Raw genomic sequence first — 72,089 nt, forward strand, 5'->3', positions numbered from 1 at the left:
TACGCATGATCGTATTGGTGCACGGGCATTCTGTTGTTCTTAAATGATGGTGTATAAGCGTGTAAACATGATTTCGTATTTTAGTTTCCGTTTGCCGCTGGAGAACTTACATCGTGATTTTAAAAAAATAAAAGCCTAAAAAAATGAGGTATTATTAATACAAAAGAAACAGTCGCATTCTGCTTGTTCACCTAACTGATTATTCTTTCTCACGCCCGGTCTCTCTGCACCGCGGCATGCACGGCAGAGTTCTTACCAGCGCGTATTTACCGCAATCATGAAGCGCGTAGAATGACGATGGTACGTTGCTATGACTGCCGTGTACATGAGCGCGGCAGCTGGAATGGAACGTGCACGCGACGACAGCTATGCACGCGAGCGCCTCTGAACTGTCGTCTGCTGTCCCGGCCTCAGAAATGTATATATATACAAGGGTATGCTCATATGAACATGGAACCTGACGATGTGCGTTACAAAAAAGGGGGGACAGGGGGGACAGATACTATTACCCTCTAAAACGTCCGCAAAAGGTAAACACATTTTTTATTTTTAAAATGTAACTCACTGACGATAGAAAGTAAAATACAGAATGAAAACAAAGAAAAAAATGTGAAAATGTAACCCTTGACCTGCCAGGCTTGTTCACGTTCCGTTCGACCAAAACAGACTGAGTGAAAAGAAATGCACATTTGAAATAATCTTCCGGGTTCTATCGAAAGGCTTTCACTAAAACTGAAAAAAAATTAAATGTTCTTCTTTGGAATATTATATTGGAAGGTTTTTACTACGAAGAGAAATAAAAATATGTCCTTTCTTCTGCGCATGACGAAACCACAGAACGGCACTTGCTATATTAGCGTATTTTGCGACGTTCGAACATCCAAAGTCGCTACCGGATAACGGCAATTTGTAACGCACATAGTCAGGATTAGCGATGCATTTATTCTCGGTCATATTTCGAATATCTACTACATGTCTGTCATTTTCATAACTTGATGTGTGCTACGATGCCATTTCAAATTTCATACGTCGTTTTCGCGACGGAATACGACTCACTTCATCGGTAAATAATATCGTCCAGAAATGATTTGCATACCCTTGTGTATATATATCATTATGTGAAACGACACAGTGCAGGTCGCGCGCGTACCTATAGTACGCGTATATATGCGTGGCGTCGTTCCGCCGCGACGTTTAGCATCGAACACGATTGGAACTAAATTGGGATAATTGGATTGGCAGAATTTCTCAAGAATTTTAGAAATTTCTCTAATTTTACACCATATTTGCTTGAAATCTTTAAAATTTTATACACAATTTACGATGCTGTTGAAATCTTATGAGTAAGAATCAGTGCATGATAGTATCTAATGCAATATTCTTCACAACATATGATTAATACTCACATTTGGATCAAAATATGAGAGTTTGTCTGTAGTTTCTTCATTACTGAAATACTAGTAATAATGTCAGTTTGTCATTTTTCCTCGACCAAAATGAAGCTTTTCGATTGATTTACAGTTAAGTCAGTCAGGGTCTTTTAAAATGTGCCCTGACTCAATTTTATGTTTATAAAGCCTTAAATTCATGAAAAAGTCAGGGGCATTTCAAAAGTGCCCTGACTCAAAATTCGTCAATTAGAGAAATTTTAAACATTTTGTCTCGTTTCTTCAGTACTTTTACACAAAAATGAACTTATTTTCATAAAAATGAATCCAATAAAAGAGGTATGCAATAATCGTTGTGTTTTCGTTGTTTTGTCCGATGAGAACAATATTTCAAATTTTACACTATTCTATCATTTTGTAAACGTTCAGCTGTAAAAATTTCGATTTCGTTACCTTTTCCTAATAATTACTCTCATCCAATTTTCCCAAATTAGTTCCAATCGTGTTATCGAAAGAATATGGTCGATGTGGTCGCTTGTGACGTTCCTGTAGACTCGTCCGACCTTGATCTGGTTTTGTAGCTAAGTAGGCATTTCAATCTGAACGGCATTCTGTTATAAATTTCTTGCACAGTTATCATCAAAGTTCGTATTTACATATAACATAGACTCTCGAGAAAAACTGCATATAAGCAGCTTAGTTTATTCAGACTATCAATTCAGAACAACAGAGTGACCGTATTGGTGTGACTGTTGCGCTTTTTCTACATTTTAGCTGTAACTACGTGACTTCTTAATCGTCGTGTTTTTATACGCATAGCCTTTGTTTTTCTTCTGGGGCCTGAGCAACACATGAATATTAGGTTTTCTTGTGGGTATTTATTTACTCTGAATTAATGGTCAGATTCACTTAACATCGAAATGTCATCAAACTTGCACAAGTGTCGTATAAGAAAAAACTCAGTTAAAAATGTGTTAATCAGTCCCAAAACGATCGGAATGCTAGGTGAAACACTGAAAATGTGTGACGTCAATAGTATCTTTCGTGCTTATTTCGATTCACGTGGGTTGTCGTCAATTCTGAATGAATAATACGCCATCCAGAAATGTTGACCTCCCCACGATGAATGTGTTTTAGTCAGACTTCAGTGACTACGGTTGAATAGTACATCAGATTTGTGTTATGCTCTTTTAAAAGTTCGACAAAGTCTGCTGTCGATGTTTTATTTCATTATTTGAATAAAACGAAATCCTCTTATGGATAGTACAAATTCAGAGACAGAAATATTCTTGTAGATTCTTTGATTTATTATTATCTCTAGCTTTTCGTACTTAAGAAATCAAGGGAACACAAATTTAAATTTTTACCCAATTCTTAGTTTCCATTAACCATTAATTATTATACATTACCTCATTGGTGTCACTTTTGCGCTATTTCTACAGTTCAGTTGTTGCAACTTCTTTTTTTTTAATCGTCGTGTTACGTATAACCTTTGTTTTTGTCCTGGGTCCTGAGCAACACATGAACAGTTGGCTTTCTTGTGAGTATTTGTTTACTCTGAACTAATAGTGGTCAGATTCACTGAACATCGAAATATTATCTTTCTTACACCAGTGTCGTATAAGATAAAATCCAATACAAAATGTCCCAATACGATCGGAATGCTAAGTGACATATAATAATTGTGTTAGGGTTGCAATTGTATAATCCATACTGATTTCCATTCATCCGTCGATTCTGAATAAAAAAATACGCCATTCAGAACTGTTGTCCTCTAAAAAGGAAAGGAACAGAATTAGAGTAGACCTCCCAACGATAAAATTTGTGTTTTAGTCAGACTTCCGTAACAACGGCTCGATAGTAAACCACTTTGATGTTATGTTCTTTTAAAAATTTGATAGTGTGAATTCAGAGACAGACACAATCTTGTAGATTCAATTATTGTTATTGTCATATAAAACAAAATTTACGTATCATTTGCTTATTTTACAGTTCGCTAATTGTCGCAAAAATTTACTCTTTAACTAAAACGGTACGTTTTTTTTTCCTGATTCCCGTGCAGGTCACAATCAAACAACCAGACTTAGATACATCGTTTTATGGCTAACACACTCCTTTCCGATCTAAAAGTAAGGCTTGGTTTTTCTGACATGAATTTATTAAAGTTTCACATTACACTTACTCAGCTATATGCCGACAAATCTACCACAGTTGATATCGAGATGATTTTCCTTTTCACCGTCCATACATATATTACGTTTACTTTATCATGTCTCTTGATTTCCCAATCATACCACTACTGCTGACACCATTTTTTCCCGGTTTTTCCCCTGGAATATATATTTTAAGTTTATTACATATGTTGTATCACCAATGTATGATTATAACTGGAATGTCGAACTTTAGAATGTTACGCGTTTACCCTCCTGTATATCAAAGCACTATGTCACAAATCTAATATTCTTACATGAATTCTATCGCCATATTTGACTGTGGAAAGCATCGAAGTCCGTCAGATCCCGATATCTGATATATAATATTCCATCAAGATCATACTTTCACACATCAAAAACCATTCTTTTCTCCCCTTTGTGTTTTAAAAGTCACGAAACGTCCTGTAGATATGTCGGCAAATTACTCTACGGCCAATCAAAAATTCAACGCACTAATGCGTTCAAAGATGGAAACGTCACAGGCCGGGGGTATTGGCAGGTATACTCGCATATGAAGTAGTATGTCATTTAAGGAAATGAAAACACTTTTAAACAATTCATTCGATCTGTTTTAGGTTTTATTTGAACTTCTTATTTGACATGACAGCACAACAACCCAACGCATATCACCATGAGGTAGATGATATTAGCACTTTAACAAAATGTTATTAATTATTGGTAACAGTACCGATGCGTTCTAACACCATTTCAACCCAAAAAATATGTCATGAAATAAGTTGCTGGAAAAATGTTTAATGTTTTAATAATTCTCTTATATTAATTTTATATTTTCTTTTTCGATTTCCCGACTTGATAAAATACTTTGATTACATGACTTCCGTTCAAATTAGAGTTTTCATAAGGACGTGAGTATTTTTCGTTTCTCTGTCCTCGATGTTTTACAGATCATCTGTGATGTTTTGTGGTTTTTGTTCCAGGAAAATTTAATTTTCGGATTCTCACAGGCGTAGCTCACACAAGGCAACGTGAATCTTGTACTTCAATAGGTCAAGCGTAGTCCCGTCACCATGTATGGAGTAATTGGACTCTTGCATGGCCACCAACGCACAGTTTAGTGAAATCCCTTCGAACGTCTCCGATCCAAGATGTCTCGCTAAGGATAGGAGCGATGCATCCTGTGATAAATTGATAAGTATTGTAAATTGCACTTTCTTGAGACCCAAACAAGACAAATGCAACTTAAAGTTTTATGTAGTCGTAGTTTTCATAATCATTCCATAGTATTACATGATAACCATGGCGTTTTTCTTTGATCAGTCACATTATACTTGTGCATAGCACGGATTTTTGAATGGGGTTTCCGAAGGCGGCTCAAGACGATCTTCTCATTTCCTCTCAGGCCTCCATAGTAGAAAATAAACTCTTCAGCTTTACTTATCTCGTTGACAGGAGTTAATGCCAGCTCGAGTATTTATATTTTTTTATGTATTAGCAAGCTGATTTACAGTTTGAGTCAGTGACAAATATATCACGCAAGAGTTTTTATTTTTGTTTTGAAGAAAAACTTAATGCTTGTGGCTACGATTTTCATTGGCTCATAACATTTGACAGTCCGGATGTCGACTGAAGCGAACAATAATCTGCGAAAAAAAAAACAAAACAAAACAACAAACAAACCAAGCACTACTTCCCTTTCCTTGGAGTACGTGATTTACAGGTCTAAAACCATCACAGTTTATCAGTAATTGAAAAACGCACAAGATATAAATGTGATACATGACCCTCTATCTGTCCATGTATACTTGCTCGTGTCTGTACTTTAGCTGACGGAAGGTTGTCAGACAAATTTGCAAGCCAATAAAGGTTTTCACAAATAACATTATCTACTTCAAACGCGCCAAAAATTCAATGCATGCTCGATAAGTCATTATCAGATCACATGGGAAAGAAATCAGTTCCCTTGGGTGGGAGGGAGGTTTTTTTGTGCAACGGTTTACATTTTGGATTTCATTAATTTTGACTGTGATATTTCAAATACAGAGTTCAACTCCGAACCGTCTATCTGCCTTCTTTAATTTTACAAGCAATTTAATTAATTTTGACCGTGGTAATTCAAATAAATATTTCGACTCCAAACAGTCTGACTGCTTTACATATTACAGACAAGTCCATTTCTCCTCTCCAACTTGTGTATACACCACTGTAATTGCTCCGAAAACATTGCCAACTTGCCAATCCACTGTCTGTATCAGCGGTTTAGTTGATTAAGTCAACACCACAACCGTCACACACGCGTCGTTTGAATTTCCCCCTGTGATCAGATGCATTGCTCCAAACAGTGCCCAGTGAAATGAGCATGTGCATAATGAACGCAGCCCGCACAGAAACCTGCTGGCTACACTAAAGGCTACGAGTCATTGTATCGGCACCCTTGAAATATCTGTCACTACAGTTAATGGATTTGTTCGTGCCCGATGTGCACGGTCTGCTATGGTAACGCCCCTTCATTGGATTTTAAATTAGCTGCCCGTACAAAAAGATGAGTGGAGGACGTAAAAATGATATCGTCATCAAAATGTATTGAAATTGAGAAACAAGAGCAGAGGAGTATTGAAAGGAAACAATACGGAAATTGCGTCAACATTTATAAAGGAAAGCACCTTTTAATCTAACCGAAGCATTCGTCTATGCAATCATGTTAGCAAATCGCAAATATCAAACTAATCAAATATTGTTCTCGAAAAGTTGGAAACGTCAATGTGACAACAAACTAAAAAATGAATAAAAATTAATAAATCAAAAAACATCGTCTTGATATATTTGTCAAAGTGACTATCCCAAACGTAAAGGTCATTGACTGTCCCTCGATACAAGACATTAATCAGTATACGGCTGCAAATTTGATAAGATGTAACAGTGCTATCTGATGGCGGATAGTCTTATGGACCTTCGGCTAAACGACTACACATCATACACGTGGGCAATTATTATGAAATCCCCACATCATTTCTTTTTTTTAATTCCTTCCCATTCAATAACCAAGACACACATTTGCATTGGGCAATACATCGATTTATTTACCATATTTAATGTGAATAAGTTTTGACTTGGTTAATTTTTAAAATATATATATCCCTAAAATATACTTCGACATTCATAATCAAAATGAATTTGATGCTGACTAAGGATGTATCACGTATATCAAATGTCGACGAAATTTTAAGATATTTGAAAAATTATAAAATGAAGGGGGCACCATACACTCTACATGTCACCATATGGTAGCTATGCATAATATAATTGTGTATCTGTCCATAAGTCTACATAATGAAACCAAACCAAAACAACTCTGAAAAAAGCAAAATTTTTCCCCTCGAAGAAAAATACATAACAAATAGTGAAATGCTTTAGTTTGCACTCAATTACCGGCAAAAAGCAACACAGGGTTAGATATTGAAACGAGTTGAGGAAAACTCTCAAAATTTTGATTTTTCTTCTAGAATGTCAACAGATAAGAAACAAAAAAAATACTAAAGCTGACATACATTTATCTACCAAAATAGCAACAAAGGGCTAAATTACATCATTGTAACTTGAAACATCCGTACATCAAAACGTGGTACAATTTAAACAATCACGTTTCGCATAATATTGTATTGTAACTGATCGTCAGAAATATTATGAGTCAAAACTGGTTGACATTATCTGTCGTGCAAACTTCATGTTTATCTCGTCTTGTCCTTATATCTAGCAAAGTGTATTCTGACTCATTTATCATAAGTAAGATACGTAGTTGTAAACGTTCCGACTGCAACTAATCGATTTAAGAATAACAGTAAGCTGAACAAATGCATTTAAAGAAGTTGTCCACACAAGCACCTAATTCTCGAAGTTATATAGTCGAATTTAATTGATACAGTGGGCTTAGCAAGGTCTGGTTTAGCTCTTATCTGTCTATGAAGACGTACATATTTAAGTCAGAAGCATAAAGTGCTAATAAAGCTACATGTCGCATTCTTCATAATTGACCTGACCATACATCCTTTCAAGTGAGAGTCACTATCACCGGATAATTACTCAGACTACAAAGCATAAGTCCTCGTAAACAGACAAAAGGATTCTAAACCTGGTCATTAATAGTGCCTTTGGGTTCCAGTAACTTTAAGCAAAGCCGATTCAGGTGGAATAAATAGAGAAAAATCGCCTTCACATTTCCGATAGTGTTCTGTACGTCAGATTTTACCAGTAGAAATTACAGTAGATCCTTCACTTCAATTATGTCTATGTTCTTTCAATTGATTGGGGAACTCACGCAGTTTATAAAATTTTACTAAAATCGGCTTTCTTTCTTGCTGTTTAATTCGTCGCTACATATATTAATTTCATAAATGATTGCTCAGTATTCGTGTTCCAAATTCTTTTGAAGAGGATACTACATAAGGGTCCACTAATCATCCATCGTTTCAGACATTATTGTGCTAAATTGCGGAAAGTAGCATTGTCGTACAAATGGTTGAAATATGTATTCCACTGTCCGTTTACTGCTTAACGATTTTAAATCATGTATTGCCGTCACTGTATATGTCAGGCTTTGTTCGACTTTTCTCTGTTACAGCCTTGGAAGATGTTGATATCCCGAGTTTATTGAACATCTTCTGTATCTCTTCTCTTGCAATATCTACACAGCAATCCTTATGGCGAAGGATTTTCATCAGGTTTGTGAAAGTACTTTCATAGATATAATCACCCTCAGATGATATGCCATCATCCTGTTTACGCAATGCCCATCGCTTTGACCATTCTGATAAGATATGCTGTGTTATAGATTTTCTGGAGTCCTTTTCTTCCCAGGATGCGACTTCAGCCCGTTCAAAACCCATCAGGTCAGCCATTATTCTGTAATCACCTTCAAAATCCCTCCTTCGATCCATAATGATAGAAAATTGTTTAGCTGCATCTTGCAGCATCCACTTGACATCACTTTGATACCCAATGCTTCGAAGAACTTCAGAATCATACCCAAGGCAAAGTAATTCACCAGCTTCTTCTTGCTGCGTTTTTCTTTCGTCTAGCACTCGCATACACTTCTTTTCTGCTTCTATGATCTCCCCTATGGTGTAGAAGCTGACGTTTTCAGGATCACTGTGATTTTTTAGAGAATCGGCACTCAGTATATGAACGTCGATATTGGTACCTGGGCAGCAGATATTTATGACATCATACACGTCATCTGTAACCAATTCAAGCATTTTGTAGCATTCGCCGATGTCGTCTTCCTTCTTTGCCCGTACACAGAGATGGATTGCTCTCCATCCTTTTGTCATGTAGATCAGACCCTCTACATTGCGGCAGACCTTCATGCCATTTTTCCAAATACCTTTTGTAGGGCTATCCATTTCTCTAAAATGCCTCTCCAGTCGGGTTTGAAGTCGTGGAAACAGTCCAGGGGAGAAACTATCTGTCTCATCTCTGCATTGGAATCTTCTACCGTAGTAGATGTTCTTTGTACGATCCACTTTCCACTGATCCTCGGGCATATCATTTTCTAACATGCCAGGTATGACGTACCGTATAACTTTGCCTTCAGTTGTCTCCATAGTTACCTCATATAGCAATTCAAATTCTTTCAGAAGATCTATTAAAGAGCTGATATCGGCAAGGTCCTTGAAAACTTCTTCAACGTCACTTCTTGAGTACATTATCTTCTTGGTGAGTCGTTTTGCGTACTGAAAAAATATTTCTGGAGCAAGCATCGGACCAATGACTCTGGTGCACAACCATTGAGGGTCCAATACGATCATATCACCACCTCGTGTTAAAGTGCTCTCGATGTACAGTATCTAATGAATAAAATCATACAAATACATATTTTATATAATACCTATGTTTTCAAGCATGAGCGCTCTCCTTTTCATTTTCTGTAAAGCAGCGGTCGACAATGGAGAAAACTGGGTATAATAGGATCGGAAGTAATTTGGGATAATTGGACCTTTACATTACTCATAAAACAAGTGTGTAACGTAAAAAGAAGAAGATGAGGTTACATTTGTAGATTAAAGCGACATTACTTCACCATCCAATTATCCCAAATTAGTTCCAATCATGTTGTATTAAAATTACAATCTGGTATCTCCCTGACACTAGATTACATCTAAAGGGCCATTATTTGTAACTTTTGACCAATATTTACCTCGTAAGTACAACGTTTATATGATAACTATTTTAAATATTATGACTTTTCAAGAAGTGTTAAAAACATATTTTCTGGCTTGTCAATATCATGGCTGTCTATCCTCATATTTCTTTATATTTGTTATACAAAGATCTGACCTGCATGACAGTAAAGACGTTTTAAATACTCCAAAAACAGAATGTATGATGTCATTTCATATCAAGAACATTATTTCAACGTTGCAATAGTTACAATTTACCTCCCCTTGATACTGTAGGAATCTCGTTGCTTTCTTCAGTAGCTCGTCATCGATAAGCGGCACGATCTCTTTAACTTTCTGTACATATGAATCCCATTTGATGACTGGATATTTTCTAACAATCCATCGTCCTTTTATATTAATGATATTTCCACATAGTTTAGGTACAAATTCTTCTCTCTACAATTTCAGTGAACATGTCAAATATAGAATGATAAACCAATATTAGTTACAAGAGTGTCTTGAGAAAGTAATCAACAGCAACATTTTTTCGGAATAAGCCACACAAGTTTATTCAACTAGACAGTTATCAGAAGCCAATTTCAGTCAATGTGTCGTTTAAACAATGCTGGGAGGTAATGATAGCAGCTTGTCTATTGAAGTCTTTGTTTTTTTGGTTTGTTTGTTTGCTCGTTTGTTTGTTTGTTTGTTCGTTTGTTTGTTAGTCATCCATGAGCCAAAAATATGATTTCTACTTGCAATTTTAATGTTTACGATGGCATTGCTATCGATACATACCTTAGCATGTTTAATACATGCCCGTAGAGTGTCCATATCTCTATGTTGTGAGTCATGGCAATTCAGTATGAACATCTCGTCGAGGATACTCAGATATTTTCCAAACATTTTCTTAGCTTCTAGATGTATTTCTCTGTACATAGCGTCAGCTAAAAATCAAATTTTAAGTCAAAAAATATCGATAAAACATGTAATTGTTTGTTAAGTTATCAGCGCGATATTTGAACGTTTAAAGAACTGATTGCATAGTTTTACTCCTACCAGTAACAATGATTACATTAGAAGATTCCCTGTAACAATTGTTAACTTGACGAATTTGGCTTGAAAGATAATTATGTTTTTATACAAGTGCATTATGTTTTGCAGACGTTTATTTTACTAACCTTGCTTGTGGGTTCCCATTTTCAACTGATCTGCCCTACTCGCTACCAGTATGACAGTTGGCTGAGGATGACCTTCTGACATACTTTTCGTAATAATGGCCTTGATGAAAGCGAGCCAAGAGATGACCTTTTAATAAATGTTTTGTAGAAGATAAAATTAATTCAAGCAAAGGACATTTACTTTTCTATCTCTTAAGGATTTTAGTTGTTTGTAGACAATGAGTGGCGTTACTAGAACTGTCAAACTAGAAGAAAATGAGAAGTTCCTTATTGTAGACATGTCTGCGGCAGAAAAATATGTTCATTAATGTTAAAAGTTAGCAATACCTCAGGAGAAAATGTTTTACTTTTATGCTAGTGCGATAGAATAGAGAAGTGTGTGCAATATGTGTTCCGTTTTCACGACAGGAACGTTCGATCGAAACAGTTATACCCTACTTCCCTACTTTGCTATCATGATCAGGGGTTGAATCTCACATCTCAACATTTGCAAATATATTATCTATTTGTTTTTACAACTTAGACACTGCAGGAACGTTTTGCAGACTCATTATGCTTCATAAAAATGTTTCGCTAGCACCACCATTTCTGTTCTTATCCCCGCTATGTAGTGGACAAAGCCAAACAGCGCGTCGAACCACTAAGATAGGAGGATGCGTTAATGCCAATCACCCGTTTTAAATGCGATTGCATTTCTCTTGTGTTAAACATACCATCCTTTTAATCATAGAATCTGCATCTTTGACGAGTTTTTCCATCTTATCCACTCCCCTAACACAGCATATTTTTTCGGCACCTCCCATCACGGCATTTCGACGTGACTGGAATATCAAAGACCGGCTCAATCGTTCCAGTTTACCTAATCGTGACTGCGGACCTGAAAGGTCACCATGTGGCCGTGGAGTGTGTCACACCCCCGCATACTATAACTAATAATTTCATTCAGGCCCGCGTGGTATAGTCAATGTTTCCGGCGTGTTTACATATACGTCGGCTAATATCCTTCACTGCATCAAATACAAATGCTGCAGCATGTTATATATTAACGAAACAAAGCTTCGCTTAGGCGATTGCTCGGCTGAACGTCTTCGCACCATGACCGACAACTAGCTTGCATACTCGGTGGCCAAACATTTCTGTACGCCACCCCACCGCTGTCGGTCTGACATGGCAGTGTGTGATATTATTTCCACAACCGACTCTACCCGCCATAAACTCGAACAGGCCACAATTTTTAAATTTGGCACTCTGGCCCCAGCCGGAATGAATAAATATTTAAATGCGTTTGATCGTTCTGTAGTTTGATTGGTTATTTTAATTTCTTGGGTCTCCACGTTTCTCCAGCGAGTTTTAGTAGTGACGAAGGGTTGCACCCGAAACGTCTGTGTATTTTTAGTCTCTGCGATTAACAAGTGTTTTATTTCCCGCTGGTCGGTCAGTATTTTACTGTATTTGTTTTAACTTGTTGCAGTTTTTATATTCTGCCTTTTAACAAGTATTGAATCTCCCGCTCGTTGGCCAATATTTCACTGTATTCATTTTAACATGCTGCAGTTTTATCCCTCTTTTGAGGTCGTTTGTAATTCCTACAGTTTACTGTGCGCGGGATGTAGGAGTAAAGTAAGTAGAGAGAATGAATAGAGTGTGTCACCAAAACATAACGCAGTTTCTTTTTTATAAACTATACTAGGAAGTACTAATTGAAAAATAGTAATAATGAAGGAAGGTAAGTTATTAAAAGAGGAGCCAGTGGCTTTCCAGTCCCGTGAATGAAGAGCATTTATGGCTTTTACGACACGCTCTACACAAATAAAGATAATTTTTCATTAAGACAAACAGCTAGCAAAGAAGAAATATTGTGAAAAACATGTTTGGCTTTGATCTTCCCTCTATACACTAAAGTCGGACTTGTTTACACATAAGTTCATTTTCTATGATCTAAACAACTTGCGTCACCGTTTCCACGTCATTATCCATGCGTATATCAGTGTGATCAAACTTTATATCGTCCATTTCAACTTTTGCCACGCTCAAGATCACATCACTAAATTCCCACCCACCCTCCGCTAAAAAAAGAAAAAAAAAGGAGAAGAAAAAGTGCTTGCTGCAGGGTAGCAGCTCACATAAAGAATACTGTATGTCTCTATATTGACAGCTTTACACACAATAAAGTTCCAGGGGGGGTACTGTCATGGGCCTGCAGTGGACGACCGATAGCACGTTGCCTGATGCACGGTACCCGGAGTCCGGTACCGCCATCCAGGCTGCCATGACGACTGACCCGATGCTGTCACCACCGCCATAACAAAAGAACTGCACCTCGGCCACACAATTGGCCGTTTGCCGTGCCACCTCTGCCAAACTTCGTCGTAAACTCGCTTGGACTTTGGCCTAAAAAATTAGGCAGCCACCGCATAATCATGGAATTATCCCAACCAAGGAATGATAGTGTCAACCACTACATCAATAAGGACGACTATACCCTCACCTACTCCCACGTGGACGATGCCGTCGTGATATTACAGAGACTTGGCCAAGGTGCACTCATCACAAAAGTGGACATTAAACACACATTCCGACTGTGCCCGGTATGGAAGGCCGACTGGCACCTCCTCGGCTCTGGTGGCTACCACAAGGGGTCACTGGTTCACCATTGCATGGCCTCTCTCCAAGCCTCAATTGAATGGAAAGAGATGTACCCAATATTAGTTGCCTGTTCAATTTGGGGGCATCGCTGGCATGGCCGCCGAGTGCTGTTTCATTGTGACAATCAAACTGTTGTGTACATCTGGAAAAAAGGCACAATGAGATGCCCGGACATCATGAAAGGAGTAAGGATCATCTTTTATGAGGCAGCCAAAGGAAATTTCCATGTCATGATTGCCCATGTCAGTGGAATTGATAGCTCAATTGCTGATGCACTTTCTCGTTTACAGACGGAGAGATTCAGAGCACTGGTGCCCGAAGCAGATACCGGCTCCACACCTGTACCAACGCGACTATGTCCACGCCGCTTGCTACACAACAACTGACGGAACTAGCAACTGCCTATATCAATAACAGTGTGGCAGGGAACACGCGGCGCACATACCAGGTAGGACAAAATTGCTACATGGATTTCTGCTTATCACACGGACTTGGGGCCTTATCTATCACAGCCAGGACAGCCATACTCTTCATTATAAACCTGGCAAACCGAGGGCTAGCATACTGAACCATAAAGGTGTACCTAGCTGGGGCGATGCGTCGCTGCGTTGAATGCGGGTATGCTGACGTCGTAACAACGCATGGTCTTCTGCAACAGACACTGCAAGGGATCAGGAGAAGCATTGGAGAAGTACGCTCGCCACGACAAACAATCACAATTGACCTGCTCCGTCGCCTCTGCTGCGTCAGCGTGACGACATGTGCAGCAACGACAAGCTCATGATATGGGCAAGCTTCACACTGGCATTCTACGGCTTTCTGAGGGTAAGTGAGTTCACCGCGCGAACACCTACGGAAATCGACGTAAACGCCACATACTAGCCCAGGACATTGTGCTAACGGACGTGATCGAAATCAGGATAAAGTCATCGAAGACTGACCCGTACGCGCGTGGGCACACCCATCCGTATCGCTCCGACCGGGACCTCTGTGTGTGCGGTCCGCTCCTATTGGAAAGTATACCGGGAACCGCGGATACGTGTGCCCTGAGGAACCGGCGTTCCAATTCGCGGATGGCACATGGCTCACGCGACAAAGACTAAACCAATGCCTAAGGGAACTGCTTACCCAGGCAGAACTACCGATGCTAAACTGTATGCGACGCATAGCTTCCGCAGTGGTGCAGCCAACAACCACTGCCAAAGCCAGCTTGCCTGACTGGCTCATAAAGACACTGGGCAGATGAAGGAGTGACGCGTACCAGATCTACATCAAGACACCGCGGGAGACCCTTGACGTAGTACTGAAGGTACTCGCGACTTGCCAACAATTCAACGTAGGACTCAGTTCTCGATGGACAATGCCAACGTTGTAATGGCGCTACATGAACTGTAGAGACATGAAACGTTAGGAACAATAACATATAATATGAGACATCTCCCAGTGGCGCATAGTCACCATGGGGGTGGGGTGGCGGGATTGCTGCCACACCGCAGCAATGCATGCCCACGGTTTGGCCATAATTTGGGGGGTAATTTCATTGGCCTGCAGCAGGCGACCAGTAGCACATTGCCTGATGCACGGTACCTAGAGTACGGTACTGCCGTCCTGGCCGCTATGATGCCTCGTCGCCCCCGCCGTGGCAGTATATTCAAAACCCCGCATTTTGGCCAAACACTTGTCTCTGTGTTGTTCCTTTGCGTTAATGGGTAATTATGGCTTTGCTATAATCGTTGTTAACGTCTGGAGGGACACGGGGAGAAGGGTTTAGCCTTGACACGTATGGATCACCATGCGTCACCTACACCTACTACTTGCTGGATGTACTTGAGATGTAACCTAATCTACCAACTGCCCTCATTTTCCGTTATCTAAACAATTTGCGTCACCATTTCCAAGTCATTACCCATGCGCATATCAGTGTGATCAAACCTATATATAGTCCATTTCAACTTCTGCCACGCCCAAGTTCACACCATTAAATTCCCACCCACCCATCGCAAAAAAGGAAAAAAGTGCCTCTCTGCAGGGTAGCAGCTCACAATAAAAAATACTGTATGTCTCTATATTGATAGCTTTACATAAAGTTCCAGAGGGGTACTGTCATGGGCCTGCAAAGGACGACTGGTAGCACGTTGCCGGATGCACTGTACCCGAGTCCGGTACCGCCGTCCAGGCCGCCATGACACCTTGTCGCCCCTGCTGTGGCAGTACATGCATAACCCAGGATTTTGGCCAAATTGGATTTCGGCCTGTCTCCGTGTCGTTCCTTTGCGTTAAACGTTAATTTACAATATGCTATTCGAATGAGAAGGCTGCAAAAGAAACAGCTAAATCGAGGTATTTAGAACAGGAATTTGAGATTGTAGATAAAAGAATAGACCAGTAACTTTACCCCAACGTCCAGACTGGTTACGAGAGAGTGAAGAATAATTAAAGCATATACAGTATTTTCTCTACTGTCTAAGATTGAATAGATTTACCGGAAAAAATCCAAATGTGCTAGAATTCGTTCCCATGCAAATTGGTATGTTAAAGGGGGAAGATCAACAAAATATATTCTGAATCTCGAAACGCATAATGTCACCAAACACACTAACACTAACTAACACTAAGCTAAAGTCTGGTGACAATGTCGTTTCATATCATGATGACATTTTGAAATGTGTGCACAGTTTTTACTCTCTTTTGTATTCTTCCGAAAATGTTTGAGATGATGAGATTGATGCTTATTTAAATGAGCTATGTGTAGGTAGTATCCTCTTGGAAGAGAACAAAATATAATTTGGATATGGCAATAACAAATGAAGAGTGTAAAAGAGCTAGCATTGAAAATAGGGAAAACCCCAGGGTATGATGGTGTACCATCTGAATTTTTATTGGAATTCTCTAGGATGTACTGGTGAAACTCTTAATGGTTCAATCCAAGAATGACTGACAGGGAATGCTATCCTAAGGGTCCAAGACAAGTAATTGACTTTTTTTAAGTTAACGATTCTATAATCGTTAATGTGCTCAGAACCTCCATAAATCATATATTTTAGGAACGCCTTTATATAGGGAAATATTTTTGGTTACCATATTGTCACCGTTGTTGAAATAACTATCAGGTGACAGGTAATTTGCATAGCCTTTCAAAAATCTATTTTCCCTTTCTTTTGTTTCAATGCTTTGAGATATGTGGCTGAAATTTGTGCAAGTGCAGGCTGTCCTAAGGATCTTCCAATGTGTGTCTCAGAATTTTTATGACTTTTTAAAACAATTCGTATGACAGAAAAACTTACAGAGTGGTGAATTTAACACTTTTTGATTTAATGAGATCAAAAATGCAAGATATAAGAAATCTGAGACACATTTTTGGTAAGCGGCGTGACAGTTTGCATTCCAGAAAGTTTAAGTCCGATATTTTGAATTATTGAAAACCAATTTTTGAAAGGCTATGCAAATTATCTGTTATGAAAATAATGCTGACATTATGGTTACCAAAATGTTCCTCTTTATATAGGCTTTACGGGGTTTCTGAGCTTATTAACCACAATAGAATTGTTGGATGAAAAAGGTCAGTTTCTTGTCTTGGAACCTTCATCACACTCCTTTGCTGTTTTTGGATTGCTGTACAAGAAAGGAGAGCATAGGGACTTGAGTAATTGGAGACCAATTAGTTTACTGAACACTGACATTACGTTGCGTGCATTCTTACGGAACGTCTTCAATCAGTGCTGAACAACATAATTAACAGGAATCAAACTGCCCATATAAAGAATAGAGTTATTGGAGAAAGTATAAGGTTGATTTATGATGTCATTTCATAGGCTAAAGTGGAGAATTTGCCCAGAGCTATTCTTTTTTTCTAAACTTCTGTTAAGCTTTAGACAGTGTCCAAAGGAACTTCTTAATTAAGGTCCTAGAAAAGTTCGGTCTCGGATAAAAACTATTTATTCCAACTGTACAGCATCTGTGATCAATAGTGGATGGATGTCTGAGAAATGTCAACTCAAGCAGGGCATCAGACAAGAATGTCCATTGTCAGCTCTGTTAATTTTATTAGCTGTAGAAATCCTTGTTATTCAAATAAGAACAGATAAAGAAATGCAATATGTCAACGAAAATGTTGGAAATATTCTCGAAAGGGAAATAAGACTTTGTCAAGTGGCAGATGACAATACTATAATTTTTATTTCAAATGAAGAGTCCATCTTAGAACCAATGTATATTGTAAATGGATTCAGTAGAGTCGCAGGTCCAGTTTTAAATAATAGGAAAACCGGAGGTCTTTATGTGGGAAAGTGGTGCAAGAGGAAACAGAAAAAAAGGCGATATCAGTTGGCCTGTTAAGCCATTGGAGTCTTTTGGTGTACATAATCATAACGACATTGACTTTGCTCGAAAACTTAATCTGAAGCAAAACTTGCCTCAATTGAAACCTTTTTAAACATGTCGTCTGCACGAAACGTAACACTCTATGGAAAAGTCATCTTGCTGAAAGTTTTAGCCTCTTCAAAACTTACCTATATTCCCAATCTTTGTATTGATTCCCACTATGTACTTATCAAACTTCAAAGATTGTTTGCATTCTTTATTTGGGGATCTAAAAGTGATATAGAGTCAAGCGATGCACTATTTTGGCGATTATTCCAAAGCTGGCATTAATGCACCTGATGTGTTCTGCCAGGATAAAGCGTTAAAAGCATCCTGGGATAATCGTTTAGTTTCAGAAACTGTATATTTTCAATTACCTTCATGAAAAATAACACCTTTTCACTACTGTTATAAAGGTGGTGTAGGTGATGTAATATTTTGCATGAATTTTACCGAGATAAGGCATTGTTAGTGTTTTCTTTCTTTGCCAAAGTTTTACAGACATGTTATACTTGCCTGGCATGGGTATGGTGGTAAAAAAATCCAGCTAACGACACAGAGTCTATTCTGAATTACATTTTGTGTTGTAACAAACACATAACATTTATGGCTGAAACGTCATTCTCTCGACATTGAACTAATTCAGGAATTGTGCATAGAGTCACTTTATGAGAAACATGCTATACATGTTATCTGGATCACAGAGTTGTTTCAATTGATTCGATTCATTGGAAAGCAATTTCTGCAATTTTGCTAAAATTGAACATAGACAACATTTGAACGAGTTTTAACCAACAGCTTTAGTTCGACTGTAAGAAGATAGTGATCAGCTTAGTCTAGTTGAAAAAAATTAAGGTTAAACATTATGTTTAATTAAATAAAATTTGTTCAGCCTAAGATTTATAAAAATGTGGAATAGAAAGATCAATTTGAATGTCACTGTAAGAAAAAATTGGATTTCTAGAACTGTCAGTTTAGCAAGAGAACGACGCCATTCCGTCTTCATGTATAAATGTTTACATACAATGCTGCCAAATCATGAAAAATTTTATAAATAGAACAAAAGTCAGATAGTTATCTGTGTAGACTTTGCGGCATTGCGAAAAACACAGAAAAATGTGTTTTGCGATTGCCTGAGACTTGCACGCTTCTGGCAGGGAGTGAGCAGTGCAATTAATACTTTTAAAATGTTTTTCATGTTATCGTTTAGAACATCGTACACGTTTGAATACTTTTTTTAGCCATTGAAGGACTATGACAATATCCTCGTAGGCTCAAATCATTTGTTGCACGTATTTTCACCTCTTAATGAACTTTTTACTTCAGATGCAGGTTCCAAGCCAATTGCTGTATGTGGTAGTATGACAGAACCCTATAGCGAGAGAGTGCAAGCGCGCCGTACAAGCGATATTTGCACGAGTGTTTGCGGGGGATCCGGCGGTCTCGCAGCGAGAGAAAGGACAGCCGGATTCAACGCAAACACGAGTGCAAATACCCTAGGTACGGCAAGCTTGCTCGCTCGCCATGGGGTTTTGTTATTATAACATAATGTTTCCCCCTGTTTATTTTATCGAGAAAACAAAGGGACTAAAAAACACAACAGAACACATTTTAAATAGTTTACGCGACACACATTGAAAGACAAGGATCATGCGCTGTTCTATTCATTTGCATGTAGGTATGGAATAATGTTTTTGGTATTTGCACTGCAGTGCAAATACCGGTAGTACGAGCGCGCTTCGATGCACCAAGTAAACTGTGGTACATATGTAATAATTTGTTTTGCAATATAAATGCTATAGGTAATTTTTCCCTAAAACATGAGTTTTTCTTCTCGTCACTGAAAATCTTCACATTGTGAAAATAAATCGTATCAATCGTGTGCTGTCATTGATAAAACATCTAACAACTAAACAAATGCAGCGATGTATGGTTTCTTGGATTTTTATCTTTATACCTGTGCCTGAATCCGAATATAGTTGCATATCTGTGGCCAACGTCAAACAGTACTAAGATATGATAATGAGTTGACTCACAATGAAGGAAAATGATGAATAAAATAATTATTAAACTTTCAGATCAAATTGAAAAAGTGTCTATCAGACGTTAACAAGAATCAGAAATGGGACCCACGGTATGTTTGGAAATGAATAAAACAATGTTTCCGTTCGTTCAGTAAAACAACTATTTTTTTATGTAAGAATGACTTTACGTGCTTTCATACGAAATATCATACGGTCACAGATCATCAGACATTATAGCGTATAAATGCTTTTTAAAACTAGAAAGTGTTCATTAAAGCTCGTAAAACAATGATTTGTTTTAAGAAACATCTTCGGCCAATTGCTATTATTATTGATAATGTCGGTATTGTAATGTTTTTATATGGTATTCATAGAACAAAATATAGTAAGCAAAATTTTTATAAGACAGCATGAGAAATATACCAATAACACGAAATCAGCCACTAACTATTTAAATCTCTTTAAAAGGCCCAAGGTTTTTAAAAAATAGCGGTAGTACGAATTTTGTGAATGACAAGACGTTATTTAATTTGCCTTCTGATTTGGTAGATTATCTAATTGTATTGCGAACCGGTTCCGAATGTCAAGTAAAATGCACATGTGCAGCGAAAATGCGACTTTAGATCAACGTCAACCTAGCTGTAGCCGGTGCATAACACTGGCATGCCAAACGGCCGTTAGTGTTGTACAATCACTAAAAAAACATACAAGTTAATAAATTGGCTTACGTTTAAAGTATCAGTTAAAAATCTACTCTGTAACAAAATCGTTTAATGTCTTACCTGGGTAAACATTACATCGATTCTTAAAATAAATTTAAAGAAAGCAAACACACAATTACCATGTCCACCAAAAAGAACTGAAAACATTTATTATTAGCAAAAATATTTATTTAATGACCGGTCTTTAGCTGGTCAGTGCTCACCTCTTTCTTTTGTTTGTCGGGTTCATCGGTGATCCTAAAGACAATAGTGAAGATGGAATTTTCCGCTGAGAGGAACATGTTGTGGGTGACATAATATTCTGTTTGTCCTGCAAAGTCCCAGACGCCGAATTTTCCAGCCTTTGGAATGTTAACCGTGGCCATGTCTATGCCAGGGGTTGGTTCATAATCTTCCTTCTCTGAAGCTGGTGCTTTCTCTTTTGACCGTTGAAAGAGTTTTGCATCGATGAAGCTCTATCAACACAAATTCGATAGCCATGACAAAATATGTTCTGTAATTTACTATTGCCTTAAAATGTCAAATTTATTAGCCAGCTGATTGATATTGCTTGCATGCGTTTTGCCTATAGTTTGTGAGAGTATATGTTTTTATTGCTCGATTATGTACATCTCTACTATATATTAAGGTCGGAAAACATTTTTCCTCAAACGAGCTCGCATCGTTAGGTATGAATATTTAGACGGAAATGTGATCATTCCAGTTCAATTTTCCCTGACATATCCGTACTTCTGAAGTAACATGCGTCTCCGACTCATATGATAAGACTTTCAAAGTTTAAGAATTGTGTTTTAAAGGCTAATTTTGACGCCCATGGAGTAAATAATACATTCACCCTTTAATTTTGTGAAAATCAATAATTTAAAGGGATGATAGTCATTTTGATTTTAAAGTGTTCTTAAATGTTGTGTATGTTGTGTCTCTAGTACAAGTCCTGCACCTTTACGCCAAGGTTTTAATTATGATTTAAAAGGGAATGGTTTAAAGTCCCCAAACAGAAAGTTTCAGCAAATGTTTAAGTCTTTCAATATCGAGGAGCACACTACCTCAATGCTTGAAAACAAGGTCATGATGTAAGACTTTCTTGATAAAATTCGGTGTTTAAATCAAACATCGTTGTACCTTTTAAAAGGAGTGTCAATTATGATATGAGATGAACGTGAAGGGAATTATGTATTATCTGCGTGTGAATAATAAATCTTCATTGAGAGTCACTAGGCTAAGCATCCACGAACATACCAAGTATTAAACTAGGCCCTTTAAGAATAACTATAATTAAATAGCATTATAATTAACCATTCGGCTTACTTAAGTGGATGTTCTGTATTCAAATACAGTTTTTCACTTACCCGCTGTAATGCATGTTTGAGAGTTGTCTTTCCATTACCACCGTATCCACACAAACAAATTTTCATGATATTGCGTTTTTCACCTGGTTCGTTCATAAGAGTCTTAAAGTCTTGCTGTCGGCGATACATCTAAGACACGAGAGTAAATATATGGTAAACATAAGCTTTTATATTCAACATATGCACACAAAACACCAAACATCTTTAACAAGTTAATATTTAGATAAACAATGCTATTGAATGTCTTCGAAATCTTAGTATGATTATCCATCGTCAACTAACGTCCCGCTTCCGAAGCCCATGAAACGAGCTATTGTCAATAGACGCATACGAAACAAGACATTTATGAAAAAAAGTGAAATCAAATAAGTTGGTTATTTGTGGCTATAACTCTGTTATACATGTCAGTATCTACAGATATTACCTAAATAAAATTCATACAAAAGTTTGACAGTTCTAAAACGTCATAATAAACTTATAGTTGATGGTATTTGAAGACTTGGTTTTTGACATCTCAAAGTGGTTACCTTAAGATGATTGGACAACTCAACCTTGATTTCTCTGTCATAGATAGTATTCAGGACAGCCTGAAATGAAGTAGTAAAAAGAGGACATAAAAATATCATAAATCATTCATACATAAAATGATTGAAGTCTTTAGTGACCATGCAATGTTTACGATCAATCCAGCCTGGATTTCCTTATCCATTGACGAAAGGCTTCTGCGCAGAACATTTGAGGTTTTAGACTTCAACTAAAATATAGATCACTCAAACTTCTTTTTTTTAATCAAGACTTCTTTTAGGTTAGATAAAAGTTTATTCTATTCTCACCCAGTAATATAAAATATGTTTATTAACACAGCAGCAATGTTAGATTGTGTCTTTCTTTATGTTTATATTTCTTCTAGTCTTAGAGCTTATTTTTAGCAAAGTAATTGACTTGCCTTTGTAACGGTGTCGCTGTCATAGTGATGCTCCAGGAATATTATCGCTATATTTTTATATTTTTTTATCTTAGAAGCGTTCCTTCCGGCAATAGAAGCCGCTGTTTCACCATCCTGTAAGAATTAAAGATTCAAAGATTTAGATTTTTGCAGAACGAATGATGTACTTATGATGTACTATTTCCTCCGGCATTGAACTAGACTAGTTCAGATCAGAGATATTTTCGTGACCTCATCAGATTGTCGACTTTTTGACTATGACTTCTTTTTATTTGTTATTTTTTGGTCATCTGATGAAATGAATATACGATACGATACGATACGACTGGTTAGTCAATAACAGTTTTTAGATCACTGTCCTTCATGACCTTGAATTAAATTTGTCATGTTTGGAACCTTATGGGAATTCAATCAGTCGTGTTTATTAAAAGTGTAGATATTTTAGAACAATACCTAGCATATCAATAGTTCTAAATTGTTTTATATTCTCTTATATAACATTTAAGTATAAATACTGGGGCGGCACATTTTTCAGCAAGACATTTGAGATTTTGTCTCTGACTTGTTACTTCAAGACTTTGGAAACTCTAGCAGTGTTAATTCCAAGACCTTTCAAGACCTTCACAACAACGCTGGCTTAATTCCGTGGACTTTGTGCAACATCAAGCCTGCGAGCAAACCAAAGAACTGCTCACTCTGTCTCAGCGTCTTCCTCAACTGTGGAGCTTTTTAGCGTCCCAGCTGAGAAAAGTAGCATGTAAACGTTTACAGCTCGTACTTTATCCCTTGACTTAGTGACTAGTTTTATTCACTTTACTTTTATTTTATAAAAATTTGCTAACTTCACCGTTGTTTTCCCACGTAACAAAATCATGTCGGATTTTGACTTTATGTTACCAAATGTGTATCAACCAAATTAACTGTTCAGGCTGCAATTTCATTAGACGTAGAGATAAATCACTTTACAATGGAGATTATAGGTTTCCGAGGGATAAAGACTATACTGAAAAAGTTTGGTCAACTCAAAACCCATAATCTAAAAGCCTCGCTTAATACCGTTTCGGTTGAATAATTATATGAAGTTTAGGGACATGTATCGTATTGTAGTAGAATGTTTGATGTGGCATAAACATAAATACTAGTAGTGCAAGGCATTAAAACGACCATTATATATACAGTAAATGACTTATAGTGTTACCCGACAGCCAGAGCTTTCGATAATGTTACGAAAAAAGCAGTTTAACTCACACAAAATGTTAATGTGCTAAGGGGTCACAGACATAAGTAAACGATTCAATTCAAACAACAGGATCGTAATGAGTCAGTTTGCATACAAAGGGACATACGTCATGTTGGTGGCAAATGCACAAAGATGAAAATTACGATAACCAAGAATGATTATGAAGTATGTACGAATACATATATGCATGAATGGATTTAGAAAGGAGAACTTTATGTAGTCACAGTGAGTAAGAAATAAGAGAAACAGCCAGCGAAAACATTGACTTTTTGGGGTCAGTCGAGTTCAAAGGTGGACAAAATGACAAAGCCATACGCTTGTTGAAATCCCACAACGTTTGTGTAGCGCTACGCTACACAAACGTTGTGGGATTTCAACACTGGTCAGATGAAAAGTAAGAGAATGTGACAGCTGAAGAGTAAACTGGATGAAGGCGGAGAACTTGTAATAAACAACAGTGCCGACAAGGAGAACTGAATTCGACGAAATAATACACGGAATTAGAAGGAGTGAGGAATACTCGAATACAAACTTTTCGATATATATCTTAGAAAAGAAATAACGGTTTTAACATCGATTTGAAGACGTGTTAGAGTATTATCACCACAATGGAACAATATAGAAGATTCAGAATGCAGCCTAAGAAACGCAAATAACGTATAGCAGCATACACCGAACCTCTCAGAACAATGCAGCGGGGTGTTTTTGTTATCGATCGCTTTAGTAAAACAGCCTGTAAGTGTCTTAAGGGAACTTGAAGTATCAGTGACCCCGTGAATTCTACTAACAAATGACTGGGTGAATATGTGTACATAAATTTATAATGTTAAGATAAGGATTGTCATTTCAGGCGTTTAATTTATTTTACTGTATAGTTGGAATTCCATGGAGAATTTACTTTTATATTGGTTGAATTTAACATAATCTTATATCCAACCAGTGGAATGATTGTTTGACTGTCCATATAAGACCTCTTTTGATAAAACAGCGAGCGTACAAGAATTAAAACTAACATTAGAATCAATAAGAAAAAAGACCCTCTGTTAAATACAAAAACGATTAGGTAATCATGATTCCGGCAGAATGACTCTGTCATTTAGGTAACTGTGAGCTGTTATTATTAGGTTGGTCAAACATCTACCATTATTTTGAAAACGACTTAACCAACATCATGGGTGTTGTTTAAATAGGTAATTGTAAAGAAGTGGATCCAGTCGAGATAGTATTTATTAATTTACGATGACTACGCAATCCAGGCATGTGCATCAATCTTCACAAACGAAAGGATCAAAGAATGCCACGGCTTTAGTAACAAAGATATGCAATATTGGATTGTTGAATGGAATGAATGTGGAATGGAATGAATTAAGATAAATGAATGAACCTTAAACGAACGAATGAATGAACGAATGAATGAATGAATGAATGTCAACTTGAACGGACACATATATTACTGTTTATGATTGAAATTATTTCACTATTAATAAATTTAGGAGAAAATTCAAATAAATTGCAATATCAATATAAATCTTTCACAATTATCTAGGTGGTAAGAATTTTCAATAATCTGTTGCGGATGATACTTGTACTGGATTGTTATATAATTTGGTCAGACTAATTTTATTTTGTACTGAGTATCTCAAACATCTTTGTATTGAACCGTTGCACATATTCTGATAGAAATAAAGTGCTACATAAATTATTTATCCTTTCCTATCCTGGCATAAACATACTGCTCTGAAAGACAACTACATTATAATATTATGACCGAAGAATTATAATGAAAACATTTTACTATACACTTTGTTACTCAATTCTCAGATTTAAAAATAGTTTATGAGACGTCAATATAGAATAGATATTAACATAAAAATTACAGTAGCAGTAAACATCATAGACATAGCAGAACCAACAAGGTTTTCAAAAAGACAATTTACGATACATAAATTTAAAGAATGTGGAACTATTTTCCGGAATACATCACGGGTGTAGCACTAGTCTCTCCCTTTCTCTTCATTGTTAACGGTGTAATATTGAGGAAGTGTAAAGTTGACATTCACAACCATTTTTAAAATCAACCACCGCAGTATGTCAATCTACTATAATCTACTGGTTCTCCATTTTAGAGCTTACTGTCTACTGGATGGTTTTGTTGTTCTGTGAGTCTCTGTGTGATGTTTTTGTTATTGATTGACTGTAAATTATATCTCATCAAATTGTCAGCACTTAACGGGTTGAAAACACTGATATAGACTTGTGAAAGTTTCCCTGAGCGGGGCTTCACCGGGACGTGACCAGTCTCCAACACTCTAGTATGATAGTTAAATGCGCGTACCATTGTGTATTATTTGGTACCCAATGGTACTAACTGATGTGTTATTGGATTGATGGAGCACAGAGGGTGAAATAAGAATAAAAAATTGAAATTTATCCCTTTCCTAAAAATAATATCAAATTGAGTAAAATGCAAGAAGTACGTGGAGGAGAGTTTGCCCATTCTGTGGTGAAATGTAAAGAAACCGATCGACATTACATGCAGTGATTACCTTCAATCCTGTCAACCCTCTCTTCCATTTTTGAAATTCAAATATTCAAAAAGTGGAAATTTGACATCTTGTTTTAAACTACGTGTCCACTAAATGGTTCAGAAAACATATTGATCAGTGACAGTATAATTGATCTTCCTAATCGTTGGTTTGTTAACACATATAATAGGCAAAAAACATTGATTCTTAGAGAAATCGTCGGTTAGGGACAGACGCAAACAAAATGAAATATTGCATATCATTTTGGCTCATAAACTAAGTTATATTATCGTTAAATTATTGTTATACAATGCTTAAATCTATGAATCCAAAAGGCAAAATAAAATATATGTTTTATATCCGGAAAGAATAATCGCAAGGCGTTTCGTTTCGTACGTGAAGCAGGCGAGAGTCGAGTTTATTACTAGGTATGTGTAAGTGAACATATCTATGCGTCACACATGATGGGAACTGATAGCTCAAAATAGATGCCACACTTTCATCCTTTCAAATAAAACACGACAAATTTGTTGGTTTCACAAATTTACCTGCAAATACAAAACTAACGTTCATCAAGCAGGGAAAACTATGCAGACCTAGCAAAGCCTTTTGTAACGACATTCAAAACACCGTGAGCATGGGCCAAGATATTGCACAATGCTTTCCGTATTACATTGCGATATCAGCTCCGTTCCTAGCTCCCTTATGGTAAAGAGCGATCGCAGGCAAAGAGATGTTTGTTGAATGACTAATCATGAATTCAGATGAGAACTGTTTTGAGAGCCTTCAGTAATTACAGGATGGGTGGGCCGCGAAATTCCGGGCGTACTTGTAATGTAAAATGTGACCCTACCCCTTGTCCGACATTGTAAAACTTGACCCTTCCCTCATTCAATGCAGTACTCTCCCAACGAATAACTGAACCAGCATCAGCTAATTTATATAACAATTGATTAAATTGTTATGTAAGTTAGCGACATATATTACAGGGGAGGGCTGGCGTTTTTGAAGGGGCTGTCGCAACTTATCATGCAAGCGATTGTGAAGGGTCGTACAATTGCGGGATGGTCGCCATATAAGAGAAAGCAAGATGTGGTTGATATAGTGCTTCACCGAAGAAATATTACAATAATAATACATGGGAGTCTAGCTTGTAAACTATTGGCAGTTTTTTCCCAAAACTCTTCTTAAACTACATAAGAGTCAGAACTATCACTGTCACTGCCGGCACGCATTGACAGTGACACAGCCTCTGGCAGTATCAGGGCAGTAGCTATATTAACTATGTATTTTGACAATATTTTTTTCAGTAATTCTTTTTGGTGAGTTCGTGTTCTACTCCCTATAGAATGTTGAGCTGTCCAGTATTCAGCTTTCCAACACAGGCTACGTGCACCATGCATTTGTATCATTGACAAATAACTTTCAGTCTGAACTCTAATTCAATTATCACCAATATTTAGACAAACGAGCTTTGTTGACAAACTGAATATTGTGTTTTGTCAGCAAGCTGTAGAGAGACACCAAGAACCTATATTTGATACTTTGCATAGAATTATTGAAAAATTATCAACAAATGCAGCTACTGCCCCGTATCAAGTCCAACATGCTGTTAAAAAGATAATGGCATTCACACTTTTTAGAGAGAGAGAGAGATATTAGAGGGACATTAAATTCAGAAAATGCGAAAACAGTTATAAATTTTGTCTAATTATTACTAACATTAGGACCATTGGATGACTTCAAAACGTTGGTAGACGAAATATTTTCAGCCCCCCCCCCCCCAAGGCAGAGCAAAACTTTCAAGTCCCCTCGACTACCCCCAGAATTTTCGAATTCCCTCACTGAATTCCCCCTGCCCCCCCCTCCTCCCCCGGTCACTATTTTGAACGCGGGCTAAGTCATGTAGGGTGTACATGTGCAGCGGGGCCAAGATTAGCGAGGGGCCTGAAGCAAGGTAAAGTTGCAAGCGTCCATCGCAGAATGCCCGCGTGTTCACCTTTCATGTTTGGGAGGAATTTGCCAGTATGACTATATACCGGTATGAGAGCTCAAAAAATGATGCAGCAAAGGCCCTGAGTCTGTTAATTCCTTAGCAGTAGCTAAGCTATACCTTCTTCATGCATTCGTTGTTGATTTTGTCAAAGTTAATAAGGTGATAAGCCCGCTAATTAGTAATTTACCATTCCTTGCTCTGGCCAAATAGGCAATTAAACGCATCAGATAACGACGTAGATTTTCATTTTTGCCCAAAATGTAAGAAAAGAGAAAGTCACACTGCTTCAAAGCCCTAAAAGCTGCGAATCTTTAATAAATCGATTTCAAAATATCCTGTTTTCTAAAAGATATCGGTATGAAACAGAAATAAAGCACCATTGCTTGACGCTAGTATTGTGATGAATTGTCCGCTAATATATATATATATATATATATATATATATATATATATATATATATATATATATATATATATATATATATATATTTAGGGGTTATTACACGAAGTTTGGGCGATACCGCGTCGTATTCGAGTGATGTGTCCGTATTTTGACGAGTTGCGCAGCAACGAGTCAAAATACGGACACATCACGAGAATACGATGCGGTATCGCCCTAACTTCGTGTAATAACCCCTTTATCATACATGCATGCTTTGGTTATGACTGTTTTCCTAGAGACGCTCCGAAATTAGCGACGAAATCAACTTGAAATCGACCTTGCTTCCTCCAGGCTGTACTTATAAAAAGTTGGTTGCTAAGGAGTGATGACAACCGTATCACTTCTTGATATTATTCCGCTATTGGGCCATTCCACTTCAACGGAGGGTTTATGGAGCACTTTTAAAGCAAACAATTTAGATATTACGATGTCGACACAGGTTTTCACAATTTGAAGAAGATTTATTTTTAGTTTAAAATGACGGTGGATGTAAAACATAGGCGGGAGTTTGTAAAATGGGTGTGTTTTCGTGTTTTGATACATAACCTCATTCCTGCATGAAAGTTATGAGGCCGCCAAAATCGGGTCAAAATACTCGCGCCACGCTTAAACTCTATCGAGTATGAACAGCTGAGAGCACAGAGAGCAAGCAGCTCTGCGACATCTATGAATGCACATACAGTGGATATAATACCCGTACCAGTCAGTTTATCTCGAAGAATTGTACATGTTCCCAGACGTCAAATATGCTGAATTTACCATCTCAGTACGCGGATAAGTGAAAACATGAAGTGAGTACACTGTAAGCTGTAGTGTCGTAACTCGTTCGTGATTTTGTTGCTGTACGAATAAAACATTTCAAAGGTATTTCCGTCGTCTGCTCGTATATTTTTGTTCCTGGTTTGCCTAAAAAGAACTAAACTTCCTTTAACAACCTAAGCGAAAGTTTGACTTTCCCTTGATGGTACATTGTATCTGAAACCCGCACCGCATCGGTGCCACCAGACATGATCATGACCTGTGCACTGACAGGTACAAATCGGAAATATCATGTGCACCTTCAACCTTGTCTGTCGCGAGTAATTTCAGTGCGGTTGGTGGCTCATTTACGACTGTAAACGATGTAATTCACCGCCAAGATACTTTAAGCTCATCAACAGGAAACTTGTCATAAAGCGATTCTATCATGATGCTCAGTCAACCGATATCATTACGTGTAATCATACATCCATTTCGTAATCTTCAGCAGCGTAGACGACACGAAAACACTACACCGTACACTGTGCACGGGCCATGAATCGACAGGTGTCGACAAATTATACAAATTTTCAATATGTTTGTTTGTATGTTTTTGGTACAACTGTACTTGTGCCTAAATTCAATGCCCATGAAGTGACTGCAAACAACAGAATTTTGACCATAATCATAACGACGTTTCGGATTGTCATTTGTCTTATTCGCTCAGCTGTTTTATATGTGCATATACCAACGGAGGTCATGCATACAGTGAAGGTCACGCGTACGCGTCGCTGTAAGTAGTTCGGTTACAGTGAAAATATAATTCGTATTTTAACTAGTTAAAATATGGGCTCATATCAGTACCGTCTGAACAATAGAAGAATGGCAATACAGGCACAGCATGTATGATATAAATATATATATATATATATATATATATATATATATATATATATTATATATATATATATATATATATATAATATATGTATATATTGTCACATGTACTTAACCCCTTGACTACCAAGGCCAATGTATTCCTATATACCAGGCCCCTTATGTAAATATTGATAAAATCATGGGTGTGGTCATTGTATGATCACTGCTTAGAGTAAAAATTACGTAAGTACCAATAAATCATATATTTTCTGAATCAGCATGAAATTTCCCACTTTCTCATACATAATTTTGGATTTCCAGGTCACGTGACTGATCACATGACACATCATGTGACCAGAGTTGGCAAAGAATATGAATATTTGAAGCATCAGGACGTATTTTGAATCGTTTTGTTCCATAAAATGACGCAAATTGAATACAGTTGCAATTTTCATGGCATTGTCTTTACATATATGTAATAATAATAACTACCCTTTACTTTATTTTATAGATGTACCTATTTAAGATTTTATCACAAAAGGCAGAGTAAATAAACCACAAACATCAGCATCTGACGTGATTCTGTATTTGAAAATCAACACATTTTATATTTGTAAACACCTGCTGTATGTCTTCCTTGCAGAAACCTGCATCTAAAATGGTTATGATTTATCAAAAAATAATTCACAATATTTAAAAATACATTTTACGGAACAACATATCACATGACCAAACACATGACCAGTCATGTGACCAGTCATATTGATAATATGGCTGCTATAAAATTTCACTGGCTTATAGTAAAAAATTGTATTTCCTCTAGTTTCATTCACGAATATTGCTGTTAATAGAACATATTTACATATAAATCATTTGTTTTCAATAAATAAACATTTCATTTCATTAAAAAAACAAACCATAAACATCTTCGCGATCGTCCGTACTTCTGAAAACTTTAAACAATCAGCGTGACACTTCTGTGATCAGCCTGACCTCTCAGGGTCGAGGTCATGGGTCACGACATTTGCTTCCGGATTTTGGCCATACTCGGACGTACGGGGGCGCAATCACATTCAGGCCATATCGGAATACATCAATCGTAGTCGCGCTGCATGCCGACGCCGAAATTACGGGATTTTTAGCGAAAAAAACGAAGCAAATACGTCTATTTAACTGTGCCGGATATTTCCGGCAGTCAAGGTATATGGTAATTCAATATGGCGCCGGATATATCCGGCGCCATAGGTAGTCAAGGGGTTAAACACGTTTAAGTAGTATTTTATGAAACGAAAGAGAACAAATTGTGTAATAATTCTAATTATAACACACCACATGCTCATTCCGTGTCGCGATTCGCCACAATACGTCACGTGACGAGATAATAGATACGTCTAGTCCCCACCGGATCGACAAATGTGACGTCAGAGGGCATTTTTTGAAAAGCTATTTCCCTAGGGAAAAAAGTTCTGACCAAATTTGGAAAAGTGCCCGTCACGTGACCGTTGTGTCGTCTGCAGCTATTCAACAGTGGCGGGTGACTAGAACGTGATGTCCGTCCGGGATAGGTGACGACACATTCTCTAAAACAGATTTTCCAACATTTTCAAACATTTAAACAGCGTTGGAACTTGAACATCTCATCGACGGAAAATATTAAAGTGCAACTGAGGATGTCGCTAGCTATGCTTAAAATAGTTTTTTAAAGAAAGTGGTACCAAGTACAACTGAAACCGCTGTGGAAACATCGCCCAGTAAACTCGTCACTATGGATGGTTGCAATGCAACATATCAAAACACATTAAAAACTATATAACAATACAACATGAGCATGTGGTGTGTTATAAAACACCTATAGCCTGGTCTTTATTCGGGCTATAATGCTCGTCTATTACCCCTCGTGGCCGTGACTTACCAGATACTTATCGCTATACCCCTCGGCCTACGGCCTCGGGGAATAGCAATGTGTTTCTGGTAACACACGGCCCCTCGGGGTAATAGACGAGCGTTATAGCCCTCATGACCAGGCAATAGTTGTTTACTAACTAATGCTGACAAAGCAGGGAAGCTATTTTACCGCAATCAGCACTGCTTATGAAGCACGGCAACAAAGTCGTACGAGAAAAGCAGGGCGTAAATTTCAAATCGAAAAGATACGTTTTTAGTTACGATGGACATCTGAGTAACTTACTCTTTTCTTACATTTTGGGCGAAAATGAAGAAAAAATGAAACGGCGAGGTTCATTTTTAGCGAGTTAGGCGGATGATACGAAAAACACCCGTATTAGGCCTAAACGATATTTTTGCGTGGGTTGCTGGTACCTTTTGGATCGTTAGCTTCATTATTTGTTTCATTCATAATTACCAATATTCACACTTCAGATTTTGAGATCCCGTAGTACTTTCGTATCGTCTTTGATTATTTTATATTTGCTTAAATTATTGTAATTTAACATTTTTCACCGCCGTTTGTGGTTCGGCAATGCACATTATTTCCACCCCATTAAAACAAAGACACTACCGACTATTAATTCTTTGCAACTATCATGCCGATCGCTTGTTATAAGATATAACTTTCATCAGCAATGGGATGTGAATAAACAAAATCGATAATGTCTAGACTCTGTGAAACAATGGCGTTCTTCACAATTTAGAATTTTGAATTAGTTTTTATTCAAATTTACGTTTTACTCTCGTGATCCGGCAACGCACGTTATCACGCTCACTCCTAGAGGAAACAATGCCATTTTACATGATTTGATTATCTGCCAGTCCCTTGCAGATCGATCTTGAAGATTATAATTTTTTCAGTTATCGATACAAAAAACATACCACTAGTCTTCATATTATGCACTCCAATTGTATGGCTTGAGATACTTGAAGCTTTCTTTATTGTTACAGACACAAATACCCCAATAGATAAAAACGGCTAGATTTGACTGCACCATCCACATAGTTGGCCTCATAAGGCTTTTTCCTGCCCAACTCTCTGTCTGTCTGTCTGTCTCTCTGTCTGTCTGTCTGTCTGTCTGTCTGTCTGTCTGTCTGTCTATATATATATATATAATTCCGTGGTTTTTTCTCTGTTTCTCTGTTTGACGTCATTGTATACGAGTGTTTTTCGCAGTTCGGCGAGAAGTTGTGCGTCTCCGCGAAAAACAAGAGTATACGATGACGTCAAACAGAGAAAAATACCATGGAATTATATATTTATCACATGAAGAGTCTTCTTATTTTTCTTTTTGCATATATGGATCAAAACTATTGTAACAAAGTGCACGAATTTCTTCACGATTTGTGTTTTACTTTACGCGGATTACTTTCATTTAAAGAGTAAGGGGGTTCGTCGCCAAGGTGATACTTTCATTCATAAGTCCATCAAGCTGAGATTTTGATATCTCGAATGGTATCTCCACCAACCAGACGTACGAATTCGGGCATGCAAACGTGTCAATCATTGTCTCGCGTTGTACCGATGCCAAGGCAAGTCGGTGACATAGCTTTCACCTAGTACTGCATACAGGTATGTGTGTTCCCGGCGTTATACCGCCTCTACCGTCTAGGGAACACGCAGACCTGTACGCAGGGCCCAGTTTTTACCGTGCTAGCGACGGATAGCCGTAGTATTCAGAGTTATTTAGATATTTACCAATAGATTTATGAAGTAAATGCAACGATACGATCGAAACAGGAATTCTCATTTTCAGATATTCCGTGGCTTTTCAAAATAACAAATTTTCGACCTTGACGAGCGCGAAAGATTCTGTTCGATGAAACACAGGGTGTGTACCTCATTTATGCCCATAACGCTGCCGTCACCGGTCTCTATACCGGTGTCAACTCGTCAATCCCGATCTCAATGTTTTTGTTTTAAGGACCTTACGGACCTGCATAGACACATATCTCGCCCGTGGATACATCCTAATTTTGTTACTTGACGGAAACTCTGTTTTGAGTGTTGTCTGAGTCGACTTTCGAAGTACATCGGATTCCACATTGCTGCACACAGCTCAACAGCTTAATAGAATTGGGATAATGGGATTAGCATAATTTCTAAAGAAAATTAGAAATTTGTTTGATTTTACACCATATTTGCTTACGTTCTTTCAAAATTTATCCAAAATTTACGGTGTTGTTAAAATGTTATGAGTAAGAATCAATGTATTACAGTATGTTATGCAATATTGTTCAAAACATTTGAACAATATTTATATTCATGTGAAAATATGTGAACTTGTCCGTATTTTCTTTGTTACTGAAATACTGGTGTTAATCTCAATTTTTTACTTTGCCTCGACCAAAATGAATTTTCTCGATAGATTTACAGTTAAGTCAGTCAGGGTCAAATGTGCCCTGACTACATTTAGTATTTTTTGAGCCCCAAATTCACGAAAAAGTAGAGGACATTTCAAAAGTCCCCTGACTCGAAAGTCGTCAATTAGAGCGTTTCATATATTTTGTCTCCGCAAAAACGTCGGAGGGACCGCGGGTTTTTTTGGGCTATAAAAAAATAAAACAATTCGCTCGCGGCCGCTCCTAAATCCTGGTCCAAAAATCCGATGAACAATATTTTTTTTTCTATGGCTTAAGTATGATATACTTTTTGTTCATGCTGCTATTGATATTTTTTCCTTTGTATTACTATGCCCTGTCCATTGCAATGAAATCGGTTTAGCTGAACCACGTGCAGGACCACAAAGGACCCAACTAATGGCTTGTTTACATGCCCGTGAATATGAACAATAACATTGAAAACTCAAAGTATCGTAAACATCGCAACTTTACGGCTAAAATGTTAGTCGTGGTTTGTAAAAACATCATAACTAATCATAAAAAACAAAATGACTCTTTTGTGGGCCAGGATTTGACTTTCCAGGTTTGTTTTCCGCACTGTAAACAAATTTCAGGATTTGCAAAATTTTTATAGTGCAAGACAGTGCGTCGAGTATTGCAAACGTTCTGGGGCTATATTGTGTTTTGCGTGAGATTTTTTTGTAAATTTTCACAGTTATCTTGGGTGTGTTGGTAATATAATGAAAATAAAGGCTTTCACCTTGATCACTAATGTTAATATATGAGTGCAGGCGAGAGGAAAGCAAAAATTAACGGGCGATATTTGGCTTTCCTGTCGCGCATGACCGTAAATGTTAACCCCTGTTCTCTTAATTTTATTGATTAAGGGGGCGCTGCACCCAACACAGCATATTTTGCTCAAAAGTTACATTTTTGCCAATGTTTATTCAATTTTAATTAATTTGTTAACCCAAGATTAAAACATTGATTGGGTTCACCTTGTAGCTTCTCAAGCATTCGAAAGTTGCGTGATAAAGAAGTGTTAAAATACGCAAATGAGGTTTTTTACCCAAAATATACAACCACTTCATTCTTTGAGTAACTAAGGCTACCACACTAAACTTAGAGTCTCAGCTTTTCGAAAATATATAGTATGGGGGGGGGGGTTCCTGTCATCTTTGATGAGAAATATTGCTTTGAAAAAAAATTGTGTTGGCAACGTGCAGCTCCACCTTAAAGACGCCCATTGGTTATAAATACCGGATTACATGAGAGGACGCTCATTGTGCAAAGAGACGCCGTGCGAGTAGCTTGAACTGAGAGCTCCACAGATTGCAGTTTTTTGCGTGTTTTTTTTAATAAAAATTTATGAAATTGGAATGCACTACAGCAGCGTAAATACCTGATCAATACATAACGACTCCATATTTTCTAAACCGATAAGTTTTCGGGACAATTTTAGTGAGTAATTGTGCATGGCCAGTGAGAACGTCGACCGAGGGGACGCCGATTGGGATTTGAATACCACTGTCAATAATCCTTGTGTAAAGTAAGGCACGAGTCAGCTGGATGTGTACCTAATGTCGATTAGCATTCGCCTTATCTGCTAATGGTGACTGAAATAAATAAAATATGTGTCAAGATTTCAAGTATCGAAAGACGTGCGCAATAGTTTCGTCACAGTTCTCCAACTTTTGTACCTACCCGCCGCATTGCTGGGGATAAAAAACGTGATCAGACGACATTCAAGTCGATTACATCTTAGTAACCGTGGACACGGTCCCTCCACAAGACGTGCCGTGAAAAAGAAAATGTATTATCGGGTTCTCTCTTACTGGAAAGTTTGATGGCCCTGAAAAGGGCCGTTTGGTTTGGTTTTGTGGCTTCTACCGTACACCCAACAATGGCAAATGTGTATGGTACGCCTGGCAAATTTGGATATAACGATCGGACAACAAAAGTCACACAAAATGGCATATCAGTTTTCTTCTTTTGACGAGTACGTCATCGGCCTGCATCAGATGCTGTTTTCGGGCCAAAAATCGCTCATCACGCCAAGCGTGTGTCCGGTCAAGGATATCCCAATACTTCCGACAGAGTCGGAGTCAGATAGACCCGTTGTCATTGCCAAACTAATGACGCTTAACTCAGAATGACAAATCAAGAAATGTTCAATACCCCGGCACAGAGGTGTGAAGCGTTAAGGTATCCGTGTATAGTTTCCCATGGAGTGTTGTTTGTACCTCTGTGAGTCTACTAATAAACGAACTGTTTATTTGACCATGGAGCCAAAAAAAGGATGATTAGACTTCCCTGTTTCGTTCTGCCGTCACTTCGAGTGTACGTAGCCTCGTGAGCAAGTGCCATCTTATCGATAACCGACGCCATGCAGTTCCGCTGCATATCGATCAAAGTTCATTACGTCTGAGAAATTTACGAGATTTCCTGTCCGAGTTTTCGAAATTCATCTGATTTTTGTACTTTTTTGGTTACAATTCAAACGAAGTCTCGCAACACAAATTGGCAGGTAATGTAATACACGATGATCTGGACTTGTTTTCTCACTTCTGGCCGCCATCTTGGCCTCATAAAAGTTTTACTTTGGGCTGGTTGAGTACGTCGGGATCATGGTTCAATCTTCAGGAAATACTCATTTTATATTATTTCGACACCGATGTTTCCAAATTTAATAAAACATTACTTCTAAATATTTGAGAGATTCGAACGGTGCAGATCGTGTTTTTGCATACCAGTATATTGACTTGTAATTTTGTGGATCGAGGCATAGACAGTATGGGGAAGATGGTCGAGGACACTGTCCGCATCCGGCGCCCAGCGACACACTGCTGGAATCAGTGAAATCTGTAACTCGAATGCGCCAAATAGGGTAAAAACACCTCATGCCAAAATGTACGTTCTTCGACGTGCTCATCGACGTTCGAAGAGAATTTATGTTTGTAAATCTACTAATATAGCGGCTTTAGATGCAAAACAATGAAAACGATACTATGTTGACAGGGTGGAACACCCTCTAATGCGCGATCCTGGGATTGAGAACGGCGGCTTTAAGCAACTATATATGCGTTGAAGTTCTTTTTCATGCCGTCCGTGATATTTTACAATCAATTGGCTCCTTTGTAATGTTGTAGGAAACATGTTTGGAATATTGCATTACAATTGGTTTTATTAGAAATCGTTGCTTTCTCGATAAGTGTACGAACCATGTAAATAATTATCGACATGGTCAAGTGCAATTGAGCCTTACTTTATCTTCTACGTCAATGGATGCTTTAGATGCCAACAGCAATCTTGTAATGACATCATTATTCTCCGCCACTGCCAAGTGAAGAGGAGTTTTCCCATTCTGTGGACAAATATAGATATAGCCTTAATGGTAGAATGACGCAATGATATTGCATGACAACCACTATCTGACACTTATCCTATACGTCTTATTCGAATCTAACAGGAATAACGCGCATGGCTTTGAAGAGTGCATCAATTGAAACGCAAATACACTCTTCATATATATGTGTTCAGGCGGGCTAGTTATTCAACATCGTCCTTCGAAAGCAAGCATTGTTCTGGCGTTCATCCCGACCATGATTTATTACTTAAAGTGTTTATGTGTCGTTAGTAATCTCTTAGAAATTAGGATTTAAGTGTTTAATTGTGACATAGCTTAAATGCATCACATGAACTGTCCAACGTTGCCATGAAAATGAGCATGGCCTTGATTAGCGTTTCAACCTAAACGCAAGACAAACATAACAGGAGCATTTTAGGAATTCAGGAGGCTTATATCCTTTTAAAAGTACACTAACTTTTCCTGATTAGTTCAATTTCAAACCAGTAACCATTTGCTCAAAGGCTGACCAAATTCATTTGTTAGATTTGGCTGTGTTCAAGATTCTTACTTATCCATATTATAGCCGTTACGGTTTTTAAGTAGATCTTTAGAACCACATGCCGTATTAATTTAAGCTGAAAATAATGTGCACAGAGTGGTGAAAAGTAATGGCAGTATTTATGCGAAACAAGTCTTTCTTTTTGACCCGGTGACAGGTGTGGCCAAATGCAAATCAATTTCTACAATGTTGAATGGCTTGGCTAGGCTACAACCTTCTCTTCTCTTCTCTTCCACGGCAGGCAACCGTAAATGTTGACCCGTGTTCGCTTAATTTTGTTGATTAAGCAACTATATATGCATTGATGTTCTTTTTCATGCCGTCATTGATATTTTACAATCAATTGGCTCCTTTGTAATGTTGTAGGAAACGTGTTTGGAATATTGCATTACAATTGGATTTATTAGAAATCATGGCTTTCTCGATAAGTGTTCGAATCATGGTAATAATTATCGACATGATCAAGTGCAATTTAGTCTTACTATATCTTGTACGGCAATGGATGCTTTAGATTCCAGCAGCAATCTTGTAATGGCATCACGATTATTTGCTACTGCCAAGTGAAGAGGAGTTCGCCCACTCTGTTGAAAAAATATAAATATAACGTTATTGACAGAATGACTCAATGAAATTGCATGACAACCGCTGTATGACACTTATCCTATACCCCTTATTCGATTCCAACAGGAATATCGCGCATGGCCTTGAAGAGTGCATCAATTGAAACGCAAAAATCACTCTTCATATATATGTCGTTCAGGCGGGCTAGTTATTCCACATCGTCCTTCGAAAGCAAACATTGTTCGGGCGTTCATCCCAACCATGATTTATTACTTAAAGTGTTTACGTTTTATTTGTAATCTCTGAAAAATTAGGATTTAAGTGTTTAATTGTGACAGAGCTTTAATGCATCACGTGGACTGTCTCACGTTCCAATGAAAATGAGCGTGGCCTTGATTAGCGTTTCAACTGAAGCGCAAGACAAACACAACAGGTGCATTTTAGGCTTTCAGGAGGCATATTCCCTTTCAAAAGTACACTAATTTTTGCTGAATAATTCAATTTCAAGCCAGTAACCATTTTCTTACAGGCTTACCAATCCATTTGTTAAATTTTGCTGTGTTCAAAATTCTTATTTATTCATTTTTATAGCCGTTACGGTTTTTAAGTAGATATTTAGAACCCCTGCTTTATTAATTTAAGCTGAAAATAGCCTGCTCAGAGTGATGAAAAGTAATGGCAGTATTTTTGCAAAACATGTCGTTCTTTTTTACCCTGTGACAGGTGTGGCCCCATGCAAATAAATTTATCCAATATTTAACGGCTTGGCTAGGCTACGACCTTCTCTTTCACTACCACGGCAGGCAACCGTAAATGTTAACCCATGTTTGCTTAATTTTATTGATTACGCAACTATATATGCGTTGAAGTTCTTTTTCATGCCGTCCGTGATATTTTACAATCAATTGGCTCCTTTGTAATGTTGTAGGAAACATGTTTGGAATATTGCATTACGATTGGTTTTATTAGAAATCGTTGCTTTCTCGATAAGTGTACGAACCATGTAAATAATTATCGACATGGTCAAGTGCAATTGAGCCTTACTTTATCTTCTACGTCAATGGATGCTTTAGATGCCAACAGCAATCTTGTAATGACATCATTATTCTCCGCCACTGCCAAGTGAAGAGGAGTTTTCCCATTCTGTGGAGAAATATAGATATATCCTTAATGATAGAATGACTCAATGGTATTGCATGACAACCACTGTCTGACACTTATCCTATACGTCTTATTCGAATCTAACAGGAATAACGCGCATGGCTTTGAAGAGTGCATCAATTGAAACGCAAATACACTCTTCATATATATGTGTTCAGGCGGGCTAGTTATTCCACATCGTCCTTCGAAAGCAAGCATTGTTCTGGCGTTCATCCCAACCATGATTTATTACTTAAAGTGTTTATGTGTCGTTAGTAATCTCTTAGAAATTAGGATTTAAGTGTTTAATTGTGACATAGCTTAAATGCATCACATGAACTGTCCAACGTTGCCATGAAAATGAGCATGGCCTTGATTAGCGTTTCAACTGAAACGCAAGACAAACATAACAGGAGCATTTTAGGAATTCAAGAGGCTTATATCCTTTTAAAAGTACACTAACTTTTCCTGATTAGTTCAATTTCAAACCAGTAACCATTTTCTCAAAGGCTGACCAAATTCAGTTGTTAGATTTTGCTGTGTTCAAGATTCTTACTTATCCATATTATAGCCGTTACGGTTTTTAAGTAGATCTTTAGAACCACATGCCGTATTAATTTAAGCTGAAAATAATGTGCACAGAGTGGTGAAAAGGAATGGCAGTATTTATGCGAAACAAGTCTTTCTTTTTGACCCTGTGACAGGTGTGGCCCATGCAAATAAATTTATCCAATATTTAACGGCTTGGCTAGGCTACGACCTTCTCTTTCACTACCACGGCAGGCAACCGTAAATGTTAACCCATGTTTGCTTAATTTTATTGATTACGCAACTATATATGCGTTGAAGTTCTTTTTCATGCCGTCCGTGATATTTTACAATCAATTGGCTCCTTTGTAATGTTGTAGGAAACATGTTTGGAATATTGCATTACGATTGGTTTTATTAGAAATCGTTGCTTTCTCGATAAGTGTACGAACCATGTAAATAATTATCGACATGGTCAAGTGCAATTGAGCCTTACTTTATCTTCTACGTCAATGGATGCTTTAGATGCCAACAGCAATCTTGTAATGACATCATTATTCTCCGCCACTGCCAAGTGAAGAGGAGTTTTCCCATTCTGTGGACAAATATAGATATAGCCTTAATGGTAGAACGACTCAATGGTATTGCATGACAACCACTGTCCGACACTTATCCTATACGTCTTATTCGAATCTAACAGGAATAACGCGCATGGCTTTGAAGAGTGCATCAATTGAAACGCAAATACACTCTTCATATATATGTGGTTCAGGCGGGCTAGTTATTCCACATCGTCCTTCAAAAGCAAGCATTGTTCTGGCGTTCATCCCAACCATGATTTATTACTTAAAATGTTTATGTGTTGTTAGTAATCTCTTAGAAATTAGGATTTAAGTGTTTAATTGTGACAGAGCTTAAATGCATCACATGAACTGTCCAACGTTGCCATGAAAATGAGCATGGCCTTGATTAGCGTTTCAACTGAAACACAAGACAAACAACACTGGAGCATTTTAGGAATTCAGGAGGCTTATATCCTTTTAAAAGTACACTAACTTTTCCTGATTAGTTCAATTCAAACCAGTAACCATTTTCTCAAAGGCTGACCAAATTCATTTGTTAGATTTTGCTGTGTTCAAGATTCTTACTTATCCATATTATAGCCGTTACGGTTTTTAAGTAGATCTTTAGAACCACATGCCGTATTAATTTAAGCTGAAAATAATGTGCACAGAGTGGTGAAAAGTAATGGCAGTATTTATGCGAAACAAGTCTTTCTTTTTGACCCGGTGACAGGTGTTGCCAAATGCAAATCAATTTCTACAATGTTTAATGGCTTGGCTTGGCTGCAACCTTCTCTCTCTCTCTCTTCCACGGCAGGCAACCGTAAATGTTGACCCGTGTTCGCTTAATTTTGTTGATTAAGCAACTATATATGCATTGATGTTCTTTTTCATGCCGTCATTGATATTTTACAATCAATTGGCTCCTTTGTAATGTTGTAGGAAACGTGTTTGGAATATTGCATTACAATTGGATTTATTAGAAATCATGGCTTTCTCGATAAGTGTTCGAATCATAGCAATAATTATCGACATGATCAAGTGCAATTTAGTCTTACTATATCTTGTACGTCAATGGATGCTTTAGATTCCAGCAGCAATCTTGTAATGGCATCACGATTATTTGCTACTGCCATGTGAAGAGGAGTTCGCCCACTCTGTTGAAAAAAATATAAATATAACGTTATTGACAGAATGACTCAATGATATTGCATGACAACTGCTGTATGACACTTATCCTATACCCCTTATTCGATTCCAACAGGAATATCGCGCATGGCCTTGAAGAGTGCATCAATTGAGACGCAAAAAATCTCTTTATATTCATGTGTTCATGCGGGTTATTCCATATCGTCCTTTGAAAGCATACATTGCTTGGGTGTTCATCCAAACCATGATTTTTTACTTAAAGTGTTTACGTTTTATTTGTAATCTCTGAAAAATTAGGATTTAAGTGTTTAATTGTGACAGAGCTTTAATGCATCACATGGACTGTCTCATGCTCCAATGAAAATAAGCATGGCCTTGATTAGCATTTCAACTGAAGCGCAAGACAAACACAACAGATGCATTTTAGGCTTTCAGGAGGCTTATTCCCTTTCAAAAGTACACTAATTTTTGCTGGATAATTCAATTTCAAACCAGTAACCATTTTCTTACAGGCTTACCAATCCATTTGTTAGATTTCGCTGTGTTCAAAATTCTTATTTGTCCATTTTTATAGCCGTTACAGCTTTTAAGTAGATATTTAGAACCCCTGCTTAATTAATTTAAGCTGAAAATAACCTGCTCAGAGTGATGAAAAGTAATGGCAGTATTTTTGCAAAACATGTCGTTCTTTTTGACCCTGTGACAGGTGTGGCCCCATGCAAATAAATTTCTACAATATTTAACGGCTTGGCTAGGAAACGACCTACTCTTTTACTACCACGGCAGGCAACCGTAAATGTTAACCCTTGTTCGCTTGATTATGCAACTATATATGCGTTAAAGTTCTTTTTTATGCCGCCCGTGATATTTTACAATCAATTGGCTCCTTTGTAATGTTGTAGGAAACATGTTTGGAATATTGCATTACAATTGGTTTTATTAGAAATCGTTGTTTTCTCGATAAGTGTACGAATCATGTAAATAATTATCGACATGGTCAAGTGCAATTGAGCCTTACTTTATCTTCTACGTCAATGGATGCTTTAGATGCCAACAGCAATCTTGTAATGACATCATTATTCTCCGCCACTGCCAAGTGAAGAGGAGTTTTCCCATTCTGTGGACAAATATAGATATAGCCTTAATGGTAGAATGACTCAATGATATTGCATGACAACCACTGTCTGACACTTATCCTATACGTCTTATTCGAATCTAACAGGAATAACGCGCATGGCTTTGAAGAGTGCATCAATTGAAACGCAAATACACTCTTCATATATATGTGGTTCAGGCGGGCTAGTTATTCCACATCGTCCTTCAAAAGCAAGCATTGTTCTGGCGTTCATCCCAACCATGATTTATTACTTAAAATGTTTATGTGTTGTTAGTAATCTCTTAGAAATTAGGATTTAAGTGTTTAATTGTGACAGAGCTTAAATGCATCACATGAACTGTCCAACGTTGCCATGAAAATGAGCATGGCCTTGATTAGCGTTTCAACTGAAACACAAGACAAACAACACTGGAGCATTTTAGGAATTCAGGAGGCTTATATCCTTTTAAAAGTACACTAACTTTTCCTGATTAGTTCAATTTCAAACCAGTAACCATTTTCTCAAAGGCTGACCAAATTCATTTGTTAGATTTTGCTGTGTTCAAGATTCTTACTTATCCATATTATAGCCGTTACGGTTTTTAAGTAGATCTTTAGAACCACATGCCGTATTAATTTAAGCTGAAAATAACCTGCTCAGAGTGATGAAAAGTAATGGCAGTATTTTTGCAAAACATGTCGTTCTTTTTGTCCCTGTGACAGGTGTGGCCCCATGCAAATAAATTTCTACAATATTTAATGGCTTGACTAGGCAACGACCTTCTTTTTCACTACCACGGCAGGCAACCATAAATGTTAACCCCTGTTTGCTTAATTTTATTGATTAAGCAACTATATATGCGTTAAAGTTCTTTTTCATGCCGTCATTGATATTTTACAATCAATTAGCTCCTTTGTAATGTTGTAGGAAACATGTTTGGAATATTGCATTACAAATGGATTTATTAGAAATCATGGCTTTCTCGATAAGTGTTCGAATCATGTAAAACAATTATCGACATGGTCAAGTGCAATTCAGACTTATTTTATCTTGTACGACAATTGAAGCTTTAGATTGCAACAGCAATCTTGTAATGGCATCATGATTGTTTGCTACTGCCAAGTGAAGAGGAGTTTGCCCACTCTCTTGAAAAATATAAATATATCGTTAATGATAGAATGACTCAATGATATTGCATGACAACAACTGTGTGACACTTATCCTATACCCCTTATTCGATTCCAAAAGGAATATCGCGCATGGCCTTGAAGAGTGCATCAATTGAGACGCAAAAAAATCTCTTTATATTCATGTGTTCGTGCGGGTTATTCCATATCGTCCTTTGAAAGCATACATTGTTCGGGCGTTCATCCCAAACATGATTTATTACTTAAAGTGTTTATGTTTTATTTGTAATCTCTGAAAATTATGATTTAAGTGTTTAATTGTGACAGAGCTTTAATGTATCACGTGGACTGTCTCACGTTCCAATGAAAATGAGCGTTCCCTTGATTAGCGTTTCAACTGAAGCGCAAGACAAACACAACAGGTGCATTTTAGGCTTGCAGGAGGCATATTCCCTTTTAAAAGTACACTAATTTTTGCTGAATAATTCAATTTCAAGCAAGTAACCATTTTCTTACAGGCTTACCAATCCATTTGTTAGATTTTGCTGTGTTCAAAATTCTTATTTATCCATTTTTATAGCCGTTACGGTTTTTAAGTAGATATTTAGAACCCCTGCTTTATTAATTTAAGCTGAAAATAAGCTGCTCAGAGTGATGAAAAGTAATGGCAGTATTTTTGCAAAACATGTCGTTCTTTTTTACCCTGTGACAGGTGTGGCCCCATGCAAATAAATTCCTACAATATTTACGGCTTGGCTAGGCAACGACCTTCTCTTTCACTACCACGGCAGGCAACCGTAAATGTTAACCCGTGTTCGCTTAATTTTATTGATTAAGCAACTATATATGTGCTAATGTTCTTTTTCATGCCGTCATTGATATTTTACAATCAATTGGCTCCTTTGTAATGTTGTAGGAAACATGTTTGGAATTTTGCATTACAATTGGATTTATTAGAAATCATGGCTTTCTCGATAAGTGTACGAATGATGTAAATTATTATCGACATGGTCAAGTGCAATTCAGACTTACTTCATCTTGTACGTCAATGGATGCTTTAGATTGCAACAGCAATCTTGTAGTGACATCACTGATTGTTTGCTACTGCCAAGTGAAGAGGAGTTTGCCCACTCTGTTGAAAAATATAAATATATCGTTAATGATAGAATGACTCAATGAAATTGCATGACAACAACTGTCTGACACTTATCCTATACCCCTTATTCGATTCCAACAGGAATATCGCGCATGGCCTTGAAGAGTGCATCAATTGAGACGCAAAAATCTCTTTATATTCATGTGTTCATGCGGGTTATTCCATATCGTCCTTTGAAAGCACACATTGTTCGGGCGTTCATCCCAACCATGATTTATTACTTAAAGTGTTTACGTTTTATTTGTAATCTCTGAAAAATTAGGATTTAAGTGTTTTATTAAGACAGAGCTTTAATGCATCACATGGACTGTCTCACATTGCAATGGAAATGAGCATGGCCTTGATTAGTGTTTCAGCTGAAGCGCAAGACAAACACAACAGGTGCATTTTAGGCTTTCAGGAGGCTTATTGCCTTTCAAAAGTACACTAATTTTTGCTGAATAATTCAATTTCAAACCAGTAACCACTTTCTTACAGGCTTACCAATCCATTTGTTAGATTGTGCTGAGTTCAAAATTCTTACTTATCCATTTTTATAGCCGTTAAGGTTTTTAAGTAGATACGTAGAATCCCTGCTTTATTAATTTAAGCTGAAAATAACCTGCTCAGAGTGATGAGAAGTAATGGCAGTATTTATGCAAAACATGTCGTTCTTTTTTACCCTGTGACAGGTGTGGCCCCATGCAAATAAATTTCTACAATATTTAACGGCTTTGCTAGGCAACGACCTTCTCTTTCACTACCATGGCAGGCCACGGCAACCGTAAATGTTAACCTGTGTTCGCTTAATTTTATTGATTACACAACTATATATGCGTTAAAGTTCTTTTTCATGCCGTCCGTGATATTTTACAATCAATTGGCTCCTTTGTAATGTTGTAGGAAACATGTTTGGAATATTGCATTACAATTGGATTTATTAGAAATCATGGCTTTCTTGATAAGTGTACGAATCATGTAAAACAATTATCGACATGGTCAAGTGCAATTCAGACTTACTTTATCTTGTACGACAATTGGAGCTTTAGATTGCAATAGCAATCTTGTAATGGCATCATGATTATTTGCTACTGCCAAGTGAAGAGGAGTTTGCCCACTCTGTTGAAAAATATAAATATATCGTTAATGATAGAATGACTCAATGATATTGCCTGGCAACAACTGTATGACACTTATCCTATACCCCTTATTCAATTCCAAAAGGAATATCGCGCATGGCCTTGAAGAGTGCATCAATTGAGACTCAAAATATCTCTTCATATTTATGTGTTCATGCGGGCTATTCCATATCGTCCTCTGAAAGCATACATTGTTCGGGCGTTCATCCAAACCATGATTTATTACTTAAAGTGTTTACGTTTTACTAGTTATCTCTGAGAAATTAGGATTTAAGTGTTTTATTAAGACAGAGCTTTAATGCATCACATGGACTGTCTCACATTGCAATGGAAATGAGCATGGCCTTGATTAGTGTTTCAGCTGAAGCGCAAGACAAACACAACAGGTGCATTTTAGGCTTTCAGGAGGCTTATTGCCTTTCAAAAGTACACTAATTTTTGCTGAATAATTCAATTTCAAACCAGTAACCACTTTCTTACAGGCTTACCAATCCATTTGTTAGATTGTGCTGAGTTCAAAATTCTTACTTATCCATTTTTATAGCCGTTAAGGTTTTTAAGTAGATACGTAGAATCCCTGCTTTATTAATTTAAGCTGAAAATAACCTGCTCAGAGTGATGAGAAGTAATGGCAGTATTTATGCAAAACATGTCTTTCTTTATGACCTGGTGACAGGTGTGGCACCATGCAAATAAATTTCTACAATATTTAAGGGCTTGGCTAGGCTACAACCTTCTCTTTCACTACCACGGCAGGCCATGGCAACCGTAAATGTTAACCTGTGTTCGCTTAATTTTATTGATTACGCAACTATATATGCGTTAAAGTTCTTTTTCATGCTGTCCGTGATATTTTACAATCAATTGGCTCCTTTGTAATGTTGTAGGAAACATGTTTGGAATATTGCATTACAATTGGATTTATTAGAAATCATGGCTTTCTTGATAAGTGTACGAATCATGTAAAACAATTATCGACATGGTCAAGTGCAATTCAGACTTACTTTATCTTGTACGACAATTGAAGCTTTAGATTGCATTAGCAATGTTGTAATGGCATCATGATTATTTGCTACTGCCAAGTGAAGAGGAGTTTGCCCACTCTGTTGAAAAATATAAATATATCGTTAATGATAGAATGATTCAATGATATTGCCTGGCAACAACTGTATGACACTTATCCTATACCCCTTATTCAATTCCAACAGGAATATCGCGCATGGCCTTGAAGAGTGCATCAATAGAGACTCAAAATATCTCTTCACTTTTATGTGTTAATGCGGGCTATTCCATATCGTCCTCTGAAAGCATACATTGTTCAGGCGTTCATCCAAACCATGATTTATTACTTAAAGTGTTTACGTTTTACTAGTAATCTCTGAGAAATTAGGATTAAAGTGTTTAATTGTGACAGAGCTTTAATGCATCACGTTGACTGTCTCATGTTCCTATAAAAATGAGCATGGCCTCGATTAGCGTTTCAACTGAAGCGCAAGACAAACATAACAGGTGCAATTTAGGCTTTCAGGAGGCTTATTGCCTTTCAAAAGTACACTAATATTTGCTGAAAAGTTCAACGATTTTCTCACAGGCTTACCAATCGATTTATTAGACTTTGCTATGTTACAAAATTCTTACTTATCCATTTTTATAGCCGTTACGGTTTTTAAGTACATATTTAGAACCCAATGCTGTATTAATTTAAGCTGAAAATAACTTACTCAGAGTGATGAAAAGTAATGGCAATATTTATACAAAACATGCCTTTCTTTTTAACCCGGTGACAGGTGTGGCGCAAATGCAAATCAATATCTACAGTATTTAACGGCTTGGCTAGGCTGCAACCTTCTCTTTCACTACAACGGCAGGCAAATAAAACATCGCAGCCATAAAACAATAAAAATAACAGCAACAACATCAACAATAACAACAACAATAACAGGTACATCTGCAGAACACCATCCCTAACTAGCTTGTCTGCGAATAGGGTTAGAATGGGAAAGGTTACTTTGAAATCACTTGACAGGTAAAACAGCCAGTATGTACGGTAAACATGGTGAATGTAGTACGTTCTTTGCATTCATACATTGTGTTTGGGAATATAGGTGTAGGAACTCCTTCAGAAATATATGTCTGTCAAACCTTTGAGTCTATATTCATACCAGTAGAGGTTCTGTACATTCATGGGTTATGTCATACGCCGACATTGGAGTACACTTAATGGGCGCGGTATTTGCCATGCCGTTTCTCTGGTGTGCCATATCCACAAGGAATCTGCTTTTGCAAGAAATGTGACGACAACATATGAGGGTATGTGCTTTCAGGGCAAAACTTGCTGAACTCTGTGATTAAGTAACTCAACAGACTATTATTCCTCCAGCGGGGCGATTAGTAAAAAAAATCGTATTTGCCCTAAGATGTGAATAGACATCTGACTATAGATAGATAACGTCATGCAATGAGAAGGGGTATCTATACACTGGCATCTATCGTATTCAAAGTGTGGCACATGATTTAGTTTGTGAATTTCTCGTCTCAGTCTGACTGATTTGAGAAATAAGGACTGCAAAATGGTAACTTGCCCCTCAGTGGATCGAATAAGGCATGACAAAAGTATCTAGTTCACTTCGAGTCATGGCGAATAATGACAGATGACAGAAAAATCGTAATACACCTCGCCTCTTGGCGAATTACCTTTTATGAAAGCGATGATAAGGACTCAAACTTACAAAAAAGGTTTGCATGAAAATGAGCATGGCCTTGATTGGTCCGTGGATGGCTGGTTTGAGTAGCTTTTAACGATTGCCTAGTTTACATGGTCACTTTAAAGTGTTTTGTTATAATCACTGATACCAATACAGTCTGAAAAATACATCTGCTCGACAAATTTCAAGTACCTGTGTTTCAATATTTTCGGCGGATCATATTCGTAAATCGAGGCTCAGCCACCGCTTGAACCCTCGACACATGAGAGTACTTTCATGCCGAAGAACTGGTGTTTCAACGAAAACGACGGAGTCACGTACAGTTACCAGGTCACACTTTGCATTCCATAATGTATTTGGCTTCCCCTCACACATTATGTCGTGCAAAGTTTGCTTTCGCCCATTATGGGCTGGGTGAAGGAACGCATATTATTACTGACAAAGTTCATCCGGGATATCAAGAGTGAGGTATTGAACTTGTCGGCTCATGGTGACCGTGTTTGTAAATCACTCTTGTTTCCCTTCGCTTATCTATTTTAGGCATCACATTTTCCGGTGACTATGCAATTGTTCAGTTGGATAGATAAATATAATCAAACAAACAGACAAACAAACAAACAAACAAATAAACGGTCAATATTTGTTGTTGTTTTTTAAAGTTCGAACCAATGATCTTGATTTACGCAATATTAAAATTCGAAAATTTGAAATGGCGTTTAATTTCGCACAGTTGTTGACAGTCAGTGACTGTATCAGTCGCAAGAGAGCTTGCCGCAGCTTTTTAACGAGAACTTTCATACCTGTATCCGACCACTTCTCCGGCTTGAGAAGTGGAGTTCACTTGTTTACCAAATGTAGATGAAACCAGTACAAACTTTGTCTACCGGCATCCGTCTGATAAATTGTAACGGACAGGTTGGAAAAACAGTGAATCGCAGTAATAATGATTTAATAAAGTGACGAGACTTTGAAGCTATTGATTGACGGCATGATGATTGCATGTGACGAAAGCAATCACTGACAATTCATCTAACTAGCGATTAATTTGATTCTGGATGTGCAAGATTATCTGCGAGGTTTTTATTTCATGCAATCTACTACTCGCTGTAAAACAGAAAGTCACTTCCGTGTGATGGATGAGGCTATAATCAACAGTAACACCTTCAGGATGGCGACCGTGTATCCTCATACATGACAGGGTTTGCTGACCTGTCGAAAACCTAAAAAGAAACTGTGCTGGGTGCTCCCTTAACTACACTTGCATAAAAATATCATGCACACTGACGAGCAGTTTTGTTTTAATTGGCATACCGCTGTATTTCTACTCACATCGCCAAGCTGCAGTATCATACATGCCCTGACTAGGTCAGCCAGATTTCTGCAACAGTCCGCCGTAAAGCGTTTGATGGAGGGTGCCTGCCGGCCATACAAACATCTTTGTCTTTGTAGAGAAGTTGTTCAACAGAGCATTGGGGCAAGGTAACCTCTATACAAAGTACTTTCTGATAGGCGTATACACATGCAATTTACTAGATAACTGGGTCCTGACTCAATATGGTACAGACCTTCAAGAAAAGCTTTCCTGTGGATTTTTTGCTAGAGTTACAATTTTCTTCTCGGCATTATACTTCTAAGACAGTATGCTTGGCAAAGTATCACTACATAGTAGTTGTCATTAAGACGTCTGCGATTACAAGCTATGCCCATTACTTGTAAGAAATGACTTAGTCACTAGTTTTAGAAGATGAATATATACCAGACATCCTCACCGTACCTGACTCAGTAGGAGTTACATTAACTTCAACTAAATATTGATAAGGCCAGACAGAAAAAAATATTGTTCCTTTGATTCACCGCTTCTGCTTTAGTGCCGAAATGTGACTGTTTCCTCGAATGTGCTCCATAAGTGTACAACTGCATCCCTATTATATTGGTGTTGCCGGTGATATTTATTTTGTTAGCACGTGAAAATGCTCAGAATGTGCTCGGTAAACACTGTCAGTGTATGTAACGCTTCTATTATCATGAACAGTTTATGAAATCTGGACTCCAAGTCATCAGTAACAATATGCCTTGTGGATAATTTTGCTGGTTTGGCCAAAAAAAATATCGTCCACCGCTTCTTCGGCCTTATTTTTCTCTGACTTGTGTCATGTGCAATCAGGGAATTCAAAATGATATGTTTACCATGTGCTTAATTCACATCATTGTACCGTGACACTCCAAGATGTTTTTTTTATTAGTAAAAATAAACGGTTTTTATGAATAAATTCTGTGTTAGGCAATTTTTTGCATAAAAGGGAATACACAAAAACATTTGTTTGCTTTGATTTGTTTACGATGTAATTTTATCTGCAATTAATGGTTGCAAAGTACTTTGCTGGAGAAAAGATCTCAAAAACTTTTTTTTTCAGTCATGGTGAGAGGTGGTGAGGAGTTGGAGCTCCAACCCCTCACCACCTCTCACCATGACTGAGGTCACGGAGGGCCAGTAAGTGGCTCATTTGTTCAGTAAAAAAAAAGAACTGGTATTCCACGAGCGTCAAACTAAAATCCGTATTTGTATATGACTTGACACTAAATGGTTCTTGCCAAATATGTATATAGACTGAAAGATTCCGTCGCGTGCGGGCGCTCCGGCGCACTGCGACATATGACCCTTTACCACGACTGAAGGCACACTGTTGAAATCCTGTTCTCCAACAAAATTTTGTTGGAACCAATCGTGTTACAGAAACGAGTTAATTGACAGTATGTAGGGTAACAAGACCGCCCACACCGCTCACTCAGTGCATGATCGTTCTTAGCATATTCAAAACTGTCGCCCGGCTTTTGTCCCGCCTAAGCTTATATCATGTCTTGTTTGTCAACTAACACAGCGTGTTTTCTCAAACTCAAAGTACTTAAAATCAAACGGCCGAAGCTATACTCACGTTGACGTCTGTGTCTAGCTTTCTGATTTGATCATTATGGCCGATCCGAACAATCGCCGACTCGCATTGCCTAGGCCACAGGTTATCATAACATTGCTTGGATAGTCGTTCCGAGGCGGGCGGCCGCAGGTCGCCGTTTACTTTACTTATATTTTACTTTACGTTTATTTTACTTTTCCAAGTAAACGGCGACCTGCGGCCGCCCGCCTCGGAACGACTATCCAAGCAATGTTACGATAACCTGTGGCCTTGGCAGTCAGAAAGTGTTCTGATGTATATAATATTATGTTGAAAACAGAGCAAAGAGACGCACTCAAAGAGTTTTTGCGGCGGCAAAGATGTGTTCGCTATTTTACCAACAGGGCCCCACGGTATGGGAAATCTATGATTTACACGCTGGCACCCAAAGTTATGGACACACTTACGAACCGTTCAGGATCGATCGTTCTGGAAATTTCGCCCCTGATTTCACTCGTAAAAGATCAATTGCAGAAGTGCAGCAAAATGGGTGTGAAGGCGGCTTCGGTTCAGATCTCCAAAACGACGTACGTACCAAGGAACAAATTGTGCGTGGTAAATTCAAGGTTGTGTTCAGTTCACCAGAGGCTATCATGACGAGATAGAGGCGGAGATTACTCAGTTGCGATGTCTATCAAGAAAATCTTTTTGGAATTGCCATCGACGAAGCACATTGTGTTTATATTTTTACAAAGGCAGGCTCTGCTGCTGTGATGTCCAGACGTCAACTCCACCATAGACTCTCGAGAGAAACGTTTTTCTCTCGAGTCTATGGTTCCACTGTAAAGAGGTGCTTCAGTTTCTCGGCGATATCGGTCGTTTTCGAAAAGATCGACCTTTTCTTCCGAGAGTCTACAGTCTCCCCGCAGACTGCACATTCTGCTGCGGTCAGCAAGAAAGACGCTATGGAGTTTTTTAAAAGCGTCAATTGAGCCATACTGACAACTGTATCTACATGTAAGTTTTTTCTCCGACATGCGGCCAGCCTAAGCTTACACACACGTTCATTGATTTCAACTGCCGAGTAGAGCGATTATGCAATGTCGGCGTTGCCGATGCAGTTGATTGACATTGTTGTCTTGACTACCGCGTGTTCATTATGCCCGTAAACAGCCCACGTGAGCAATATTCAAATTACACTACCATATTTGAAAAGTCTGTGAAGTCAGTTTCGGGCGGTACTTTTTTTCTTTGAGTTTGCCGCGGCCAAGTACAGTCACAGGGGGCAGCTGAAAGTCCCCTGGGGTGGTGATGTTTTCTTCGTGCAACGGTTTACCTTTAATATTTGATTTTATTAATTTTGACTGTGATATTTCAAATAAAGCTTTCGACTCCAAACTATCTGACTGTGTTTCCAATTCCTTATCTCCTCTTCAACCAGTGCACATACCACTCGAATTGCTGCGCAAACATTGCCAACTTGTTAATGACTGAGCGTATCAGCGGATTAGCTTATTAAGTCAACACCGCAGCCGTCCCACACGTAGTCCTTATTTTAATGCGTGTGGGATGGCTGTGGTGTTGACTCAATCACTTAATCCGCTGATACCGACAGCGGATTAGCAAGTTGGCAATGTTTTCGGAGCAATTACAGTGGCGTATACACAAGTTGGAGAGGAGATAAGGACTTGTCGGTAATATATAAAGCAGTCAGACGGTGTGGAGTCGAAATCTGTATTTGAAATACCACTGTCAAAATTAATAAAATTACTTGTAGTAACAAAGAAAGCAGTCAGACGGTTTGGACTTGAACTTTATTTGAAATATCACAGTCAAAATTAATAAAATAAAATGAGGTAAACCGTTGCACAAAAAAACTCCCTCCCAACCCCAGGGGACTGATTTCTTTCCTCTATGGTACAGTGTGCCTTCAGTCGTGGTAAAGGGCTGTAGGTCGCAGTGCGCCGGAGCGCCCGCAAGCGACGGAATCTTTCAGTCTAGCCACAGCTAGGCCTCCAAGAATAGCGCTTGATTATGTCGCGTCACTATAAAACATCGACCATGATCAGCGTGTGAGATAGAGTTACCATTTCCTACAACCACAGTGCCGCTTCACAAAAGTATCGGAACAGCTGGACATAAGAAAGGACGCACCTGTAGCACGACAACGAACGTGAGATGGGCGAGAAGAGACGGCTGTCACATATATTCGATGAAATTAAATCAAGAAATACTACTACTACTAAAACATAAGAGTTTTAACTGTAAATATCATCTCAACTGTTTCTGACATTCAAATATGAATCAGAGTATAATGTTCACAGAACTGTTTATGATATACTTCTTAAAAATATCGATTGAAAGTCCAATACCGACTTTCAAAAATTTCTAAGAACAATATAATCGCATTGTATGCAAGTAACGAATACGATAAAGTCAGAACATTGGACAATTTGTTATTTTCACCGTTCACAGTTGTTTTCTTGTTTTACCTTCCCTGATTATCTGGCCTGATTTTGAGGATGAGCTACAGATATATCCACACGAAAATATGACTGTTATATGGATATTAGTTTGATACCCCTCGGCAACAACTCTTTCCCCTAAGAAAATGCATAGTTAAAAAAAAGTTTTCAGACTTGACACAAGAGCACTGTCGCCAAGTCAGGATCCTCTCAGAAAGCCGCTCGATTTATATCTCGACACTATGGAACTCCGACCACGATCAGCGTGTGATATAGAGTCACTATTTCCTGCAATCGCTACATCGATCATGCGAAGTCCGACGCTATTTTGTTCTACGATTGCAAAATCGGTAAAATCAAGTCTGCCAACCGATGTGAAATACTGCTTTGAAGTATTCAGAGCAAGAAACCAAACCATTATTTATGGAAATCGTTTGTACTGTACGTAAGAGGGCTATTTTTAGCCGGACTGCCGCTTCACAAAATCATCGGAATAGCTGGACATAAATGACAACGCATGCACAAAACGACACGAACTTGAGATGAACGGGAAAAAGACGGCTGTTACATAGATTCGATGAAAGTAGCTAAAAACACCCATGCTACAAAAATTTCTTCAAAGCAGCAAATTTAAAATTTCTGTCATCTAGTTTGTTTCGAATTGCCCAAATATGATCAAGTGTATCATGTCTAGAGGAGTGTTTATAAAATATTTCTTCAAAATATCACTTAAAAGCCAACACCGACTGTCAAAATGTATCGTAGAGAATTCATGCGATGAAAACGATGAGGTCACAATATTGGACACTTTGCATTTCCATCGTTGATAGTTGCCAGGTTTACTTTTACCGATTGAATGACGACAATTTGAACGAAGCTACGTCCAACATACGAATTTGTGAAGGTTATATTCTCCCGGCCTGGCTGTAAAGATTAGATACCAAATATGTTTACAAGAAAAAAAAACTTGTGTGGACTGCTGGTCGGGACCCTGTGCAACAACTCTTTGCTTGAAGGAAATGAATAGTAGAAAATAGTTTTCCAACGAAATATACTGAAAAAGAAGAACCCCGCTGCAAAAATTATTTCAGCAGCAAAATTATCATGAAATGTAATTACTATAACTCAAGCCACGATTTTCATTTGTGGCGACAATATATCAGTGAGCGTCAACATGGCTAGCGCTATGGAACTTGAACTTCTGTGAAATCAAGCCGCAGTATGAGGGATTGATGGTAATATTGGATTATGACAATGGCGGCGAATGTTTTACTTTGAATTCAGAGAAAATCAAACTCCCGTGTGGACGTGAAATCTTAGTTTGCTCATCAGCCGCATAAAGATGCGGAAACTTTGCCCCAGAAAAACATTGTTTATTATGCAGGCGAAATCCCTGCTTGCCCATTACCTGCATACGGACATGGAATGTCTTTGCTTAGATGCCCGCACTAAACTGTCCTTGCTGAAAGCTTATCGTCTCTTGCGAACGTTGAATCTCTGCCTGCCCATTACTCGAATGCATACGCTGGCGATGTAAAGCAGACGCGAGAACTCTATATGCTAACGTTGTTATACGAAAAAACATAAAGTTAATGGTGTACGTTGTGCTGCGGAAAACACACAAACAAAAAAAAATACGAAAATATCTAATTGTCTGCTGATCGAATATATTCCTAAACCAAACACTAATGGTGAGTATGTTCAGTTTGACAAACTATGGCATTATAAAATAGAATTGTAGATTGTAGAAAAATAGCAGTATACATTAGTAAAATGACTTTTACGGGTGTTATAGACGCAGCTTACGCAAAATACATATTCTTAAGGACAGTTTCTTGAATGTATTGTCGACATGAGAATCCAACCTTAAGACACCGTCGATCTCAATGTCTAAAAGAGTGTGATTGAAACATTTACAATGTCAATATCATCAATACTCGCATGAAGAGATACATTTGAATCAATAAGATGATTAACTTTTGGACGTGACGCTTTTGTTTTAGAAGTGTTAACAGACATAGTATTGTTTGATCCCTAAGGAGAAACAGGTAAAATATCGTCACGGATTTTAACTTCAAAATCCTCCATATTGGTGCCCGAAACACATAAGGTTTGATCATAAGCAAAAATGTCCAAGTTGCCAACTTTAAGACATAGGGGAAGGTCATTGATAAACATTAAAAACATTAGCGGTCCCAAAATGGAACCCTGAGGAGCACCACAGACAGTTGGCAAGACCTTAGAGTTTTCACCTAAATAGTTAACGAATTGACCACGATCTGTGAGATAAGAGCGAAACCATTTTAAAGATGAGCTATTTACACCATAGATTGGAAGCTTTGTAATAAGAAGATCATGGTTCACAAGAGAAAATGATTTACAAATATCTAAAAATATTTAAGCACTGTATAATCCTAATCAATATTCTTCAGAAGTTGGTCTGTGAGATTAAGAAGATCAGTATGACATGAGTGATATTATCTGAAATCAGATTGAGAGCTAACTATAATGTTGTTTGTCTGGAGGTAATTGTAAAGGCCATTGTACACATGTTTCTCAAGTGTCTTAGATAAAGGAGGCAAGATGGAAATAGGCCTGTAGTTGCAAATAATATTCTTTAGTACATTTTTTATGGATGGGAACAACTCTAGCGCAGTTAAAACAGTTGGGAAAAGAACAAATAGCGACTGACATATTAAAAATACTGGTAACAGAATCGGCGATGCTAGCTGCATCTATTTTGAGAAGTCTTGGAAAAACGTTATCGTTACCCTCTGTCTGACCTACTCTCGTAACGAAAGTAGTTCCATAACAAAAGCAACACAAATCTGAGGAATTTGAAAAGACGCTGGTACTGAACCAATCTGTAATGAAACCAATTATTTTATGATAGCAAAGTCTGGTTCGCAGTCAAGGAGATGACGGTTACATCATTGCGCATCATACGGGAACTTTGCGGACACGACTTTCCATTCCCTGCGACAGAATCATTTGCAGTACGCCAAACAAAAGAAGATTTGTTGGAATTCTTCTCAAAAACACGTGTGTAGTGACGACGATTCGGAGCTGTAATTGTGTGGAAGACTATTCCTGGAAGTTTTGTACAAATTCCAATCTTCAGGCAACTCTGTACGTGAAGCCTTCATAAGCTGCATATCCCTGATACGCATTATGTCTAGAATTTGAGTTGAGAACCAAAGGGGCTGCCGAAGCCTTTTCAGCCTCCTGACAATGTTGGAGCATGTATGTCACAAATGACATTAAAAGAATTAATCCAGTCATCAAAAGCGGCGTTAATATAACAAAAACTGGGAAACTTTGGGCCAGGAGACAGAATGAAGGTGGCTAAAAAATTACTGGAAACAAAATTACTAATGTTCCTGCAATTTACATAGACAAGATTTCATAACGAGCATCGTGACGTCTGACAACACATACAGGGTAGTGATCAGAAAGACAACAGACAAATAGAAAGGCAAACTGGCAACGGGTATTGTTCAAGGCGTGAAGAGGTTATGTAAGTCATACATGTTCGCCCCGCCTCAGGTAGCTCTCGCCTCACTTTTCTGAAAATTTTCGCCAATTTGTAAGCAAAAGTATGTTCGGCAAAGTTTGTGTATTTGTTGTCGTGTGGTGCTGAGCAGAATCGGCGTGCTTGCGAAAACGGGAAAGTTTTGAGCTTCGGGAAAGTGAGTTTTACCATTATAAAAATTCCACCCACATTTTCATGAATATATAATGAGTGTGTTTCAACCAAAATTGAAAGTCTTTTATTGATACTGTAGGGTTGTACTCAATAGATTACGTTCAGTCATATCGTCTATTAAAAGTTGGTCATTGAAGGACAGGTTTATGAAACTGCGGGCATGTTATGTTTTGATTGGCGTGAAGCAGTGTTTCTGCCCTGAGAGCTCATAAAGTAAGTATGGTTGCTACGCGACTGGCAGCACGATGCCATCTCGTCGTACTTTTTTGCATAATCTCGTGAAATTATCAAACACTTAACAAAGGTTTCCCAAAAAATCTAACACCTGTCAAACTCATTATAATATGAAAAGGCCGTTGTTCATGGAACAAAAGCCATGCCGCGTTGCTAGTCTGTTTCTTCTATTTGTCTGTGCCTAGACCCAGCATAGGGACATGGACAGATGAAATATTTCTGACACAGCTGACATAAATGTGATCAAGAAGTGTACCAGAGACAGGTCGGGTTGGAATATTGACAAGTTGACTGAGATTTAAAGATTCCATACACTTGTATAAGTAGTGAATTTTCCCATTTAATGCCAAAATATTAACATTAAATTCTCCTAATACATTTATTTTATTGCCTTCAAGGTAAATAGAATCAAGTAAAGACTCAAATTCAATATCTGTAGAACGGGTAGAAGACGGTGGTCTATAAAAACCAGCTACAACGAGCGGACGAGCATTTTTTATAACAATCATCAAAATAATTGTTTTAACACTGTCAGATTCAAGATCTCACCTACGTATGAAGGAAATATCAGCATTTACATGCATAAGAAGACCACTATTTATTCCAGTGGAACTTTCTTCTCGGCAGATTTCATACCAAGGAATAGAGAAATCAATGTCTTTATAAGTTTCATGAAGTAAATTCTCACTTAACGACGCGACTCAGGTTCAAAGGTCAATTTTAGCAATTTTTTTTTAATTTCGAATTTCGAACCCCTGACACGTGGCCTTTGTTTGGCGAAAAGTGTTGGGTCACATTGCACCGGGAAATTCCTGAAATATTACTAAAAGGGCAAACTATCAGCTACACTGCGTGCCATTATTTCCCTTTTGTCTTAACGGTCCCGGATCACTGACCACATATATTTAATAAACGGAGAGATTAGGGACAGTCTTCGCGGTTTAGTGCGCATGCGCTATCTTTAACGGATTGCTGAGCCTTCTCCACTCTGTATCGGTACGGCAAACATGTCCAGCGTGCCAAAGCCGGCGTTCGCGCTCAGTACCGTCGAAAAAGCAAACGAGGGCCACAGAAGTGAACCTGAAAAAGACGACAACGTGCACAGGTCGATTTAAATGTAAAACAGTCCGACTTCGGTTCACAATGCGAGAACGTAGTGAAGAGTCAGATTAAGCCAAGGACATTAGACACGCTGATTGTGTACCCCAGTCCTAAAATTAGCCTGAGCGACATGAAACTTCACTTAATTGCGATAATTTTATCACTCTGGCTGTACATGCTTGGTGTTAGTATCATGTTCTTTTATTTTTTGAAACTCGAAGTGTTATCTTTCTATCGTACAGCGTGTTCGTGTCTGCTCAGGTACGTTTATACAATACACCGTACCAGGCAACACGCGACATTTATATCAAACTTTTCCCAAGCGAGTGCATGAGTTCATTTACACATTATGCAAATTCCCAAAGCAAGTTCGCCGACCTGTTAATTTTCAAAATGAAATGGAATTATTTTTTTTAATTTCAAGCCTCTTTTTTTTTCAATATAAACAAATATATTCAATGTAACCAGAGTTCAGAAATGATTTCTGTTGAAAGTTATTATCTGAACTTGTCAATTACCCGCACACACAACTGGACCTCAACCCTAACTGTAAAACAAAGCGCAACTTTTAGAAGTGCCAAACTAGCAATTTGTGCTATATGAGGTTGATTTCACGCAAGTCAAATGTGTACTCAGAAAATATAAGCAAGAATGTTGTATTCGTGCTCTGCCGAACTTCATTAACTTTCTGAAAGATACGTGTACACTGCACATTAATGACAACATTCGGTCCAGTCTGCATGAATTGGCTAACATTAAATTTCGCTTAATCTTTTCTTTTTGCTTGTTCTATTTTACAGTGGTGAGAAAAGTGGTGCATAGAATTTCAACTTACGATGAATAAAGAGTTGGTGAATCGGTCATCCAAAATCTGATTAACCACGCGGAATAGCCATGTGTGCGCTAGTATTGAGCAAGTCGAGTGCAACCTCCTGATCGCGTGACTCCATTGTCGACCAGTCGATACTCTGTCACTCGGAACACGCTGTCGATGACAGCCTGCTCTTTTCTACTCTACGGTGTGAGTAGAGTATTAGTTTGATAAAATCGGTATTCTAGGTAAGACACACAAGAACAAGATCACATATAAATAAAGTTAGAAAAAATAACACGAGTAAATCCTCCCGTCGTTACTAAGGGCGACAAGTCTGCAGTGCAGTGCTGAAGTTAAGAAAATACAATTTTACGACTGACAATTTTATACTGTCAATAGTTACATATATTTGTCTATCTTGAGGTAGGACTAGCAACTGACATCCGATTCGCGCAAATGTCGGCGCTGACATGAACCTGACAATCACTTCTCGCAAAGAACATGCATAAATTGCCGATCGCGAGATAGGAAGACAACCACTAACCTTAAGAACAATTGAAAGCCCGACGCGACCACAGCACACAGGTCTCAATCGGATAGACTATTGTACACAAGCTTTGACATCTTCATCTTACCGTGACCTCTGGTAACCAGATTGTAACCGTTGAGACAACAATATATTGTTAATTTGCTAGTTAAACGCTCGACAAATGGATTAAATCGCGAATTACCCTTTTGTGTTTATTGTATAAATACAACCCACTGCTGGCACCAAGCATATGCCAGTTCAGTTTACAATTTCTTTCTATTTTCACACGATTTGCAATCCCAAATATGTTCTAAATTCACAAATATAACCCTTATTATTTCAACTTTGTTCTGGTGTAATAAAATTCGCAGAAAATAGTGCTCGACTCGGACTCGGTGTGACGCATAAATCGTTTATACAAATCGTCGATTTTCTCAGTTCATTTGTTGGCAGTGCGATAAGTCGGCGCCTGGACAGATTACTAGTCTGATTTTTCACCTGTGGACAGTGAATGAATATATGTAAGAGATCGTGTCTACGATTTCCGATAAAAGACCTGGAAGTGAAGATATCTTCACAAACATTAACAAAGGCCGATAATTTATGCAAAAAATCGTCAAGTTGACACTTTGAAGGCTCATTGTGCGAAAAAAAGCGAATTTAAACAAATCCGGGACACGTTTTTCTCCTCACTACGTCTCTACCCGGCCGTTGATTGCCGTAAACAGATCACCAAGGCCGATTGGAGATTTGTACTTACACTTTTTTGAGTAAAAAACCGAAAAAAACCACATTTTTGAGTAAAACAACCATATGCACACTGTTTTCCAAAAAAATAAAAATAAAAATTTTCTGAACTCTTCGGTGACCGAGCTGATAAAAAAGTAACACATACATGTCGGGTGTGTGACCAATTCCTCTGTGTGACAACGCAGATTGAAAATACGTGTCAATGAACCTGAGTCGCATCCTTAAATTAATTTAAAAATTATCGGTTCGATGTCTACCGGGTAACGACTCTTGACATCATTACTATGTCCATCAATCACGCTGACAGTAAAACAATGCAGACTTAATAAACTTTAAACTTGTGATTGTGATGCATTTTTGACGATTTAATTAAGTGTACTAGAGTTAACCAAAGTTTGTGGGCTGACTTCATCAAATATTAAAACATATGAAGAGATAATTTATAACAGACAATCGTACTCATGAAGAGATGATGGCCAAATTCGGGAAAAATACGTTGGCAGACTGTCGCGTAGCAAAAAGTGAACTCAAAAGCTTGCCAGACCAGTGACTGGCACGCTCGCACGTCCAAGAAAAAAAAACAACAAACAAAGCGACTTGTAGATTGTCTTGAAGTTGCATCAATCTTTCAATTTCTCGTTAATGGACAACACTGTCAAAGGTAATTGGCATGTTAGTGTTCCATTTTGCGGGAAAAAATAGACATTGTACAATATATATTATCGGGTGATGTTTAGAAGTAAATAGATATCCGAGGTGGATAGATTTGCAATGTAGGGTTTCTGTCATTAAAGGAGGCCTTATTTTAGGCATTTGCTCTGGTGTTTGCTTACATCGAAGAATTGCTACAATTCTGGGAACTTGTATAGGTATAGTGCTATGGTATGTTTAAAGGACAATCTAACGGGAACACTGCATGTTAATAATGTCACAAAGAACAATTTCTGGAAGTTGTGTTCCAGTACGCTTGACTTACGACGTCTATTTGTACTGGCTACTGAAGAATATCTGTAGTACTGTGTATATGCATTTGCAATTGGCATTTGTATTAGTTATGAAGGCAAATTGTAATAGACCCACATGTGATACGTGATTGTACGGCTCACGGCAAGATCACATTGTTATGTGACAATTTGTTTGAAGAAAATTTCACACGTTTTTAACTAACCATTTCCGAACATCAACGATCGAGTAAAATCCAAATCATGAAAAAAGCATGCGCAATTTACACCTTGATTCAGACGCCAGGCTCTTGGACTTACGGTGCCTACATGCCTTGGCCAAATCAATTCCAGCTACTTGTTCAAGATAAAATACATGGTAAACCTGCATGTCACAGTTATTTCGGATTTTTGAAATGCGAAATAGTGTCAGAAAACCCGTAGAAACAGTGATAGCAAAATATACAATATCAACTTCATGGGGTTCTGCCGAATAACTTCACAAGGGTAATACATTCATTATATTATTTTCTGGGCATAAAGTGACTAAGTAAAGAGGTTGTCCATAAGAGGTTACTTTTTGTCAAATTTCAAACTTTTAGAACTCTGCAGTAGGTCACGATAGTCATTCGTACAATCAATGAGATGCAAAATGATATATAGAAACCATTAGTCTCGATACTGAGCTACTGATTTATTTTTATTTGCACATTCTTTGTAATTTCAGTCATAACAGTCAGCCCATACTGGAAATTTGTCAAACAATCAGGTACTCGTGAGTGAACCCGATTAGTTGCAAGACAACTATTTTTCACTCTCGTTTTCCCAGACATGTTGTAATACTTTCTTTATATGACTGTTTTTGTAAGTTTTTTTTCACATTTTGGAATGGGAATAAAGCATTATTGGTGTTATTAGTGACACAACGATTGACCGCTTTCATTAATGTCGCTAAGCCTATTGCGGCAGTGTCACTGGAGCAGGTAGATGAGAAGGGATACAGCTTTTGAAAATAACGTCACAAGGTCAAAAACATTCTTTAAAATTTATCGCTGCTTTTCCGTATATAGCCGCTTTTTATATCGTTATACGACCACAGTGTACCTGGGAAAACGAATAATGTGAAATCGAATGGGACTGGAGCAGTACGATGCTGTATAATAACGCACATTACATTCTCAGTACCTAACAACTGTTTGAAATTTAGAGAAAAGCATCATTGCTTGTCGGTCACTATGAACGCAATAAAACGTCAATCATTTTCATGAACCATGAACCAGTCTTGGGTTTTACTATATATGCAGCCAGCGATAGTGTTTGTCCCTGTGTCAACGTCATTTCCGCCAACTGCTAATACTTGTATTAACAGATTATGCGTACCGCGACCAATACATGAGCTGCATTAGCTACAGCAGCACAGTTATTTCATTTGTATGATTTGGCGTTTTTAAACACCTTCTTTGGAATTATATAATTCTCATGTCTTTCTACACATATGTATACAAATACGTTATTGAATGTCAGATATTGGCTTCAAAGTACATGTAGCAAGTAACAGTTATAGTAGGTTATGAATAATTGGATTGGAAGTAAGCAAATTCTGAGAGTATTGAAGTGGTAAAAGTATTCGTCTTGCCATCTGAGAATAAGTGTTCAATGAGGAAACAATGTTCAGTAATGGCTTTTAATTAAACATTATAGTGTTTTTGATCTACACCAATAAAGTAGAAATTCACGTATAAGTTGTTAATTAAAATCAGCCATTGTTTGGGTCTACCTTTTTTTCCGTGAACTTTTTCTATCTGAAACCATTGCTGAGAGTTGAGCACAGGCATATACAAAAATGGTCATGTCCTGACTGTGAGGACCAATGAAAAAGTGAATGTATTCTCTTTTGATGTTAAGGGGCATAGAGCATACTAATCAGTATGGTACCATTTTTTTCTTCAAAATGCACATGACTTTTCGCCTACTTACATGGAACTAAGTAGCTACAGGGGTGAGGAATGAGTCTTCTTTTGAATATAAACCATTATGCATAAAAACATTCAAAATTTAAAAATAACCTGGGATGATCTTTGATCTACATTCACAAATCGTAGCAACCAGACAGACTACAGTTCTCTTTTATTTGTTGATTGCAAGTATTAGACAAACATTTTTCAAGAAAATGTTAGATGTGTTCTGACCCTATATTTCATGTATTAACTACTATAGTGACGACAGTTGTGTTTTTCTTGGCTGTATAGTGATAAGGGAGCCGTCTTATTTTACGACCTGGGGTTTGGAGGAATCTAAGGGGGGTCACTCAAAAAATTGAAGCTACGGGGGTTGCTCAAACTGAGGAGACAAGTTAAGAAGGGTATTTACTCAGTCTTTGGTGGAAAATATATTTCAACACCTATCAGACTACACCATTTAACACATCGATTTCTCAAGTTTGTTTTTTTTTTATTCAAGAGGTAGGCATACTCATATGCTATCCTACTTTCGATATTCTAACAGTTTTACGTAGTGTACATAAAAATTTAAAGCAGTTCCCAGATTGCACCATTTCACACATCAATTTCTGAAGTTTTTTCCGTTCAAGACAGGGGACAGCCGCCTCTAGCACTTTACTTTCAGCTTCTTGCTTGTTCTGCCCCTGAACTTTCAAGTTCTACTGTGTCAGGTATCTTAGCGAAAACCTGTCGTGATACCCATCCACATTTAACAATACTTATGGTTGAATACTGGTTATAGCATTGACTTTTGTATCTACATTTTGTTGGAATCTAAATTTATATCGTGTTGGTTTCACCTATTTCAATCGTCATGAGATAACCAATAATAATCTAGCAGGGTACACTAGGACTTGAACTGTCTGTACTATTGATATTTTACAAATACATGTATTGATATTTAACTTTCCGAAACTGGGGATGGTGGTTGGGGGACGATGGGGTTCAGTCAATATGAATTACCTAGAGAGGGAGGTTACTCAAATTCACTGTGGTTGGCAGGGGAGGGGGCTACTTGAAATTTCAGAGTTTCTGATGTAATTCCTCCAATTCCCCAATACCTTTTAGACACTTTAAGATTTTTATTTTTTTCTCAATTGAACACGTCCCAAACCCCAATAAAGTATACATTTTCTGAAAGCCCTGATATAGAGCTATCCGACCAAGCACAGTACACGGTCATTATTTGCATAAGAGTCACGTGAAAAGCGTTTTGCTGAACCCTCCAAAAACCGGTTTTTCCCGCCTTATGCAAACACGCTGCAAGATTTCCGGTTGGAATTTCTTCATTGACAAGCCTTGACAATATCCTTCAAAACCATGTCTGCAATTTTTTTCCCAGAGGCTCCATTAAAATTATATGGCATGATAATTGAAAATTCTTGAAAAGCACCTTCATCTAGCATCTTTAAGAGCGCATTAAAAAAACAAAGGCATATAAAGAAAATCCCAGACACGGTTTTATGAATGAATGATGGTTAAGAGAAACAGAGATTACTTTTGAAGTTTCCTGTATCTCGAATACTATAGATTTAGTTTTAATAAACATAAAGTACCTACTCTAGGTAATCATTTTGGGGGCAAAGTCACCTCATTAATTATGTGTATACCCACATTTAAGGCTGACAAATAGGGCTACACAACTTGTTCTTCCTTTCATATGGACCACCAATCAGAGTTAACAAAGTAGGCTAAAATGATTTGTAGCAAATTACCACCATGTTTGGGCCTTGGAAACACTGCTTTCAGATTTTTTGTTCAATGTTTGTTTTATAAAACATTTCTGATTAAATATGTTTACTCCTATGTACACTTGTACACTTGTACTTCATTAGATTGATGCAAAGAAATGACAGAGACTGGTTTGGTCAAAATACAGTGTATGCTGGTACATGACAACATGCATGTGGTTGTGATTTTTGAAGTTACAGTTTGAATGTTAAAGGCCCATGAGCTGCAACTATGCAAAATTTGTCCAACCTCAAGGTACCTCCAGTTTCCTCAGATATTCATTGCAATCTTCAAATTGAACGATGAAGTCATACACTATGCCTCAACAATATTAGCTTATGGCAGAATTGGTATGAAATTGAACAGAGTTTTTTTTTCATTTTAAATTCCCCGGAATTTTCAAAATCTTGCCATAATAGGCAAAAATCGGAAATTATTTTATCAAAATACAGTAAATCCCCTTTTCTGTCCTTCAGTTGGTTGCTGCAAATTTTATTTGTAAAGATTCAAATGTGTCCATGGGCCTTTTACGCTGTTTATCTCGTAGTTGCATGGAGGCGGCCATTTTTGGGTACGGCACCCATCTTACTGAAACATCTCTATGCAGTCCCACTCAGTGGATAATTATACATGAGTAAACATTGCTGAGTAAGAACGCTTCTACAAACTAGTTTTAATCAAAATATAAAATCATTCAAATAATGCCAAAAATTGCAGCTCATGTGCCTCTAAGGGCTGAAATGTATTATGTTGACTGTAAAGGCATTGCTTTTGATGATCAGATCAAACTTTGCTGTAGTAATTTTCAAAGCTGCGGGCATGCATGCTGTACAATTAGACCTTTGATAACAAAGATGGAGACATGTGCCTTGCAAATAATTCTCGTGTTAAAATAAAGTTCCAGTGAGCTACAAGAACTGTAGTTAACATTGTGTGAACTTTGTGTGTCCATTAAAATTTTAGGGTTTCGATACTGTTTGTCTCAGAAACCTATTGTATTCATTCTGGTTGTTTTATTATTATCCCCCCCCCCCCAGGATTTGCCTCCCATTCCAACAACGTTGCAATTGTAATTTGGCAAAGGGGTAAAAATTCAAAGACCATATTTTTTATTTTATTACAATGCGGACTGGTCAAATGACCTTGCCACCATCTCACATTGAAAGTTTGAAATTCATCTCATTTGCATAAAAATCATGATAATAGAATAAAAATTAATCAAAATTCTGTACACAATCTATGTAGCCGATAAGACCAGCCTCCATGCCAAATTTCAAAGTCACAGGTACTGTTAATTTTTATGCGATTAATTATTGTTTTTCTTATTTTCAATGACCCAGTTGACCTGCCCCGTACTATACCTCTGCGGCTGAGTTATGGCCATATCTCATTCTACCCAATATAAGAGTCCAAGAAGGCCGGTGTCTTGTGAACTATATCAGCAGGGGTATCAAACTGCACACCTAAATTTGGTGTTGCCCTGGAACCTCACATCATACTTTACCTAATTAATAATGTGCATATCTAATTCTTGGCTTGCAAATAGAGTTAGAGGTGTGGTTTTTGGTATATAGCGAATAGTATGGGAACAGAGATTTTGTGTAATATGTCTCGTGACTGGCTACTTCCTGTACCTCATTAATTATGTACACATCTAGTTCTTGGGTTGCAAGAGTAAGAGGTGTGTTTTTGGCATACAGGGACAATTATGGTGATAAAGTTTTTGATAAAATGTCATGTGACTGGCCATTTTCTGTACCTTATATATGTTTCTGGCAATAGTTAGAGGTCTGATTTTTTGCACATAGGGACGCAATGTTTTTATCTTTCTATTTAGTGTAAATAATCAATTTAGGGAGCCAAGATCTAATGTGAATGCGATGTTTTGATCTTAGGTTTTATTTTCTCATAATCTCATGAATATGTAATGACAGATTCCAATTTGCATGGAATTTAATTCTAATTGTTTTCCTTCAAAGCATTCATTGATCACTGCAAGTGTACTAGCACTCCACTTGAATACAGTATTGTCAATATGCTACTTCAATACTGATCTACATTCGTGATTAAGATTAAGTGGTTGTAAAGATCATTTAAGCTCTCATCACGCATCAAAAGTTAATTTAATTACTGCTTAGTCTTTATCAATAAACTAGTCAACACATGTTTCCTTGTTTTTATATGGATTTAATGTTCTTGCATCAACATTACTGAATTCATTCAGAATAGTTCTGTATGAGCTAAACAGCCAAGCTATAGATATTGTTATGTAGGTCATTTCCCCCACACTCATCATGACCTGAGTTCAATTAGTCTAGAACATTCTCAAGGTCACTGCCCTGATGACCTCACAACCTTGAATTCAATTAGTCATGTTTGGAATGTTCTGGAAAGTTGATTAGTTGTGTAAGGGAGATAATTTTAGAACAGTAATTAGCATGTCAATAAAAGTTCTAGATTGTTCTTATATGCCTTTATAAAAGGGACGTGCACAGCTTCCAGTCAGACTTTTGGGATCGTGTCTCTTGTGTGTTACTAAACTCCAGCAGTAGTCATTCTCAAGACTTTTCAAGACCTTCACTGCCAACGCTGGATTTATACTGTGGACTTTGTGCAGCTTCAAGCCTGCAAGGACTGTTCATTCATCCAACTGACTGTTACAACTCTGAGACTGGAGCTTTGCCGTCCCAGCTGAGATAAGTAGTCTGTACACTTTTAAAGCTTGTACTCTATCCCTGACTTAGCAATTAGTTTTATTTTCGTAATGAATTTTGTTTAAACGTTAACTGCTGAGTTCACCCTTTTGTTCGTTTTCTCTGCACGTAACAAAATTGGGGGCTTGTCCGGGATACGAATATTTTGAGCCGTTTGACAACATTTTGACAGCCTTTTCAAAACTACTATATACTGTGAACTCAGCGAAATTTAATCATGGCGGAATTTAAGCCAGACGAATTTATGGATGACCTTGATCAGGACACATTTAATTCCCTCAGAAAAGACAACCTCATAGCACTGGCAAATTTCCTTAAAGTAGATGTCAAAAGATCTATGCGCAAGCGAGAAATTCAATTCAAGATTGCAAAACATTTAGTTAATTCTGGCCATTTTGAAGAGTCTGCCTTAAAAGATTATGAGCCTGAGTCTTCCTTCGAACTCAAAAAATTAGAATTAGAAATTCAGGCAGATTTGGAGCTTAAAAAATTGGCACTAGAAAAAGAAAAATACAAATGCAATTACAAATGAAAGAAAAAGAATTGCAAATGGAAGAAAGACAGAAGAAAAAGAAAGGCAGGAAAGATTAGAAATGGAAGAAAGACAGAAAGAGAGGGAATTGGAAATGAAAGAAAAAGAATTGCAAATGGAAGAAAGACAAAGGGAGAAAGAAAGAGAGGAAAAAGAAAAGGAAAGAGAATTAGCTGAACACCGACTGCAGTTAGAAATGAGACGTTTAGAGCTTGGAAAGTCAGGAAAATTCTTCCCTTCAGACAATTTTGACATCACTAAGCATTTCAGGTTAGTTCCCCCTTTCCAAGAAAAGGATGTTGATAAATATTTCTCCATTTTGAGAAAATTGCTCAGAGTCTGAATTGGCCTAAGGAGTCCTGGTCTATGCTTTGCAGAGTGCTTTGGTGGGTAAAGCCAGAGAAATTTACATTCAGTTGTCAGTAGAGCAGGCTTCAGATTATGATTCTGTGAAGGAATTAATTCTCAAGGGTTATGAGTTGGTGCCTGAAGCTTACCGTCAGAAATTTAGGGATTGTGAGAAGGTGAAAGATCAAACTTACGTTGAATTTGCTCGAACAAAAGAACAACTGTTTGATCGTTGGTGTTCTTCGGAAAAGGTCAGTCAGAATTATGACAAATTACGACAACTTGTTTGATTGAGGAATTTAAAAGGTGCATCCGGAGTGACATCAAGACGTTTATCAATGAACAAAAGGCAGATACATTAGAGGTTGCTGCACGTTTGGCCGATGATTATTCATTGACCCACAAATCTTCATTTCTCAGCAAACCATCCCAGTCCTTTTCATACAGAACAATGCAGGTAAATTTAACTCGTCCTTTTCATCCAAGAATTTTTCAAAGGACAGTAGAAAATCAAATGACAACAGTTCACAGAATTCAAGTAACACTCCCACATCATCAGATCCCAAGTCTCAATCTCCTTCTGACAAACAGTTCGGTACACTTTCTTGTAATTATTGTAAGAAAGACGGCCATTTAATGTCAGAGTGTTTCAAATTGAAAAGAAAACGTGAAGGTCAAAGTGGTCAAAGTGGATCTAAGCCCACCGGCTTTATTTCTTCATCAACTCAATTAGAGTCTAATAATGTGTGCAACACATTTTCTGAGGTTAAACCCCTCTTATCCCCAATTAATGAGGTCAAGGTCAATTCTTCACAAGATAGCATTATGGGTATTTTCGAACCATTTATTCATAATGGTTTTATATCACTTTCTAGTGATTTCTCTTCCGCTACCCCTGTCAAAATTTTAAGAGATACCGGGGCTTCCCAGTCTCTTTTGTTGGCAGATACCCTGCCGTTTTCTGAAAAGTCATTTTCAGGTTCTAAAGTTCTTATTAAGGGGGTAGATTGTAATGACTACATTCCTGTTCCTCTCCATAATGTCTATTTGTCTTCGGACTTTGTTTCTGGACCTGTGACTTTAGGTATTAGGCCTTTTTTGCCTTTTGAAGGGATTCACCTTCTTCTTGGAAACGACCTTGCTGGGGACAAGGTCATTACTAATCCACTTGTGACTGATAATCCTAGTTTAGATCAAAATCCAGAGCCAATAGAGGAAGACATTCCCGGC

The 72,089-nt window shown here is 37.7% G+C and overlaps 1 protein-coding gene and 1 long non-coding RNA gene across 2 annotated transcripts; both read right to left on the reverse strand.

Moving 5' to 3' along the window:
- Positions 1-6,612: 6,612 nt before the first annotated feature.
- Positions 6,613-44,133, reverse strand: LOC139128532 (death-associated protein kinase 1-like). The gene is made up of 14 exons (XM_070694296.1): positions 43,919-44,133; positions 42,810-42,908; positions 41,685-41,783; positions 40,565-40,663; positions 39,442-39,540; positions 38,317-38,415; positions 22,942-23,055; positions 22,523-22,582; positions 21,996-22,124; positions 20,850-21,101; positions 10,896-11,022; positions 10,513-10,661; positions 9,994-10,173; positions 6,613-9,402 (listed from the first exon to the last, which is right to left on the reverse strand). Exons 2-14 carry the CDS (start codon positions 42,885-42,887, stop codon positions 8,122-8,124), a joined length of 2,766 nt encoding a protein of 921 aa, XP_070550397.1. The 5' UTR covers positions 42,888-42,908; positions 43,919-44,133; the 3' UTR covers positions 6,613-8,121.
- Positions 44,134-46,215: 2,082 nt separating this feature from the next.
- On the reverse strand, positions 46,216-48,495 carry LOC139128528 (uncharacterized). Its single transcript, XR_011551330.1, has 3 exons — positions 48,403-48,495; positions 47,280-47,378; positions 46,216-46,256 (listed from the first exon to the last, which is right to left on the reverse strand). It is a non-coding gene; the product is annotated as an uncharacterized lncRNA (long non-coding RNA).
- Positions 48,496-72,089: the final 23,594 nt, after the last annotated feature.

The sequence above is a fragment of the Ptychodera flava genome, unplaced genomic scaffold (assembly GCF_041260155.1).
Source record: "Ptychodera flava strain L36383 unplaced genomic scaffold, AS_Pfla_20210202 Scaffold_58__1_contigs__length_828623_pilon, whole genome shotgun sequence".
NCBI classification, from domain to species: domain Eukaryota; kingdom Metazoa; phylum Hemichordata; class Enteropneusta; family Ptychoderidae; genus Ptychodera; species Ptychodera flava.

What these genes read in the sequence shown, in the direction of transcription:
- LOC139128532 (XM_070694296.1), bottom strand. Translation starts at nt 42,887, where the DNA reads ATGGCAGTAGCAAATAATCGTGATGCCATTACAAGATTGCTGCTGGAA. An exon ending in CATGTATTAAACATGCTAAG is followed by an intron (nt 10,174 to 10,512) that starts GTATGTATCGAT and finishes CTGAAATTGTAG; the next exon opens with AGAGAAGAATTTGTACCTAA. An exon ending in TCCTACAGTATCAAGGGGAG is followed by an intron (nt 9,403 to 9,993) that starts GTAAATTGTAAC and finishes TTTATTCATTAG; the next exon opens with ATACTGTACATCGAGAGCAC.